This window comes from Phacochoerus africanus, chromosome 3, assembly GCF_016906955.1.
Source record: "Phacochoerus africanus isolate WHEZ1 chromosome 3, ROS_Pafr_v1, whole genome shotgun sequence".
Taxonomy (NCBI): domain Eukaryota; kingdom Metazoa; phylum Chordata; class Mammalia; order Artiodactyla; family Suidae; genus Phacochoerus; species Phacochoerus africanus.
Genome location: NC_062546.1, coordinates 185,752,673 through 185,823,068, shown reverse-complemented (window position 1 = coordinate 185,823,068; position 70,396 = coordinate 185,752,673). Strand labels below are relative to the sequence as shown.

The following is a 70,396-nucleotide window of genomic DNA, read 5'->3' as shown; positions in this document are numbered from 1 at the left end:
GACTCCAAGAGTGGCCCCCAGCCTTGGGGCCATTCTAATTGATTAATTCTCCTTTTAAAATTCCACCAATATCTTTACCCCAAAGAAGCCTAGGGTTTCAGCAAAAATTCTGTGCTCACTCTCCAAATGCAGCTCAAGGGCTATCTTCTGCCTCCTCCCCCACAAAGCTGCCCTCTAGTCCCTCCTAGTGGGGGCTTCCTACAAGGTGCCCCCCCCCCAGTGTGGACTCCTTCTGAAGTCTCTGCTGTACAAAGCCAAGTCCTTTCCCCTTTATTCATGGCAGGCAAGTTAGAAGGCTTCAAATGGAAACACATGCAAGAAAAGAAAGAGAAGAAAAATAGTCACCCACAGAGCAGAGAATTCAGATAATGGACTCTCAACTCCACCTTCATTTCTGGTTCCCCTGCTTGGATATATGGGCCCTGGGGGTGTCTGATGCCCTGTGATCTCTTGACTTAACCTGTTCTCCAAAGGTAGACATGGGCAGGGCTGGGGGAGGAGGTGTGCTATGACGTAGCTTCCCACTTGCACTTTATTCATCAAGTTCCCTCTCAGCTTTAAGTCACTCAGGTTTCTGAGCTCCAGGCTCTGGCTGGATGCACATGGCTGGTGATTCAGGTAGGAAGCCACCTCTTGTTTGTCAGGACTTTCTTTGGGGCAGGGCAACTTAGTTTAATTGTCTTTTAGAAAATTCATCCATTTGTCTGGGACCTGTGATTTCTGTTCATTTGTCTCCCTTCCTTCTCCCTCATGACAGTGTATTCAATCCTGACCTTCAACGGGGCTGTAGAGGGTGCTGAGGAAGGCACAGCCTCTCCCCTCCTCCTTTCCTACCTCTCCTTTTCACAGGCAAGAGTATGACTTTCCCAAATCTGATGTTTCTTGCTTTACCCTGTGGCTTTGTCTTCTGTAAAAATGCAGTACTGGCGGGGGTATTAAAAAGTGTGGATTTGAATGAACTTGTAGAACCTTAGGTTTGGAAAGAACTCAGGGGTTACTTACTCTGCCTACCTCAATTTGGATGAGAAAATGGAAATCTGTAGAGGTCCAAAGATCCACTCAAGGTCACACAGCTTATTAATGATAGAATCAGGATAGAATGAGCCCTGGATACCAAAGATGCTTTTTTTCCAGTCTTGGTAATTTTCTCAAGGTTTTCAGACTGTTCTCTAAAGAGCCCTGGGGGTTTTGTAGCAGCTCTGTGGGTGGAGTGAGCTTCATGCCCTCCCTCCCCAGCAGAGGGCCTTTTATCTGTTTTACACGTTGAAAAGATTTTACTTCAACAGAGGTTTCACAATTTAAAAAGATGTTTGAAAACTGCTGAATGACTCTGTGGATGTTTAGGGTATGATTTCATGGACCAAGTGGGGACTTTCTCAAATTCTTATACTGGCTTTAGATGGAAGATCGAAACATTTAATGCTTCTGTAGAGAGAAGGCTGAAAATACACTTTAGCAATCCATTGCTGTCATTTTCTTCCCACAGTAGATTTTAAGAAGGTTAAACAAGAATCAAGAAAAACCTAGGATGGAAAATAACACAGACAGGGACATCTGAGAGCAGACTTGCTTCCTTCCATTTTACCTAATGCTGGCCCCCCTCCGATGTATAGGACCAAACTGGTCCTCCCATCCGAATGCACACACATGGCTAAGGATGGAGAAAGCCAAGGAGCACAGAAGCAGCATTACAGGTAGAGTTGATGCCGTTGTCGGGCCGACCAATGGCAGAAGTTTTCCCTATAGTTCAGCTTATCCCACACTCAAGTCTTGGAGTTATGGAAAGTTGACAACACGGTGAAGCTAATCTCTAAAGCAGTCCAAGATAGAGGTGCTGGAAGGGATCTCCAGTTGCCAAACCAACAGAGAAGTAGAAGATATCCTAGCAACCATTCTCACATCCTTGCTGAGAGTGACTTGAATCTGAGTTACTAATTCACCTTTCTTTCTTTCTTGTCTTTCAACTAGATCGCATCATGACTGCTATCTTTGATGACAAGGATTTGTTGGAATGGTTCTGGGATGACTTTGAAAATTTCACTGGCACGCCACCCACAGACGAACATTACTATAGTCCCTGTAGGGCAGACACTGAGTCACTCAACAAGTATGCCGTAGTTGTCATCTATGCCCTGGTCTTCCTGCTAAGCCTACTGGGAAACTCCCTGGTGATGCTGGTCATCTTATACAGCCGGGTCGGCCGCTCTGTCACTGATGTCTACCTGCTGAACCTGGCCATGGCTGACCTGCTCTTTGCCCTGACCTTGCCTATCTGGGCCACCTCCAAGGCAAAGGGCTGGATCTTTGGCACCCCTCTGTGCAAGGTGGTCTCGCTCCTGAAGGAAGTCAACTTCTACAGTGGTATTCTACTGCTGGCCTGCATCAGCGTGGACCGCTACCTAGCCATCGTCCACGCCACACGCACGCTGACCCAGAAGCGCCACTGGGTCAAGTTCATATGCATAGGCATCTGGGCCCTGTCCTTGGTCCTGGCCCTGCCCATCTTCATCTTCCGTGAAGCCTACCATCCACCCTACTCCAGCCCCGTCTGCTACGAGGACATGGGCGCCAATACAACAAAGTGGCGGATGGTGATGCGGGTCCTGCCCCAGACCTTTGGCTTCCTCCTGCCCCTGCTGGTCATGCTGTTCTGCTACGGACTCACCCTGCGCACCCTGTTTGCCGCCCACATGGGGCAGAAGCACCGGGCCATGCGCGTCATCTTTGCCGTCGTGCTCGTCTTCCTGCTCTGCTGGCTGCCCTACAACCTGGTCCTGGTGGCAGACACCCTCATGAGGGCCCGGGTGATCGCTGAGACCTGTGAGCGCCGCAACGACCTCGGCCGGGCCCTGGATGCCACCGAGATCCTGGGCTTCCTGCACAGCTGCCTCAACCCTCTCATCTACGTCTTCATTGGCCAGAAGTTTCGCCACGGGCTCCTCAAGATCATGGCCATCCACGGCCTGATCAGCAAGGAGTACTTGGTGAAGGACGGCAGGCCTTCCTTCGTTGGCTCTTCTTCAGGGAACACTTCTACCACCCTCTAAGGCCCCCACGCGGGACTCCTCCCTTCCCCTCGGTGTCCATTCTGAGCCAGCCTCGTGTCCTCTGGCTGTTCACAGCCCTGGGCCAAGGCAGCCCCCCACTGTGGTTACAGGAAGTTGCTGAGGCCACTTCCTTGGCAGGCCCCCACCTTCTGGTGTAGAGAGCCTGCCCTGGCCCCCAGCCCTTACCGTAATTACCTTGTCAACTGCTAGAGCTCAGTCCACCCGACTCTACCATTGAGCCCACAGCCCTCTGTCTTCTGACAGACGTTCTTTGAAGGTGTTCTTGAAGCGATTACAGAGAGTTCCCACCATTGGGAGCCATTAGTCTCAAACACCGTGAGTTCCTTCCCCAACTCTCCCTTTCCTTGCCTCCTGGCAAAGTCTACCTCCCTTGAGAGAGGCTGAGAAGGACAGACACTCACTTTCTAAGGCTCTCTTAAGCTATGAGTGGCCCTATCACCTGGTTCTGATTAATAAGACTGAGGGGCACTAGTGTGCTGGTAGGCCATTCTCCTAGGGAAAAAGTCTTGATTTGTAGGATTTGCCATGCTCTGTGGTATAAATAAATGCTCCCTCTATGGCTGATTTCAAGGGTGGTGGTGTTTAGCAACCAGCTCAAAAAACCTAGAAAATGTGATAATCTCTTTCACAAGCACTAGAGGAAATATAATGGGGCCAGGGGACTCCTGGGAAATATTCTTGACTTGGAAGAGAGAGACACACACAAATATAGGTACATATCCTTGGTTCTTGCCTTTGAATATGGTTATAGGACATGATGTGTGGTGCTGAGGCAGCCACTTTCCGATAATGAGGCAAAAATTATGCTTAACACACTTAGGCTGATGGAGCCAAAGGATAAAAAGAACCTGAGAATAAATAGCTCAGAAATAAACTTAAGAGTAAATGATTAAATGATTTTCAGCAAGGATAACAAGTCTATGCAGTTGAAAAAGGATAGTCTTTCCCCAAATTGTGCTGGGAAAATTAGATAGCCATATGCACAAGAATGAAATTGGACCCTTATCTTATACAGTATACAAAAGTTAACTCAGAATGCATTGGAGACCTAAACAGAAGAGTTAAAATGGCAAAACTCTTTAAAAAAAAAAAAACCCCAACGAAATAACAACAAAAGGAAAAAGCTTCATTTGGTTTGAGGTTGGGAATGGAGTAAGGCTCAGAGATGGGATTTAGATCAACGGTGAGATTGGGATCAGGGGTTAGGTTGGAGTCAGAGAGGAAGTATAGGAGAGCTGAGGATGGGATGACAGCTTGTGATAAGGCAGATGGTCAGAGACAGACGAATTTCAGGAAAAGGGAGAGATCCAGAAATAGATCGAGGCTAGGGATGGGATGAGTGAGATTCAGGGAGGCTGGAAATGGGCTTAGGAGCAGGTATGGTTGGGAAGGGGATGAATGTGGGGGTGTGGGAGGGGTGTTAGAAATGGCATGAGTGTGAGGGATGGGTTGGCGGCTGCAATAATGACCACTATTGTTTAGTGTAGTTAGTGGCTGGAAGAAAAGGCATCACTAGTAGTGTCACCATCCTCTCTGGAGCATTGCCTAAGATGCTCTTCCAGGGGCCAGGATGGTGACATCATGGCCTGTCCAGCTTGAGACTCTATGAGTAGGTTGGTGAAGAAGGAGTTAGGGACTCAAGCCCTAAGAGGTCCATCTGATTCAGGAGGAGAAGACAGAAGAATGTAGGAAGAATCTGGGGAGAGATTCTGGGAACCTAGTCTGAGAACCTTCCTTTCCTCTCCCTCCCTCCCCTACTCCCTTCTCCACCTCTCCTACTGTATAACTCAGTGCACATCTTCCTTCATCCTCTGTTGCCCCTAAAAACAACTCCATCAAGTAAATAAGGATCCATACTGGGTCTGGCGAAATACAAATGATGAATACACATCTGAAAAGATGCTTGGTCTCACCAGTAACCTGCGAAGTGCGAATCACACAGCAATTAATAACTTGAAAGACTTTTAAACAGAGCAGAACTCTTTTCAAACAAGTGCAACACAGTTTAGTTAGATTTTTTTTTTAATGCAGTGTATAATTCTCTGGGTATAGCTCAATGATTTGGACTTCAGATCTGTGAAAATTTCAGGGTATGGTACTGAAATAACAGGTGTATGAAAATATCAAAAACTGGTGTTCCAATCACCAGATATAGTAAAGATTCGACATCTGGTCAAGGTCAGGGAGATTGTTCACCTCACGGAAGAGCTCCACGTGCAGGATGAGGCTGGGATCAGGTATGGGGTGCATCTTAGGAGAGGAATAGCGGAGGATCAGAGAGAGGAGAGAATTAGGGAAGGAATTGGGTTAGGGATGGGGTAAACTTCAAGAGTTGGATGGGGGACAGAAAGAGGGGTGCTACTCTAAGTTCTGCACAATGCCTGCTGATTTTAAATTTTGAAAATTTGTCGTCTGGGCTGTTAAAATTTTCCAGTCTCCAAGTTATTGTATTGAATTATACTATATCCCTCGATACTGTTCCCCTTCTGACCAACCCCAGACCCTTCGCCCCCTCTTACCTCCCTATCCAGTGGCCCATTCTTACTGGTTCCAGCAAAAAATATTAATGGTAATCTGTGTTTTATTCCATAGGGGTTTAAGATTGCCCCTTTTCCAACAACTTGTATTTTAATTAGGGTCTTTCAGAGACTAAAAATTCTCATAGATGCAGATGAAATAAAATGACCATCACCTCTTTGGTCTAAGGGTCTTCCCAGAGATGTCATTCTAGACATGACCTCTAACCAAGAGATGGTGAAGGAGTACAGGCATGACTTGGAGATGTTGTGTGTTTGCTTCCAGATGACTGCAATAAAGCAAATATGGAGATAAAGCCAGTTGCCTGAATTTTTCTGGCTTCCCAGTGTGCATAAAAAGTTATATTTACTCTTCACTGCTGTCTGCACTAGCGTTGTGTCTAAAAAATGTACATACCTTGGAGTTCCTGCTGTGACAGTGGGTTAAGAACCTGACTACAGCAGCTCAGGTTGGCAGCTCAGCCTGGCACAGTGAGTTAAAGGATGGGGCATATGTTGCAGCTGGGGTTTGTACTCAATCCCTGGCCCTGGAACTTCCAAATGCTTCAGGTGCAGCCGTAAAATTTTTAAAAAGCCCATTAATTTAAAAATACTTAAAAATACTTTAATTTTTAATTAAAAAATACTTTATTGCTAAAAAATACTAGCCATCCTCTGAGCTTTCAGTATTCATAATCTCTTTGTACCAGTAGCATTAAAGATCACCAGTGAGCAAACAGTGTTGGAAAAATTGCACCAGTAGACTTGCTTGAAGTTTGAAGCAAGGGTTGCCACAAACCTCCAGTTTGTAAAAAAGAAAAAAAAAGAAAAAAAAAGAAGTAAAGCAACATGCAAGGAGGTATATCTGTATAGCCTTTTGCTATCTCTAAGCAAAGATTAGAGGGCCCAAAGATTTCTCTGTGTGCCCCAGAAAGCCAGAAGTGGCCAACAGCTGAGCTCTCACCATGAATGCTTTTATCCATCCTTGTATTCTGTTTTTATTTTAATTTTTAACTTTTAAAATATTTTATTTATTTTAAAAGGACTATTTTGGAGTTCCCATTGTGGCTCAGCAGTTTACCAATCCGACTAGTATCCATGAGTGCATGGGTTCGGTCCCTGGCCTTGCTCAGTGGGTTAAGGATCTGGCGTTGCTGTGAGCTGTGGCGTAGGTTGCAGATGTGGCTCAGATGTGGCGTTGCCATGGCTGTGGCATAGGCCAGAAGCTGCAGCTCCAATTCAACCCCTTGCCTGGGAACCTCAACATGCTGTGGGTGTGGCCCTAAAAAGACAAAAAAATAAAATTAAAAAAAGATTATTTTATTTCACTGTTTTATTATTTTTATTTTTTGGGCCACACCTGTGGCATATGGAGTTCTGGGGCCAGGAATCTGACTTGCACCACAGCAGCAACCTGAACCACTGGAGTGGCAACACCAGATCCTTAACCCACTGCTCTACAAAGGAGCTCCTGGTATTCTGCTTTTAAACTCAAAATCCTTCGTTCAACTTTGAGGGTAGAAATGAACTAAAGGATTTTAAAAAATGAAAACAAGCAGAATATGTTAATGCAAACTTTCTAAAATTAGTTTTTCTTTTTTATTGAAGTATTTCACTTACATTGTTTAAGAAAGTGGAATAGGAGTTCCCCTCGTGGCTCAGTGGTTAACGAACCGGACTAGGATCCATGAGGATTCGGGTTTGATCCCTGACTTCGCTCAGTGGTTAAGGATCCGGTGTTGCCGTGAGCTGTGGTGTAGGTTGCAGAAGAGGCTCAGATCCAGGTTTGCTGTGGCTGTGGCATAGGCTGGCAGCTGCAGCTGGATTCGACCCCTAGCCTGGGAACTTCCATATGCTGTGGGTGTGGCCCTAAAAAGCTAAATAAATAAATAAATAAATGGAATAGCTTTATAAAGCTTATAATGAGAACCATCAGCAGCTCTCCAGCCTCACTTCCCCCAGGCAGAGGCAACAACTTTCAACTCTCATAGCTATTTCATTCAATAGTGGTGTATATTACTTCTAAATATCATGCTTATTCTGCCAGCTCTTGAGATTTTTTTCCCCTGAGTTTTAGATAGCATCTATTGACTTTCTATTTGGCTTATGAAGAATTAACACTCTCTTGTTTTACTCCTGTCCAAATACAAATATGGTCTCTCTTGTTCTCCCAAGGGCATGGATACCACAAATTTTGGTTAAATCAACATTCAATATTTTAGTTAAAATGACTACATAAAAAATAATTACAAGGAGTTCCCTGATGGTCTAATTGTTAGGACTTGGGGCTTTCACTGCTGCAGTCAGGTTCAGCCTTTGGTGTGAAACTGAGTTCCCACATCAAGGTGCTACATGCCATGGGAAAAAAAATTCACATTTGGGTACAATGTTTACATTCCTCTTTTGGCACAAATTTTGTTTTTCCTGGAATTAATGAAAGGATTTTTCCACGTACTTTTCATTATATCACTGCCAAATGCCTCCCTCAATACATTCATGTTTATCAGATAATCAAGGTAACAAATATTAGATAATTTATATATACATATATAAGTAATTTTTCTTTTCTTTTTAGGGCCACACCTGCAGCAAATGGAGATTCTCAGGCTAGGGACCTAATCAGAGCTGTAGCTGCATGCCTACACCACAGCCACAGCAACAGGGGATCTGAGCTGTGTCTGCAAATGACAACACAGCTCATGGCAATGCCACATCCTTAACTCACTAAACAAGGCCAGGGATTGAACCCTGAGTTCTCATGGATACTCGCCAGATTTGTTTCTGCTGCACCATGATGGGAACTCCAGATAATTTATAATTTGTTTTTCTTTCTTGGAGACCCCCTTCTAGAGCCCTTCAGACCCCAGTTCCAATATGGGCAGGTTATTCTCCAGGCCTGCTTCCTTTCCCCCCCCCTAAATTGCTTTAACTACATTTCAAGATAAATTCTAGAATCTGATTTTTAATTTCTACAAGATATCCTGCTGGGAGTTCCTGTCATGGCGTAGTGGAAATGAATCCAACTAGGAATCATCAGGTTTCGGGTTTGATCTCTGGCCTTGCTCAATGGGTTAAGGATTAGGTGTTGCTGTGATCTGTGGTGTCGAGTGCTGGGATTCTGATCTGGATTATACTGAATCTATAGATCGACTTGGAGAAAATCAATAGCTTAATAATACTGAGTCTTCCCCTCTGTGAACATATAATCTTTCTCCAATTATTTAGGTCTTTTCTAATTTGTCTCGGCAATGTTTAATAGTTTTCTGTACATAGATCTTACACATATTTTGTTAAACTTATCCCTAAATATATTATGGTTATTTGGATGCTATTATAAATGGTATTTAATTTTTTCAATTTCAAAAATTTTCTAATTTTTTTCTAACTAGTATATAGAAATATAATTGAGTTACATATATTGACCTTGTATTCTGGGACCTTGGTAAATTCACTTATTAGTTCTAATAGTTTTATTTTAAAATATTCTTTTGGATTGTATATGCACACAATTATGTCACCAGAGAATAAAGTCAGTTTTGTTTCTTCCTTTACTTTATGCCTTTTATTTATTTTTCTTGTCTTATTTCACTGGCTAGGACCTGCAGTAAATGTTGAATAGAAGTTGCAAGAGTAGACATCTTTGCCCTGGTCCCAGTTTTAGGGATAAAGCATTCAGCCTCTCTCTATTAAATATAATGTTAGCTAAAGATTTTTCATGGAGGCCTTTTATCAGGTTGAGGAAGTTCCTTTCATGAATGGTGCTAGATCTTCCTCTTTTTTAAAGGGCATGGCCTCTGGAGCCAGACTCCTTCTTGTGGGCTTCGTGACTAAAGGCAGATGACTTAACCTCCCTCTACCACCTCGTAAAATGTGGATGATAATCATCAACTAATTCCTATGAGGATTAAATTAAATGACTACACACACACACGAAAACATTTAGAAGAATGCTTTTCATATCATAAGTGCTATATAAGTGTTAGCTGTCATACTTTTGGTTTACTCCCTTGTTTTGCTGTATTACTGCATTTTGCTGAGAAAAGATGTACAGCAGGTAACTTTTTAGAGACCCTGAATTTCCAAAAATAACTTTTATTCCACTGTTACATGTAATTGGTATTTTGGCTGGGTATTGAATTCTACTTTAGAATTCATTTTCCTTCAGAATGTTGCAGGCTTTTCTTAATTTCTTCTAGCTCCTTGGTTTGCTGTTGTCACTTGGGATGCTGTTCTGATTCTTTTTTTTTTTTTAATGATTTTTATTTTTTTTCCATTGTAGCTGGTTTACAGCGTTCTGTCAATTTTCCACTGTACAGCAAGGCGACCCAGTCACACACACACACACACACACACACACATATATATATACACATTCTTTTTTCTCACATTATCATCCTCCATCATAAGTGGCTAAATATAGTTCCCAGTGCTATACAGCAGGATCTTATTTTCTTGATCTATTGCATGTGACTGTATTTTCTCTTAGAAACTTCTTGGATATTCTCTTTTCTTTTAGTATTAGAATGCATGATGATGTGCCTTGTTGGGCTTTCTTTTGCCATTCATTTCACTGAGCACCTAGTGAAGTGTTTTAATCTGGAAACTTATGTTCTGTGAAATTTTCTTATATTATTTCTTTGATACTTTTTATCCTTCATTTATCCTATTCTCTCTTTTTTCCCCCTAGGATTCCTTTTATTTGACTGTTGAACTCCCAATATTGATTCTCTAATATTTAAATATCAATTTTCCTATTTTTAAAATATCTTACTAATCTGTTCACTTGCCATAAAATTACCCTCAACTTGATCTCTCAGCCTCTTATTTTACTTATTTTATTTTATTTTTTTGGTCTTTTGTCTTTTTAGGGCCTCACCTGAAGCATATGGAGGTTCCCAGGCTAGGGGTCGAATCAGAGCTGCCAGCCTATGTCACAGTCACAGCAACATCAGATCCAAGCCGTGTCTGTGACCTACACCACAGCTCACGGCAAAGTCAGATTCCCCAACCCAGTGAGCGAATACAGGGATCGAACCCGCAGCTTCCTGGTTCCTAGTTGGATTCGTTTCCGCTGCACTGCAACGGAAACTCTGATCTCTCAGCCTTTTAATTGGAACTTAAAATTTTTGCTGTCACATTTTAAATTTCCAGTAGGCTTCTTTTGGTTCTCCAATATCTGCCTTTATGGCACTTCTTTCTTGTGCCCTGGAAGTAATATTTCCTCTTATCTTTCTGAGGATATTGTGGTTCTTGTGAAGATTTCTTTAGCTCCTTTTATGTCTCTGTGTCTTTTCTTTTGGTCTGATAACTCAATTACCACTTGACTTCTGCTTTCTGACTTCCATTAAGTCTCCTATCTTTTATTTTCTCTCCTGTTCTCTTTGTTGTACCATGTGGACTATGCCTTAAAAAATCCCTTCAGTGTTATGTGTAGTGGGTTTTTGAGAGGGAACATACCTAAAAACACTCCTCCAATCTTCCATTTTGATATAAAATTCCTCTGGATTTAAAAAACATACTTATTTTGGCATTCCCATTGTGGTTCAGTGGGTTAAGAACCTGACTAAAATCCGTGATGATGTGGGTTCGATCCCTGGCCTCACTCAATGGGTTAAGGATCCATCATTGCTGCAGATGTGGCTTGGATCTGGCGTGGCTGTGGCGTAGGCTGGCAGCTGTAGCTCCGATTAGACCCCTACCCAGGAACCTCCATATGCAGCGGATGCAGCCCTAAAAAAGCAAAATAAAATAAAAAAAATAAAATAAAAATAAAGTAACATTCATGTTGTTTCATAGCTTTGGTTCCTCAGGTATGAATTCTCTTATTTGTTATTTGGCTGACTGCTGATTGTAGTGTTGTTAGTTCTTTGTAATGTATTAGATTGAGAGCTCATTCTATTGAAGGGCATTTCTCCCTCCATGGGAATCTTGTCTGTGTCCTGGATTATGAAGCCTACACAGTGTCATGGTAGTCCTTGCTGAAGCCTTACTGGGTCATACGATTCTTAGTATTTGTATTACCATTGTTGTTATTGCTTGGTCTCAGGTTTCCACACCACTTCAAAGCACAGATTTGGGTCCTTACCATTTACTACTTAGGGCTTGTAAGTCTGGACTATCTGGCACCTGGTGAACCTCCCAGGTCTAGGGCAGGCAGCTCATTTAGGGTCATATCTCAGAGCTGGCAAGTGTTTTTCTATCGCTAGACCAGGGTGGGTCAGCTCTTCCATGGTTCTTGGCTTTTTGCAGAGAATCCAGTTTCCTGCTGGATAGACCCCTGGTGCTATCATTCCCATCCTTAAGATACATGACCAGTTCTGGTGTCTTTCTGCGTTCCTGTGGCTTCAATTCCTACTTCCTGATAAGTCTGTACATCTCTTAAGTTCCCTTTTCATGTTTAGCCCTTAGAAATACCCCCTCCCCTTTGCTTTTGATAGCAGATATTTATTTAAAAAATTGTAAAAAAAAAAAATGTTATCTAACATTTCAATATAGGGTGTGTGTGTGTGTGTGTTGTTGCTTCCCAAGCCTCCTCAGACCACCGTCATAACAGGATGTTAATAAAAATTCAAATAGCACATAGAAACAAAACACTTTCTCTTCCCATTCTTTATTTCCTTTTCTTAAAGATAGGCAATGTTCAAACCTTCTCCCAGTAAATTTTCACGTCAACCTCGAATGCACATTGACCACATTTCTAGTTAACTCACAGCGTGTTATGTGTATGCTGCATTAGCATAGGTGCACATCTGCAGGTGTATCTGTGTGTTGAAGGTGAATGACCCTGCGTTTTCCCAGGATTACCACCTTCTACATCAAGTTCACATCAGCAGGGTGGGAGAAGTAAGATACAGAAGGTAGGTGGGGAGGTGCCTCTGAAGAAATCCAGTCACTTCCGACGTGGGAAGAAATCGTATTGCCCAACAGAAACCTATGAGGCCACATCCGTACTTTTCTTGGTTCCCATGTTGTAAACAAGACCGTCTTCCTGAAAGAGCTGGCTTTGCTCCAACTTTAAGAATGTTGAAGGTGGAGGGAGGGTGAACAAGTAAGGCTTAAAGACTGCATATCCCAGGGCTCCCACTTTGCCAGCGTCCTTGTGCTCTTCTTAGCTGGCATTCTGATGATACTCCGCACGCACAGTCCCCTGTGCTTATTCACCAAGGTGTTACAGAAACAGTGAGATAGCTGATTCTGTATCGAATGCCTAGTATGCACCCAACTTTGTGTTAGACCCTTAAAACAAGGGCAGGTACTGCAGGAACGAAACTTAGGAGACAAGGAAACCTGTGAATGGAGGGCATATGAGGAGTTCATGAAATTTCCTGTAGTGTCAAGGTGACCAGGACAAAGAGGTTTATCTGGGGGTCCTAGTGCACCACAAGCTGAATCTGAAGATTTAGGAAAAAAGGTTTCTGTTTACATAAAAGAAAGAAAAGAAAGACTTAGTAGCTGTGTGACCTTGAATATTCATTTAAACATTCTGCTGGCACGTAGGAGCCCAATAAATGTTTGCTCTTTTAAGAGTAAAAACAAATAGGAGTTCCCATTGTGGCTCAGCAGAAATGAATCTGACTAGTATCCATGCAGGTTCAGGTTCGATCCGTGGCCTCTCTCAGTGGGTTAAGGATCTGGCGTTGTCATGAGCTGTGGTGTAGTTTGCAGACGTGGCTCCAATCTGATGTTGCTGTGGCTGTGGCACAGGCCAGTGGCTACAGCTCCAATTTGACCCCTAGCCTGGGAACCTCCATATGCTATGGGTGTGGCTCTAAAAAAAAAAAAAACAGAAAAACCAACCCCCAAAACCAAAACAAAATAAGACAAAACAAACAAGCAAAACCTTTCTGAAGGTTTCCTTTTCCATGAAACAAGGTTGGATTACATAAACTCCTTTCCAGTTCTAAGAGGAGATGCTCTAAATTGAAGAATGCAATCATTCATTCTGAACATACATCTCAGATGTGAACCTGATATGTAACTTCTAACTTTGCTCAGATCATGATCCTTAGTAATTAGGTGTTTCAAAGAAGAGTACTTTTTAGTATGCGCTTTCTGGGCAGCTACTGACCAGGTCTGACATGAAAAGTTCTAGAGGGACCTCTCTGCCCAATGCCCCCACCTTTCTCCTTCCTCCATTCCCCCCACCCCTCCTCCAACATTTTCCTTCCTCATTTGTCAGCATGTCGTTCCTTTGGGGTAGGCAGGTCCCTGGGAAAAAAGGCAAATACTCCTGGTGAGGGGAATACTTTTCTTTCACTCATGAAGCCTAGAAAAAGAATGGATTTTTGAAATCATTCTCACAGAAGAGCCATTCTTTCTGAGCCGTCAAGGTCATGGGCAAACTCGCCTGCCACAATCCAACACATTAGCTCAGCCTCTTACTAACAGATGCGGCTGCTGGTCACTGCAGACCTAAGATGTGCCAGGCTCAGTGACAAACCCTTTTTCCATGAATTATTCTATTGAATGCTCACCAAGACCTTATGGTAGGAATTATTATCCCCATTTTACAGATGAGGAAAATAAGGCCCAAAGAGATTAAGTCCCTTGCCCAAGGTAACACAGCAGCAGATAGGTGGCAAATTGGAGTTTACATCAAGGACTAACTGCTTTCAATTAACTGAGCTCTCAATTGCTTGTGATACACAGAGAAGCGCTGGGGTGGAGTGAGAACCCCAGAGGCCTTTGAGTTGGGCTGGGTCTTGATCTCTCCGGAGCTGTATGATCTGAGCAAGTCACTTAACTTCTCTGACCCCTGTCTCTTTGAAGGGATAGTGGCATTAGGAGCTTGCCAGGGTTCAAGGTAATGGATGCCAGGCTCTTGGAATAGACTAGGGACTTGATAAAGGACAGACATTCCTATTATAGCAAAGAGTCTTGGAAAGGGGCATCAGTTGAGGAACAGACAAGTAATCCCAAATCTAATTTTAAGGGCAGTGTTTCCTGCCTGATATCACAGGGTAAGAATGCTAATAGGAGAGATGGGATAGATGGACTTCGAGGGCATTGGGCTGCTCTGACATGAGAAGACAGAGCTTGGAAAGGGGACCAATGGTCTTCCTTCATGTTCCTGCAACGCCCATGTTTTCTCTTCTCCTAGATCATTGCTGTTAGCATAGACACTCTCATCTTTTTTTTTTTGGCTGCACCCATGGTATACAGAAGTTCCCAGGCCAGGGATCAAACCTGCCACAGCAGTGCCAATACTGGATCCTTTACCACTAAGCTACCAGGGAACTCCAGCTCTCATCTTACATAACTCTCCCTGACCCCACATCCCTATCAGTGACAGGCCTATTCTCTGCCCCACATTGCAGCTAAGCTCTGAGTCTCACTGCTCAAGAGAGGCTTTAAGCCTAGGAAGGGAGCCAAGGGACATTAAGCAGAATATTTTTTTTTTTTTGGTCTTTTTGCCTTTTCTAGGGCTGCACCACAGCCTATGGAAGTTCCCAGGCTAGGGGTCTAATTGGAGCTGTAGCCACTGGCCTATGCCACAGCCACAGCAACGCGGGATCTGAGCCATGTCTGTGACCTACACCACAGCTCACAGCAACGCCGGATCCTTAACCCACGGAGCAAGGCCAAGGATCGAACCCGCAACCTCATGGTTCCTAGTCGGATTGGTTAACTCCTAAGCAGAGTCTTAATTGGGTCCCGATCTGGGCTCATTCTGGGGTTTGTGTAAGTCTGGGTACAACTGACAGGAATAAGGGGTCAAGGGCCCTTTAAGGACTGAGCTCATCCCAGGGGACAAGAGTAAAGCTCACAGGCCTGCAGAAGGCCATCGCTCAGGGCTGGGGATGATGGGAGTGGGTGCTGGGGCTGAGACTAGCCCTGGACTGTGGACTCTCGCCTGAATGAAAGGGAGATGGGGCTGGGAGTGAGCATGAGAGAAGATGGAAGATTTTGGCAGTGCAAGCAACATCATCAGGGACCCTGGCCCCGTTCCCTTCCAGGTGGCCAGGATGGACTAGGCTGAAGGGTGAAGGCCAGCTTGGCAAGAAGGCCCAGGAGCCTCAGAGGGGGATGGTGGGAAGTGGATCCTGGAGAGGTTCCCTGAGGTGCTGAATCACTGCTGGCTCACTGGGTGAACACAGACAGGTGTAAATAAAGAAAGGGCTCAAAAAGGAAAAGGGACAGTTTCCATTGTGGCTCAGTGGTTAACGAACCCGATCAGGATCCATGAGGACGTGGGTTCGATCCCTGGCCTTGCTCAGTGGGTTAAGGATCCGGCATTGCTGTGAGCTGTGGTGTAGACCTGCAGCTGTAGCTCTGATTCAACTCCTAGCCTGGGAATGTCCATGTGCTGCAAGGGCAGCCCTAAAGAGACACACACAAAAAAGAAAAAGGAAAAGGGAGTCCAATTTCCAGTTCCACCAGGAGCGTAGAAGAGTGTTATGGCTTTTCTCCACTCACCACGCTCCCTCATTCTTAAAATTCTGTTTTCCCTGAGCTCCTGCTTTCCTCCTGCCTCTTTGCCTTCCTTTTAGTCTCTTTGCGAGGCCCCTTGCCTCTTTCAGTTCCTTGAATGCTGACATTTTTCCAGAGCCTCTTCTCTCCCCCTTTTCTGCCCTTCCCCTCCTGTCTGCCTTTCCTGGGTGATGTCATTACTCCTGTGGCTTGAATGGTCTGCCATCTCTGTGAGAGTGACAGCCAAAAATACATTTCTAGGCCAGCCATCTACCCTGGGCTTCCAGAGCTGGACTCCCACGCACCCTGTCGTGCCTACTTGTATCCTCCCCATCACTTCAAAGTAAAAGCCAGCATCTTCCCTCCATAACCTGCTTCCTTCTAGCTGTTGGTCCAAGCTATGTGTTGAAGACTCCTTTTCTGCTCCCTCCCTCTTTCTTGCGGCCCCATCCCCATCCAGTTGATAGCCAAGTTCTGCTGATTTGGCCATAAAGATCTCTTAAGCTCTTTATCTCCATCCCATGGTCATTACTTTGCCCAAACACTCACCATTTCTTCTATAGCCTCCTAACCGGACTCCTGTCCTGAGCCCTTTCGGGCCGTTCCTACTCTACTTAGAGAGCAATCTCATTGAGAAGTTCATCTGCTGCAAGCTCCTGTTGCCATGGGATGAAGTCTAATACTTTAGCCCAGCACTCAAGGCCCTCTGCTGTTTGGCCCCGAGTCCTGGCCCAAGCTTATCTACGGCATCCCCACAAGAGTCCTTGAATTTCCCTAAACACATCATACTGTCTGCCTCAGTCTAGATCTCTGTCTGTAAGCAATAGAAACCTGCTTTAGAGAAGCTGAAGCCTAAAGGGAATTTAGTGAAAGGATCCAAGGGTGACGAGATTTCAAGAGGGACCTGATGCTGGAACTGGAAGGTGGCTCCTTATTTGGGCTTATTTGCACCTGCGGCATATGGAGGTTCCCAGGTGAGAGGCTGTATTGGAACTGCAGCTGCTGGCCTACGCTACAGCAATGCCAGATCCTAGGGGTGTCTGCAACCTACGCCGGGGCTCACGGCAATGCTGGATCCTTTAACCCACTGAGTGAGGCCAGGGATCAAACTCACATCCTCATGGGTATTAGCTGGATGCTTAACCTGCTGAGCCACAACGGGAACACCTGAGCTCTCTCTTTTTGAGGGCCACTGCTTCTTCATCTCTACTTCATTGAGCAGGTCTATTTCACTCCTCTTTCTAGATACACCAGCTTTCTCTGTTTCTTTCTGCCCATGGCTATCCATGAGTTTGTATCATCCTGAATCAATTAAAGAGCCCAGGTGACAACTCATTCTCTCATTACAGGAAAGCAAATCTGGCTAGCTCTGCTTTGGCCAGGGAGATAGAATACACACATAGGTGTTTTTGTTTGTTTGTTTGTTTGTTTTGTTTTTTGTTTTTTGTTTTTTGTTTTTTTGCTTTTTAGGTCCTCACTTGCGGCGTATGGAAGTTCCTAGGCTAGGGGTCTAAATGGAGCTACAGCTGCCAGCCTACACCATAGCCACAGCAACTCAGTATCTGAGCGGCATCTACGACCTACACCACAGCTCACGGCAATGCCAGATCCTTAACCCACTGAGCGAGGCCAGGGATCGAACCCTCAACCTCATGGTTCCTAGATGGATTCGTTTCTGCTGTGCCGTGACGGGAACTCCAGAACACACATAGCTTGGAGAAGGAAGGCTTGAATGCTACCCTTACAGTTGTCTCTAAAATCTCATTGCTGAGACTTTGCATATACTCTTCCATTTTACTTCATGTCCTTCCCTGCATCTCTATCTGGCTAAATTCTATTCTTCTCTCAAAGGTTAGCTCACAAATTAGACCTTCCTGAAAGCATCCCCCAGGCTAACTTATGAGTCCCTCCATGTGTTCCCATAAAGCCATTGCATATCTTTTCTCTAACACAGATCATATTTGAGCTGCGTTAATTGATTTCTGGCCTATCTCTCTGCTAAACCATGAGGTCACTGAACCTGTTCAATTCTTTTTCTCTAAATTTGGAGGAAGAACCACATTTAAAATGGGGATGTATTTGGGAGTTCCTATTGTGGCACAGTGGAAACAAATCTGACTAGTATCCATGAGGATGGGGGTTTGATCCCTGGCCTTGTTCAGTGGGTGGGGGATCTGGTGTTGCTGTGTCTGTGGTGTAGGCCAGAAACTATAACTCCGATTCCACCCTTAGCTTTCCATATGCTGCAGAACTTCCACATGCTGTGGGTATATCTTTAAAAAGGAAAAAAATGGGGGGAATATGTTTAATTTTTAAATGAATGACCAGAATGGTCCATTAGTCTTCATCCACCACATGCAGGCATTTTGGGGGGCTGGATTCAAGCATAAGATGTGAAAAGAGAAAATACCGTAGTGGCTCATTCTGATGGCATCATATTCCTCACTGTTCATCAGCAGCCCATGGGTTTTAGCCCTCAGGAAGCTGCGTAATTTAGGATTAGTTTTCTGCAAGTTTACAGGGTTGTGACTTCCTAGATGAAAACTAACCAGTTTGACTTTTTAGCCGGCATAAGTAAATGCATGGCTAAAAGTAGAAAAGATCAGTTTAAAAAAATTTTTTTTTTTTTTGCTTTTAAGTGTCGAATTGGAGCTACAGCTGCCAGCCTATACCACAGCCACAGCAACTTGGGATCTGAGCCACATCTGCAACCTACCCCACAGCTCATGGCAACACCAGATCCTTAACCCACCGAACGAAGGGATCGAACCCGAAGTCTCATGGATCCTAATCGGGATCATTAATCACTGAACCACCAAGGGATCTCCTGAGGCTTGTTCTTCTTCATTAATTTTAGACCATTTTACAGAGGAGTAAACTGAGGCATAAGAATTTAAATAGTGTTGGGGTGTGCATGTAGGGATCTGACCCCAGGGCCTACACTGTCAACCCTTCGGCTAAATCACCTCAAGGTACTATTTGGTAACTTTCTTTCAATACACACCTGATAATGGTGTTACTTATTCATGCTTGCTTTCACCATAATTCAGTAGAGTTTCTCTTTTATTTATTTATTTTAATTTTTAAATTTTTGGCTGTGGCCACAGCGTGCAGAAGCTGCCAGGCCAGGAACTGAACCTGCAGTGCGGCAGTAATCTGAACCACAGTAGCGACAATGCCAGATCCTTAACTGCTAGGCCACCAGGGAACTCCCTAGAGTTTTTCTTTTAAAACATCATTTATGGGGTTTCTGTTGCGGCTCAGCAGTAACGAACCTGACTAGTATTCATGAGGCCATGGATTCGAGCCATGGCCTTGCTCAGTGGGTTAAGGGTCTGGCATTGCCGTGAGCTGTGGTGTAGGTCACAGACGCAGCTCAGATCCTGCATTGCCGTGGCTGTGATGTAGGCTGACCGCTACAGTTCCGATTTGACCCCTAGCCTGGGTACCTCCATATGCTGTGGATGCGGTCCTAAAAAGCAAACAAACAAACAAACATACTCTTGCAAGAGACTCTCATCGTGTTAGTATTTACCACTGAGCTCCAAATATTTACCTGCGTCATGTGATGGATGGGAATAAAAGAATACGTGTAACTTTGGGGCCACCCTGTGGGTGTCTCTTGAAAATAGGTTTTCTTTCCCCCTGAATCTTTATATACAGGTACTGGAAGAAAAAGTTAAGGGGCACAATCTTTTGAGTCCTGCCATCAAGTCCTGTGGGAATTAGATTCCCCAGGGACTAGCAAGGAGATTTCCTGGTTCAGAGGGGAATGAATGGGGAACCTGGGGACCAGGGTCCAGGGCCGCTTCTGTCCCTTGTAGTTCAAGATTTTTTTTAAAATTAATTAATTAATTTTATTTTATTTTGGTCTTCTGTCTTTTTTAGGGTTGCACCTGAGGCATATGGAAGTTCCCAGGCCACGGGTCGAATCGGAGCTACTGCTGCCGGCCTGTACCACAGCCATAGCACCTCAGGATCCAAGCCGTGTCTGAGACCTAGACCACAGCTCACGGCAGCACCGGATCCTTAACTCACTGAGTGAGGCCAGAGATTGAACCTGCGTCCTCAGGGACTAATCGGATTCGTTAACCACTGAGTCACGATGGGAACTCCTAGTTCAAGATCTTTGGCAAGTGCCTACCTGCTCTGGACCTCAAGTAGCTTAGCTGTCAAAAGGGGAGGGCTGTCTAGAAGTGAATTTTTTAAGCTCCTTTTCGCCCCAATGGTCTAGATTTAGGTAAAGCAGTACAAGGCCACCACTCACAGATGGATAGGTTTGACACTGCACAGGCCTCGAGGGGTGCCTTTTGCAGAGGGGACAAGGTGACTAACACACATATTACATGTGCACCTCTTGTATGTGTGTATCCTAAGCAGAATTAGTAGAATCTTCAATAAACAGGGTTGTTGGTGTAACAGTGACCTTGTCCCTGGGAGCTGCTATAACACTGAGACCCTGGAAGCTTTCAGAAGCTCCTTGGGAGTCATGCTTACTCATTTTTGGCAGTTGAGTTGGGCCCTTGGACAAGAGAGTTGGTTGGGGGCAGCAGAGGGCCAAGGGCCATAGCCAAGTGTACAGTCTGAAGAAGCAAATCCCTTAGCACATTGCTGGACCTCTGAGAAAGCCCTCTAGAAGTGCCAGCTGGTATTGTTGCCATAGTGGAACAGAGAAAAAAACATGGGACCGGATACCTCATGGGAATCAAGAGTTGACCCAACCGCTGTGTCGGCTTGGCACAGAGCCAGCTTTGCTAGGAAACCGGCCCTGCTGTTTATGGCCAAGGGAACAAGTCTGACATCAGACTTTGCAAGGCCTTGTTGGGAAATCAGTGATGCATTTGTCTTCTCCGGGAAGGTACCTTATGCGTGTCTCCGAAGCTGCTGGGGGAGGGGCCTTAGGTTGGGGCAGTGATGCTTGTTTCTTCTTGCATCCCTGCACCACAGCCCCCAGTCCCCCTTCTGCCCCACCCTGGGCAGATGCAATGATTGGGAGGAGGAGGTTCCAGGCAAGGCCACTTTGCTTCCCCCACCCTGTTTTTGTTTTTGTTTTTGCTTTTTAGGGCCACACCTGTGGCATATGGAAGTTCCCAAGCTAAGGGTCAAATTGGAGCTGCAGCTTCAGGTCTATACTACAGCTACAGCAACGCCAGATCTGAGCCACATTTGTGACCGATGCTACAGCTTGCAGCAATGCCAGATCCTTAGCCCACTGAGTGAGGCCAGGAATTGAACCCGCATCCTTATGGATACTAGTTGGGTTCTTAACATGCTGAGCTACAATGGGAACTCCAAGGTCACCTTGCTTTTGGCCAGGGGTCATCTGAGGTGAGTTGGAAGCTCTCAGAGACTGGAAGAGCACATGGAGAGAGAGAGGAAGGAGGGTACCTACATGTAAGAGAATTGAGACCTTTACAGACAATTCTAATTCCAACAGGGCATTTCTCAACTCTGGTTTGAGCAACTCTACCACCACTGCTTCTGGGTCAGTGGAGTTTAAAGTTGAGTCTTGATCAGACTCATCTTGGGGTCCAGATTCCTAGGCCCCGCCTCAGCCATTCAGATTCCTTAGGCCTAGGACTATCCCCTTACTTTAACCTTAAGTTGTCTGGGAGCTAGATACCTTCTGTTTGCTCTTTCAGATCTATTCTCTGTCTTTCTCTACCACGCTCTGTGCCTTGGGAGGCTGACCAGCCCCTACTGCCTTAGTGGATTTCTCATCCTTTGGTTTCTGAGCTCAGCCAATGGGAATCTTGGTTGGAGATCTGAGGGTGGAAGGAAGCTTCAAGTCAGGGCACTCTCCACCCCCCACCCCACCCCACTACCAGCACTGTCCCTGCTGGCTGTTGGGATGGGCTCCCCTAGGGCAGCCCTCATACAGCTTTCTCTCTGGGGTCCTGCAAGGGCTCCCCAGCCTCACCCCTGAGACCTAAGGATAGTAACAGCTCCCAGTTGTTACTGGCCTTGGAGTGCTATACCATTGTTCATTATTTCGCCCACATCCTTCCCACACTTGCATTCAAGTTCCCTTTATTCAAGTCTCATGGGTTTGATAACACTCTCTGTCTTTGCCCAGCTGCATTCACTCAAGGAGCCCATTTAATTTTTTAATTTTTTTGGCTTTTCTAGGGCCGCAGCCGTGGCACATGGAGGTTCCCAGGCTAGGGGTCTAATCAGAACTATAGCCTCCAGCCTATGCCACAGCCACAGCAACGTGGGATCCAAGCCGTGTCTGGGACCTACACCGCAGCTCACGGCCACACTGGATCCTTAACCTACTGAGTGAGGCCAGGGATCAGCCTGCAACCTCCTGGTTCCTAGTTGGATTCACTGAGTCATGATGGGAACTCCTATTTTTTAATTTTTTAAATGATTTTTATTTTTTTCATTATAGTTGATTTACTGTGTTCTGTCAATTTTTGACTGTACAGAAAAGTGACCCAGTGTCTGTCTCTCTCAAACACACACATACATTCTTTTTCTTACATTGCCACAGGTGACTAGATATAGTTCCCACTGCTGTACGGCAGGATCTCATTGCTTATCCACTCCAAATGCAATAGTTTGCATCTATTAACCCCAAGCTCCCGGTCCATCCTACTCCCTCCCCCTCCCCTTTGGCAACCACAAGTCTGTTCTCCAAGTCCGTGAGTTTCTTTTCTGTGGAAAGATTCATTTGTGCTGTATATTAGATTCCTGATATAAGTGATATCCTATGGTATTTGTGTTTCTCTTTCTGGCTTACTTCACTTAGTATGAGAGTCTTTAGTTCCATCCATGTTACTGAAAATGGCACTATTTTGTTCTTTTTTAATGGCTGAGTAGTATTCCACAGTGCATATATACCACATCTTTTAATCCATTCATCTTTTGATGGACATTTAGGTTGTTTCCATGTCTTGGCTATTGTGAATAGTGCTGCAATGAACATACAGGTGCATGTGTCTTTTTCAAGGAAAGTTTTGTCCAGATATATGCCCAAGAGTGGGATTGCTGGATCATATGGTAGTTCTATATTTAGTTTTCTGAGGAACCTCCACACTGTTTTCCATGTGGTTGTACCAATTTACATTCCCACCAATAGTGTAGGAGGGTTCCCCTTTCTCCACACCCTCTCCAGCATTTGCTGTTTGTGGACTTATTAGTGATGGCCATTCTGACTGGTGTGAGGTGGTACCTCATAGTATTTTTGATTTGCATTTCTCTAATAATCAGTGATGTTGAGCTATATTTAATTTTCTCCAGTACCTCCATACTGCTTTCCAAAGTGGTTGTACCAACTTACATTCCCACGAGCAAGGAGCCCATTTTAAACATGGAGATAGAAATTAGTAATACTGCTCCAATGGCCTCTTAATGGCATTTTTTTTTTTTTGGTCCCTTCATGCTTAACTTATTTGACACTAAGATGATGTTTTTCAAAAAGCAACTTTACAAGGAAACGGAATTAAAAAAAAAAAAAGGCTAATGGAGTTCCCCTTGTGGCTCAGCAGGTTAAGAACCTGACTAGTATCCATGAGGCCAGGAATCAAACCGACTAGTATCCATGAGGATACTAGTGGGTTTGATTCCTGTACTCGCTCAGTGGGTTAGGGACCTGACATTGCTTCAAGCTGTGGCGTAGGTCACAGATGTGACTCAGATGTTGTTTTGCTATGGCTGTGGTGAAGGCCCCAAGCTGCAGCTCTGATTTTGATCCTAGCCTGGGTGGGGCCCTAAAAGGACAAGACAAAAAAAAAAAAGAAAAAAAAAGACTAATACTTAGCAGTGAGAAAATATAAATGCATAGAAATGGGCCTATCCACAAAGCTAAGCCTCTTTGTCTGTAAGGAGGTCTATGCAGACCTGCAGGCCCCACCCACAGACACCAGCTCTAAGTTCCTCATTTTTGGAAAAACCCTACTCCAACCAAATAAATTGGAACAATGCAAAGCTATGAGTTAATCATGAGTATTACTTCGCCTTCTAATTCTCTTTAACAGTAAGTCCTTTAACAGCTTGGCATATAGCCTTCAAGATATTTTTTCTGAACACTTATAAAACTGTATGTACTATAATTTTTTGACCCAAATGGATAAGCCAGTTACTATGCATGCTGCTTTACTTCCCTTTTTCATCCAACATTATTTCTTGAAGATTTTTCCATGTCTACATATATATACTCATTCCTTAGGATCACAGGACCTTGGTTCTAGAAGCACCCCCCCCGCTACCCATAGGTACCAAAGTCCACAGATGCTCAAATTTCTTATGTACAATAGCATAGTATTTGCATATACTCTCTGCACATCCTCCTGTATATTTTAAATCATCTCCAGATTACTTATAATACTTAAACAAGGTAAATTCTGCGTAAATTGTTGTAAAGATAAGATAAATGCTATAAAAATTACCGATGCACAGAAAGTTCAAGTATGGATTTTGAAAATTTCTGAAATTATTTCTCAGAATATTTTCAATTTGTGGTTGGTTGAATCACAGATGTGGAACCTGCAGATATGGAGGGCCAACTTTAACCACCTCATTATTATTATTCTATTTCTTTTTACGGCCGCACATGTGGTATATGGAAATTCCCAGGCCACGGGTCGAGTCTGAGCTGCAGCTGCCAGTCTATGCCACAGCCACGCCAATACCAATCCCTAACACACTGAGTAAGGCCAGGGATCAAACCCATATCCTCACAGAAATGGCATTGGGTCTTTAACCTGCTGAGCCACAATGAGTACTCCACCTTATTATTTTTTTTTTTTAAAGATTTTTCTTAACAGTTTCATTGAAGTGTAATTTATTTAATATAAAAGTGACTGGTTTTAAACATACGATCCAATGATTTTTAGTAAATTTATAGAGTTGTATAACTATTACTCCAGGCCAGATTTAGAATATTTTCATGGTCCCCAATAGAAGCCTAGTACCTGTTTGCAATCACGTCCTGCTCTCATTCCCAGTTCCAGGCCACCCCATTCATCTGCTCTCTGCCTCTGGACATTTTATGTCAAGGGATTCATACAATATGTGGTCTTTGGCTCTAACTTATTCTGCTTAGTATCATGTGTTTTTAAAATATATTAGATTTGGAGTTCCTGTCGTGGCGCAGTGGTTAACGAACCTGACTAGGAACCATGAGGTTGCGGGTTCGATCCCTGGCCTTGCTCAGTGGGCTAAGGATCTGGCGTTACTGTGAGCTGTAGTGTGGGTTGCAGGCACGGCTCAGATCCCTAGTTGCTGTGGCTCTGGTGTAGGGCGGTGGCTGCAGCTCCGATTCGACCCCTAGACTGGGAACCTCCATATGCCGTGGGAGCGGCCCAAGAAATAGAAAAAGACCAAATATATATATATATATATATATATACACATATATTTTTTATTTTAGCCTTTTTTTTTTTTAGGGCTGCACCCGCGGTATATGGATATTCCCAGGCTACGGATCTAATTGGAGCTGCTGCTGCCAGCCTACACCAGAGCCACAGCAATGCCAGATCTGAGCCTCGTCTGCATCCTACACCACAGCTCATGGCAACGCTGGATCCTTAACCCCCTGAGTGAGGCCAGGGATCAAACCTGCAACCTCATGGTTCCTAGTCGGATTCATTTCACTGAGCCACGACGGGCCCTCCACCTTTTTTTTTTTTTGTCTTTTTAGGGCCGCACCCATGGCATATGGATGTTCCTATGTTAGGGGTCAAATGTGAGCCTGCGCCACAGCCATAGCAACACCAGATCCAAGCCAGATCTGCAACCTACACCACGGGCCATGGCAATGCCGGATCCTTAACCCACTGAGCAAGGCCAGGGGTTGAACCTGCATCCTCAGCATCCTCATGGATACTAGTCAGATTCATTTCCAGTGAGCCATGATGGGAACTCCCTAAACTATGTTTTAAATCACTGCCATCAACGTATTCCATGGTGTGGATGCACTTTCAAGTTGATCTAACCATTTCCCAACTGATGAGCATTTAGGTTGTTTCAAAGCTTTGTATTTTATAAATAAAACTGCAACAAATATCCTACATACCTTTGTCCACTTTTGTGGGTATTTGTATTAAGTGCATTTCCTGGATCAGAGGGTGTGTGCACTAAAATAAATATGATCCAATTGCCTTCTCTAAAGTTTGCACTTTTTTTTTTTTTTGGTCTTTTTGCCATTTCTTGGGCCGCTCCCGTGGCATATGGAGGTTCCCAGGCTAGGGGTCGAATCGGAGCTGTAGCCACCAGCCTACGCCAGAGCCATAACAACTTGGGTTCCGAGCCACATCTGCAACCTACACCACAGTTCACAGCAACGCCGGATCCTTAACCCACTGAGCAAGGCCAGGGATCCAACCCGCAACCTCATGGTTCCTAGTCGGTTTCATTAACCACTGTGCCATGATGGGAACTCCAGATTGAAACTTTAGAAAGGCGTGATTCAAACCTTTGCAGTAACCATTCCTTTTCCTTTTCATGGGTAACCTATGTTCATGAGAAATCTTTATACAGAGTCAATTCAATTAAGCAGGAACTGTGTTTCCCCAAATTCCCTTCCTTGCATAGGTCCAGGTTAGTGTCAGCCAGAAGAGACTTTAGTGTGAGAGTTGGAGGGCTGAGGTGGGGCAGAAGATGCATTTTTTTTTTTTTGGTCTTTTTTGGGCCTCACTTGTAGCATATGGAAGTTCCCAGGCTAGGGGTTGAATTGGAGCTACAGATGCAGGCCTAAGCCAGAAACACAGGATCCGAGCTGCTTCTTTGACCTACACTACAGCTCTCAGCAATGCCGGATCCTTAACCCACTGAGTGAGGTCAGGGATGGAATCTACATCTTCCCCAACACTATGTCAGGTTCTTAACCTACTGAGCCACAAGAGGAACTCCCCAATATGTTTTTTCCCGTATATTTGTAAGGCGCTAAACAACATACCCCTGGAAAAGCAAAATAGCTGGAAAAATTAACTGAACTAGGTAGTTTTATGCCAATTCCACCACTGTTTGGCCATGAGATTGTGGTCAAGTTGCTTTGCTTGGGCCTCGGTTTCCTCATTTGTGTATTGAAAGAGTTGGCCTGGGCTGCGGGTCATTCTCTGCAGGCTTTATTATTGCGTGATGGTGTGGTTTTCCACGTGACCCTACATGTGCTGCGTTTCCTTGTGATGGGCAAACAGCAGGTATTTCTTCATATCACCCCAGAGAGGCTGGCAGCTGTCCTGATGTCATGAACAAAGGGAGCCCATCTTGCAGAACCTGGAGAGGAGTTGTGGGGGAGGAAGATGTCATAAATTTTAGGGGAAGAGAAAAAAAACATGGTGTTCCAGTAAGTACAGGAACCTGTCTCTGGCAGCAAGAGGAGCCGACACAGACTCAACGGGAAGATCTAGGCAGAAAGGGCCCAGACACCGTGAAGATCTAGGCAGAAAGGGCCCAAACACCGTGGGACTCAGGCCTGGAAGCATCAGAAGGAAGAAGAAATCAACAACTCGGAAGTTCCCTTTGAGGCGCAGTGGTAATGAAACTGACTAGTATCCATGAGGATGTGGGTTTGATCCCTGGCCTTGCTCGGTGGGGCTGAGGATCTGGTAGACATGGCTTGGATCCTGCATTGTTGTGACTGTGGTGTAGGCCTGCAGCTGCAGCTCCAGTTCAACCCCCAGGCTGGGAATGTCCACATGTTGCAGGTGCGGCCCTAAAAAAAAAAAAAAAAAAAAAAAAAAAAAAGCAAAAAGCAGAAAGAAAAAGGAAATCAACAGCTCAAAGGCAAGCCCTGGATTTGCCCTGTCCTAGTGATAACTTGGTCAATTATTTGTGCCAAGACCATCTTTACGTGTGTGTGTCAGAGAGAGTGTGAGTAAGAGACAGGAATAAATACGAACGGTTGACAGCAGTATCTCAGCCTCCGCCTCATTGCCTCTGGCCTTATTTTATCCTCTTATTTTCCTTGGAAAACTGTGTTTCCTCTAGCCCCTGTTCAAGGAGGAGAGGGCAGGGTTCCTGGAACCAGATGGGGCCTCCTCCCACTGACAGTCATTTGAGGGAGCTGGCAGGTCCTCCCGCCTTGCCACGTCAGAACACCATGGGTCCCTCTGGCAACTCACGTGTTTGGTAAATACAAGCTCTCCTGCCTTCGAATCAGAAGCTGTTCTGAAGGTGCATCCGGAGCAGTTAAGTCCTGCTTGATCCTGAGTGAGCACCTGGCAGAGTGAGCTTGGATCAAGGGATTATTGTTGCTGAATAGATCCTGTTTGCTGAATGCAAAAGGAAAAGCACTTTCCTGTGTTAGGAGTGGTGGTTACCCACCCCTTCATCTCTCCAGCTCTGAGGTTTGCTCCTGCCTCTCTGGAGAGGCCCCTTTCCCAGCCACAGCTGTTAGCTCCTCGATATAATGGTCAGACTGCTGTTAGCATGAAAGGGATTGCAGCCTGGTAAAAGCTTGGTGGCAGTGAAGTTCAGCTCCCCTGGCTCCCTTACTTCCTTAGTAGGCTGCTCCAAGATCCTTCAGAGACAAGCTCTATGAATGGGGCTCTGCCAAGTACAGGCTCTGTTTTGATTGCTGCTCTACCCAAAGTCTGGAACGGTAGGCTCTTGATACTATTGAAGGAATGAGTCAAACCTTTTTTTTTAGTGACACCCATCATGCCTTGGTGACACCCATCATTTCCCTATTTTGCACTGGCGCCCTTTCCCAAACATGAATGGTGTGTGTGTGTGTGTGTGTGTGTGGTGGGACAGGGGTGAGAGTGAAGGGGTACTCAAAGTGGGAGCTGCAGGTTGGGCTCAGGAGAATTCTCTGACTTCTGCTAGCCCCTCCGGCTGATTTGGCGGATTTTCTCTACCTTCTAAGTCCCACCCTTGACACTCTTGACTACTGTTTCACCCAAGGGCACGAGAAGCACAGAGGATCCCAGGACAACTTTCCTTCCATAATACAAGTTTGGCAGCAGGAGGCTTGGGCTGGGGAAGAAGGAGAAAGAAACGCCAGCCTCCAACTCAATTTTAGACCTTCTCTCTCTGTACCCAATAAACAGCAAAGGGGTTTATTTATTGTAAAGACTTTCATTCAGGACCTCTGCTCACCCTTGCCTGACCAGTTTGGATGCTACAGTTTGTAGCAGTTTTTATTGCAAGTAATACAATATCCAACTGAGAGTAGTTTATACAAAGAAAAAAAAAGACATTTAATTATCTTATTTAAGAAGTTATAGGTAAGTGGTTCCAGTGGTTCAAGTTTGCCTCTTGGGAACTAGGTTTTTTTTTTTTTTTTAATTGTGGTAATATATATGTTAACACAAAATTTACCATTTTAACCATTTTAAAGTGTACAGTTCAGCGGCATTAAGTACATTCACATCGCTGGACAATTTTCACCACTGCCCATCTCTGGAATATTTCCATCATCCCAAACTGAATTCCGTACCCATTAAACAACTTCCCATTTTCTCCCTCCCCCCAGACCCTGGTAAACACTATTTTATTTTCTGTCTCTATGAATATGACTATTCTATGTACCTCACATAAGTGGAATCATGTAACATATGTATCTGGCTTATTTCACTTAGCATGATGTTTTCAGGGTTCATCCATGTTGTTGCATATATCAGCATTTTATTCCTTTTTTAGACTGAATAATATTCCATTGTAGACACATACCACACTTCATCTATCCTCTCATCTGCTGATGGACACTTGGGTTGTCTTTACCTATTGGCTATTGTAAATAATGCTGCTGTGAACATTAGTGTACAAAGATCTGTTTGAGTATCTGCTTTCAGTTCTCATGGGTATACACCTAGAAGTAGGATTGCTGGATCATATTATAGTTCTGAGTTTAATTTTGTTTATGAACTGCCATACTGATTTCCAAAGTGGCCAGACTGTCTTGCATAACCACCCAGGGTGCACAAAGGTTGAAATTTCTCCAATCTTGTCCAAGGCTTGTTCTTTTCTTCGGCAGTCATACTATTTGGAAGAACCAAAACAGGCTGGAGGGCGGAGGGAGGGAGGTTAGGGCTGGGTTTCTGGGTGGGATGGAGTGGGGAGGGAGGTATTTAGGGAGGTGGGGCGGGTATTAATGGATTCTCGTCATTCATTACTTAGTCTTACTTCATTCCTCTTCCTTCCTTCCTTCCTTCCTTCCTTCCTTCCCTTCCTTCTTTCTTCCTTCTTTCTTTCTTTCTTCTTTCTTTCTTTCTTTCTTTCTTTCTTTCTTTCTTTCTTTCTTTCTTTCTTTCTTTCTTTCTCTCTTTCTCTCTTTCTCTCTTTCTCTCTCTCTTTCTTTCTTCTATAACTGTCATCTTAGTATGTGTAAAGTTGCACCTCACTATAGTTTTGATCTACATTTTCCTAATTATTAGTGATGGGATTTTTTTTATGTTCTTTGGAGAAAGGTCTATTCCTTTGCCAATTTTAAAATTAGGTTGTTTTCTTGTTTGTTTGTTTTTTTTTTTTTTGCTGTTGAGTTATAAGAATTCTCTGTACATTCTGGATATTAACCCTTTTGAAGATTCATGATTTCAAATATTTTCTCCCATTCTGTGGTTTGTCTTTTCACTCTGTTGACAGTGTCCTTTGAGCACAAAAGTTTTAAATTTTGATGCAGTTCAACTAACCTACCTTTGTATTTTTTGCCTATGCTTTTGTTGTAATAGCTGAGAAATCATTGCCAAGTCCAATGACATGAATCTTTCCCTTTATGTTTTCCTCTAAGCGTTTTATAGTTTTAGCTCTAATTTTAGGTTTGATCCATTTTGAGTTAACTTTTCTATCTGGTGTAAGGTAAGAGTCAATTTCATTCTTGTGCCTGTGGATATCTAATTTTCCGAGCACAATTTGTTGCAAGACTATCCTTTCCCAGTTGAACAGTCTTGGCACCCTGTTGAGAATCATTTGACTGTTTTTGCTTAGGTTTTTCTGGGCTCTTTATTCTCAGGTTCTTTTTATCCTTTGGCTCTGTCAGCCTGAGTGTGTTGGGCATATATTTTGCCTCATTGTCATGGTGTGGCTGCCTCTGTGTATATGCCTATGTCATATTCTATAATGTATTCAAAGGCAAGGACCAAGGATATGTTTTTCTCTCTCTCATATTTATTTATTTATTTTTGGCTGCACCCATGGAATGTGGAAATTCCTGGGCCAGAGATTGAACCTGGGTACAGCAGCATCTTGAGCCATTGCCATGACAATGCTGGATCTTTAACCCACTGTGCCACTAGGAAACTCCTCTCTCTCTTTTAATCAGGAATATCCTGGCCCCAGCAGACTTCCTCTTAAGCAACGGTGTGCTGAAGCCAATTTGTATCTGCTTGTAAAACAGATTATTGCATTTTCTAGGTTTTGTGAGCTGGTTGCTAAACATCACCACCCTTGAAATCAGCCATAGAGGGAGCATTTATTTATACCACAGAGCATGGCAAATCCTACAAATCAAGACTTTTTCCCTAGGAGAATGGCCTACCAGCACACTAGTGCCCCTCAGTCTTATTAATCAGAACCAGGTGATAGGGCCACTCATAGCTTAAGAGAGCCTTAGAAAGTGAGTTTCTGTCCTTCTCAGCCTCTCTCAAGGGAGGCAGACTTTGCCAGGAGGCAAGGAAAGGGAGAGTTGGGGAAGGAACCCACGGTGTTTGAGACTAATGGCTCCCAATGGTGGGAACTCTCTGTAATCGCTTCAAGAACACCTTCAAAGAACGTCTGCCAGAAGACAGAGGGCTGTGGGCTCAATGGTAGAGTCGGGTGGACTGAGCTCTAGCAGTTGACAAGGTAATTACGGTAAGGGCTGGGGGCCAGGGCAGGCTCTCTACACCAGAAGGTGGGGGCCTGCCAAGGAAGTGGCCTCAGCAACTTCCTGTAACCACAGTGGGGGGCTGCCTTGACCCAGGGCTGTGAACAGCCAGAGGACACGAGGCTGGCTCAGAATGGACACCGAGGGGAAGGGAGGAGTCCCGCGTGGGGGCCTTAGAGGGTGGTAGAAGTGTTCCCTGAAGAAGAGCCAACGAAGGAAGGCCTGCCGTCCTTGACCAAGTACTCCTTGCTGATCAGGCCGTGGATGGCCATGATCTTGAGGAGCCCGTGGCGAAACTTCTGGCCAATGAAGACGTAGATGAGAGGGTTGAGGCAGCTGTGCAGGAAGCCCAGGATCTCGGTGGCATCCAGGGCCCGGCCGAGGTCGTTGCGGCGCTCACAGGTCTCAGCGATCACCCGGGCCCTCATGAGGGTGTCTGCCACCAGGACCAGGTTGTAGGGCAGCCAGCAGAGCAGGAAGACGAGCACGACGGCAAAGATGACGCGCATGGCCCGGTGCTTCTGCCCCATGTGGGCGGCAAACAGGGTGCGCAGGGTGAGTCCGTAGCAGAACAGCATGACCAGCAGGGGCAGGAGGAAGCCAAAGGTCTGGGGCAGGACCCGCATCACCATCCGCCACTTTGTTGTATTGGCGCCCATGTCCTCGTAGCAGACAGGGCTGGAGTAGGGTGGATGGATGGCCCTGCGGAAGATGAAGATGGGCAGGGCCAGGACCAAGGACAGGGCCCAGATGCCTATGCATATGAACTTGACCCAGTGGCGCTTCTGGGTCAGCGTGCGTGTGGCGTGGACGATGGCTAGGTAGCGGTCCATGCTGATGCAGGCCAGCAGTAGAATACCACTGTAGAAGTTGACTTCCTTCAGGAGCGAGACCACCTTGCACAGAGGGGTGCCAAAGATCCAGCCCTTTGCCTTGGAGGTGGCCCAGATAGGCAAGGTCAGGGCAAAGAGCAGGTCAGCCATGGCCAGGTTCAGCAGGTAGACATCAGTGACAGAGCGGCCGACCCGGCTGTATAAGATGACCAGCATCACCAGGGAGTTTCCCAGTAGGCTTAGCAGGAAGACCAGGGCATAGATGACAACTACGGCATACTTGTTGATATCCAGAGATTCTGGCCGGCATGGGGCAGAGTCTGGTAGAATCAAGGGCAGGTCAGTGCTGTAACTGTAATTATAATCGTCTCCTTCGTAGTTTTCAAAGTTAAATGCAGTCATATTTGAGGTAAACTTAATTTCAATCCTAGAGAAGAGAGATGAGGGTTACTGCACAATGAAATTTCTCCAGACTCTACCCATTAGCCTGCAAACTTCAGATATGATTCTTTGTGTTTGCTTGTATATTACACGGAATTAACTTTCTCTTCAAGGAATGGCCAGTGCTTTGAAGTTTTGGAGACACATTTAATAATAAATGATACATTTCACACAAAGAGTTCCCTTCAGTCTGTCAGAGGGAGGTTCTCATTACTTTCCATGACAGCGCCACTGTAGCCACTTTTCTTTGGATAATCCCTACAGAACACGTCTTGGATACCCAGGTGGTGGGCATCTTTGACTCTTGAGGCTGATTTTAACGTTGGAAACCCGAGATATCATTCAGTTCTCAATCTGGGGGCCATCCAATTGGGTTAGAGCCCGAGAAAAAGATCAAGGCTTGACTATAAAGCTGAGAAGTGAATCATTTCGTCCAGTTTTCTAAGAGTTATTTTAAAAGAGGTGTTCTGATTAAGCAGTCTGATGGTGGCATGGTGCTTTGGTCCACCTGAGCTAGAAGGGAGTTGACTCCATTAGTATGGCCCAGCATTTTTCTTATGAGAGGCAGGAGGCCTGCTCTGGGAATATTGGTGTAGTTTGGAAAAATATATTAAAAATCACAAGCAGGTAGCTGACTGATTCTCCATGTGGGTGAAAGCTTTGGGCAGGCATATTCTGCCACGTAGAGATGAGCCCAGAAAGGCACTATGTCCTTGGCAGAAGGAGGCGGGTCAGCAGGAAGCAGAGAAGTCAGGTGGGGACACATGATCCTTGTTTTGGTGTCTTTCCAGGCCTAATGGGAACCCTTCTTGTCCTGCAAATTAGTGCCTTTTTCCAACCCTGACTCTTCAGCACCCCTAGACTAACCCTAGCTAAACTGACCTTTGTGGGCTCTGTCCCTGTTGCAGGGGTAGCAGAGGGGCTGCTTCTGGGGGAAGCCGTTCTGAAATGTTTTCCTAGTTTTCAAAGAGGAAGTAAAGGAAAGTAACCAGCTACTGAATTAGCTTCCTATTTTTTGTTTTGTTCTGTTTGCTTTTTTATGGCCTTAGCAGCGGCACATGGAGGGAGGTTACCAGGCTAGGGGTCGAATAAGAACTACAGCTACTGGCCTATGCCACAGCCACAGCAACACAGGATCTGAGTCATATCTGCGAACTATATGACAGCTCATGGCAATGCGGGATCCATAACCCACTGAGCAAAGCCAGGGATCAAATCTGCATCCTCACAGAGACTACATCCAGTCCTAACTGGCTGATCCACCATGGGAACTCCAAGTTAGCTTCCTTTTGAAGCACAAACTGTATCAGCACCATGCCATTTCTTTATAACAAGGTATGGCTGTCCTGTGACCTCATGCAAGTCGGTAGCCCCCTTCAACATGGAACCCAGGGTTAACAAGAAGAACACAAAGTAAAAAGCCTCGGGAATTCCTTTACATCACTAGCAATCATAATTCTTAAGAAAGGACAATAATGATGGTGATGAGCATCTGGAGAAGTTGGACCCCTCACACCTTGCTGGTGGAATGTGTAAAATGATGCAGTGGCTTTGGAATACAGTTTGGCAGGAGTTAAGAGAATTAAACATAGAGTTACCATGCAACCCAGCAATTCCACTCCTAGTATACCCTTGAGAACTGAAAGCATATATGGAAACTTGTGTGTGAATGTTCTTAGTAGCATGATAGCCCCAAAGTGGAAATAATCTAAATGTCCATCGACTGGTAAGTGGATAAGCAGATTGGGGTATACACATACAAGGGAATATTATTTAACTACAAAAAAGGAATGGAGTACTGATACAGGTACAGCACAGATGAACCTTGGAAACATTATTTTAAGTGGAAAAAGTCAGACATGAAAGACTCTTTTTTTTTTTTCTTTTTAGGGCCACACCTACAGCATATGGAGGTTCCCAGGCTAGGGGTCGAATTGAAGCTGTAGCCATGGACTTACGCCACAGCCACACAATGTGGGAACCAAGCCACATCTGTGACCTACACCACAGCTCACGGCAATGCTGGATCCTTAACCCACTGATCGAGGCCAGGGATCGAACCCGCATCCTCATGGATCCTAGTCAGGTTCGTTAATCACTGAGCCATGAAGAGAGTTTCACAAAAGTCTTCATACTGTATGATTCCATGTATGGGAAATATCCAGAACAGGCAAATTGGTAGAGACAAAAAGTAAATTAGCGGTTGCCAGGGGCTGGGAACGGGGGAAATGTGAATGAGCACAGGGTTGCTTTTTGGGGTGATGAAATTGTTCTGGAATTAGATAGTGGCAGTGATCATGCGACTGAAAATGAACAACAGAATGGTGGCTTGTCTGGGTCCAAAATTGTTGTAAGTATATTGCCTACTGTCATGATTGCAAGACCGGTGCCCAGGATCAGACTATCAGACTACTTCCTTGCTAGCCCAGGAAAAGATCAAAATTCAAAATTCAAGTATGGTTTCTAGCTGATGCATATCACTTTTGCACCATGGTAGAGCTGAAAAATTGTAAGCCCCCATTCTAAGCTGAAACGGTCTGTATACAAAATTCCATTGAAATGTATATTGAACATTGTTGACTTTTATAGTATGTGAATTATATCTCAAATAAAAAAGGTTAATCAAAAGTGTATAGCCTTGCAAAGGAGATACAGATATTAAGACAACAGTATCATCACCACCACCATCATCAAAAACTACAGAAATCCTAGGAATTTTTTCCCTTTAGAAGGAAGTCTGTTTCTGTCATTGTCCCCTAGAGCGATAGAATTCTTAGCCTTCACCTTCCTGAGAGGTTATGTCTCCCCGAAGTGACCAGGGCCAGATAAATTGCCTTCTCAGCACACAGAGACCGCAGGTAGAGTAAATTAGGTCAGTTCATGAACCTTAATGATGTGATGGTGAGGCTGGGCCGGTCTGGCCAGGAGGCTGGGATGGCAGGGAGAGAGGTGGTCAGTGTGGCTGGCTCAGCCAGTGTTGCCAGCAAAACCTGCGAGAGATCACTTGCTCTGCAGCCTCAAAGTCAAAAGCAAGTTTGCTCAGAGGTCCAGGGTATTGTCGAATGTGGTTACAAGGTGGATCACTTCTGGGAGCAGGTGATCCGCCTTTGAATGGAGAGAGAGCATGATGAGAGCGCTTGTGCCCTGAGAAAACCCCACATTGAGAAGCTCTGTGAGAAGGCAGAGCTGGCGCAGTGGCAGAAACTGCCTATCAGAAGCAGCAGCAGCAACAGCCAGGTCTTTTTCACAGAGAAGCCCTCATTCTAGATAGTCCAGGGCTCTGCTGTGCCGGAGGAGGGCTGGGGGTGTATGGGTGAGCTCCCGCTCCCAGGCACGAAGGCTCAGTTTGAGGGTCAAGAGGGAGACCATGCTAGTTAGGACAGAAGGCAGGGAACTCAGAAAGGGGAACCAAGCCAGGGCAATGACCTCCAGCCACTGGGGTAGGAGTCAGGGAGGAGAATACTGGTTTGTTGTTTGCTTTTCAATTTATCAATCTCTGGAGAGGATGTTTTGACAGTTAAAGGGAGAAACTAAAGGAAGGGAGATAGACAATTGAGGTTTGCTTGGTGCCTGGCAGGTACATGATCTGGCTTGGCTATTACAGACAGATACGATTAGCCCCGTTTATTGGAAAGGAGACGGGCTCAGCAGGGCTCAGCAGGGCTCAGGAAACAGCCTGTGGTCACAAAGCCTCTGAGTGCTGAAACCAGGATTTCACCTAGGTGTGAATGGCTTCACATGCTAATTTCAGTCCACAGATCTCTTTCTCTTAAAAAAAAAAATCACAGCTCATGTATTAAGCATAGCTGTAAACAAGTTTTTGAGATACCATGACATTAACCTAGATATAGTTCACTCCCCCTGTTTGCTGTTTTGTGCATTGCTTCCTTTGCTCAGAAGGAGAGAAACAGCCCTTATGTGAATAATACACCGAATGCCCCTGAACTGACCGGCCCCTGCTGACCACTCTGTCCTATTCTTAGTAACCAAGAGAGAGGTTCCCTCATGGAGTGAAATTGCCAGCCCCTTAATGACTCAGAATAATTCAGAAATTCCATGTAAGGGATGATTCTAACTTATTTCATGAAAAGGCAATTTACTAGAGCCCCAACTTTTTTTTTTTTTTTTTTGTCTTTTTGCCATTTCTTGGGCCGCTCCTGCGGCATATGGAAGTTCCTAGGCTAGGGGTCTAATCGGAGGTGTAGCTGCCGGCCTATGCCAGAGCCACAGCAATGTGGGATCCGAGCCGTGTCTGTGACCTACACCACAGCTCACGGCAATGCCGGTTCCTCAACCCACTGAGCAAGGCGGGGGATTGAACCCGAAACCCCATGGTTCCTAGTCGGATTTGTTAACCACTGCGCCACGATGGGAACTCCTAGAGCCCCAACATTTAAGGCCATCTTTTTTTAACAACGACGACAACGACAACAACAAATTCAATCCAGCCCCAGTATTCCTTCTCTCTATTACATAACCCACACATATTTGGATTTAATATAGGGAGGAGGGACTCAGCAGTGTCTGGCTCTTCCTCAGACCCAATCCTAGCTGTGGCGGGGAAAGCTGGCTGAGTCAGGAAGAGAAGTGGGTGGGCAGAGAGTTGCCCCAGGCACTTGTTGAAGGCAGGTGTAGGGAAGAGGGGTGGGGAGGGCTAAAGAGAGAGACTGGAGAGACTGAGGGGTACAGGGATAGATGCTCAGGATAATGGAGGATGGGTGTCAAGGGGGACAGAGAACAGAGACATTCTGGAAGGAGGGAGGGTGGATGGTCCAAGACTTACCAGGATTCTGGGTCTGTCACCTGTGGGACACCTCCAGGAGGGCAGATGTGCCTGACTGAAAGGGCGGCGGTGGTGAGAACCCAGCGGAGGAAGTGAGTGGTGGATTAGATTGCTCAATCCTGGGGTGGAGCCCCCTGAGGGTGCGGGATGCTTTTGATAGCTTGAGTAATTAATTCCCAGGTCAGCTCTTTGATAACGAGCAGTCATTTTACGAACTGGCGTACTTCATATTGGGACCTGTGGGGTTTTCTCATCAATCTTTCCATTTCACAGATGAGGAAACGGAGGCCCATCCAAAGGAAGTGGTTTGCCTGGGACTGTGCAGATTGCTTTGCCCTAAGCTCAGCAGTCCCCAGCTCTTTCAGCTGCTCTGTCTGACTCTGCCCCACACTCCAACTGTTTTGGGTTTCCCGTGCTTACAACCCAACAGCACTATTGTTTTTTTTTTGTTGTTGTTGTTTCTGTTCGGTGGTGCTGCGGCACACAGAAGTTCCTGGGCCAAGGACTCATTCCTTGACACAGCAGTGACAATGCTGGATCCTTAGGCCACTGCACCACCAGGGAAGTCCCAGCAATACTGTTTTTAAACAACTTTCCCGTCTCAAAGGGGAACAGCTTTTTTAGGCTACAAAGATGGAACTTAAGCTTCTGACCAGTCAGGTGGCTTTCTTAACTGGACTTAATCCCTCTTATCTGCACCCCACCCACCCTGGGTGTCCTTAGAGCCTCACAGATTCCTTCTCCGTGTCACACCCCTTTGAGAACTCCCACCTGCCAGTGGGGCCCCGTCCCACCTCACTTTGTCTTTCACCTCACTCCTTGGCTGTCTGCTCTGACTCTGCACCTCTCTTAGGGCGTTGCTATTTTCCCTTAGCTTGTCACTTGGAATTAGGTCTGCAGTAGCTACTACCTTTGGAATCAAGACCATCTAATCTGGAAAGAAAGTCACTGGGTAAAAGTTAAAATCCCACCCAAGTTCAAATGCATTTTAGAAACCAATGTTCAGTGACACCAAGGTTATATTTTGTCACCTTTGCTATTGATTACAATGGAAAGCACAAATACAGGCAGAACAGTGAACACTAATTCTCGGCTCCTTTCCAAGCCCCCACCCCAGCAATGGATGCCTCAATTCCCTCCACTTCTCCTTAACCTGGGCTCTTGTTCCTTGCATTCCAGGGCCCATAGGGTGATTAAAGCCTGTGGTGAACTCATCTCAGCTGCCTACCCTTGGGAATGAACCTTGAGCCCAACTGTTCAGCAAACGTTCTTTGCCATCTCTCTCCTCCCCACGCTGGAGGAGAAGGCAGTGACTCCAGGCCAGTTGATGCTAAACCCAGACAGAGGCCCAGGACTTATGGAGAGAGGCTAAGAGAACAGCAGTTAAGAACACCGCAAGCCTAGCAACTCTGAGCAAGTGACCATTCCTGAGTCTCTGTTTACTCATCCGTAAATGTGGCCGGTGATAGACTCTAACTCATCAGGTTGTGCTGAGGAGGAAGTGAGGGATTACCTGTAAAACACTTAAGACCCATGAAAAGTATGATGTTAGCATTTATTGTTGTGATGATGATGATTGAATAGTTTGTCAAATACTAGCATGGTGTCCCTCCCACTACATCCCCCAGCAAGCGAAAGAACGGAGTCTGCTTTCTGGGCTAACTTCCAGGTACATCTTAATTTGCTTTAACCTGAGTAATAACAGTAACACTAGCTGTAATGTCCAGGGCCTGCTAGGGTCTAGCATCCGGGAAAAACGCTTTTCAGAATCTATCATTTAATCCTCACAGCAACCGCACGAAATGTGTACTTTCTGAATGAGGAAACTACAACTCTGGAGTTAGGCAACTTACCTAGAGTGACGCAGATGAACTGAATTTTAAGTAGTTTTTAAGACTTTTTTACCTGACCTCAAATCTGGCCTTCTGTCCACTGTAACAAGGGGCTGATTCCCAGCCTCAGGTGTCTGAGCTCCAGAAAGTACTTCTCTGTCTCAGACAATTAACTACAAAAGGTCTAGAAAGGACCAGTCCAGATTTGATGTTTCCCAACCAGCCCACTTCTTTGTTTTTCCTTTAGATTGATTTCATTTCCACTGAGCCCACCATGGCACGTGGATGGGGCTGAGGGTGAGGACAGACCCAACATCCAGTCCTGGTCTGCTCTTAAATGGCCAGGGTGAGCTTGGACAAGTCCTTTCTCTCTGGGCCTGATGTGGCCCAATGGGACATGAGGCGATAAGCCACATGTTGCTTTTTACATTTAACTTAATTAAAATTAAAAAAATTAATGCCTCATTTTAAGTACTCAAGAGCCACACGGGATTGCTGGCTATCACACTGGACAGCGCAGCTATGGAACATTCCTATTACTTTAGAAAGTTTATTCATACCGTGCCGTCTTGGTGAAGACAATTATTTTAGCTTTAAGTTCCTGCCATTCATCACCTCAGTTCTTATGGGACTCAGAGGAGGAGACTGACATGTCCAAGTTCCTTCCACCAGAAACATGATCCCAGCCACCCAAAGAACCGACAGCTCACCTACCTGCTCTTGCTGTTACAGCTGCTGTGCTACTGGAGAGGCCACTGTGACTCAGGGCTTGGTAGTTGTCAGGGCTGTTGAACAGGAAAAAAGCGAAGCAAGCTTTATGTGGAAACTTCTGACCCAGGGCAGCCAAAGGGGAAATCCAGGAGGTCCACCAGGGGAGGTACTTCCACAGAGGAGCAATGAGGGCTGTCCTGGGACTCTGACTGTGGGCCAAGGCTCTGCCTGGTGATTCTGTAATAAGCACTGGGAATTTTCACATCTTCTAGACGAGCCTGCTAGTCTCAAGGTGGAGGTTTACCTCATCCACCTCTGTCTGGTTTTGAACCTGTGCCTCCTTCTTTACAAGGGAGATGCAGGCAACCCCAGTCCCCAAAACTGACAGGTGTGCACGCTTTCTTCCTTTCTCCTAGGGGCAGCGTGAGAAGTAGCCCTCCTTCTCTTTCTGGTGAATTCCTGCACCTGGCACCTCCTACATCTTTGAGCATCTTGTGTCCTGAGCCCTCTACCCCTCAACCACCTCTTTTCCTGAGCTTGTGTGTGTCTTTCTCTCCCTCCCTCTGGGCCTTTTCGCTGCCACTCCCCCGGGGCCTCCGTTGCACAGGCAAACTTCTTGAGAAAGCCGTGAGCAGTTGCTGTTTCCACTTCATCAACTTCTTGTTCACTACAAAACCCACTGCAACCAGCTTCCCTCCCGCCGCTCTGTGGGAAGGGCTTTTGCCAAGGTTACCAATGATCTGGGGTTGCTAAATCCAATAAACCCTTTTTTTAAATAAAACTTTTTTTTGTCTTTTTTTTTTTTTTTTTTTTTTTTAGGGCCACACCCGCAGCATATGGAGGCTCCCAGGCTAGGGGTCTAATTGGAGCTGTAGCCGCTGGCCTACACCACAGTCACAGCAACGCCAAATCCGAGCCGCATCTGTGACCTATACCACAGCTCATGGCAACTCTGGATCCTTAACCCACTGAGTGAGGCCAGGGATCGAACCCGCCACCTCATGGTTCCTAGTCGGATCCGTTTCTGCTGTACCACGACGGGAACTCATAAAACGGTTTCAATATTCTAAAAATAAAGCGTACATATTGTAAAGAGTACAGGTGATACAAAAGCATAGAAAGTAAAATTTGCTTCCCTTCTCCCTCTCTGTTCACCCATATCTTGTGAACGTCTTTCCAGATTTCCCCTCGTGCATATGCAAACATGTTTTCCTTTCTTCTTTCCTTAAAAGATCCATCTCGCTCTTTTTAGTGACGACGTCATGGGCCTTGGCATGGCTGTAACATGGCTTATCTGATAATTACCATATAGATGAATCCTTAGGTTCTCCCTATGAGCATCTTTGGATGTAGGTCTTTGGGAAATTGTATGAAGGTTTCAGTAGCTTAAGTATAATTTGGCTGGGTCATAAGTGTACACGTTTAAATTGTGATAAATACTGCTCCATCGCCCTTCAAAAAGACTTCCAGTTAACTCTCCTGTTGTCAGTTTATAAAAGGGCCTGTTACCCGACCTACTCACACTGTCTCATATTTGTCAAATATGGTAAAATATTTTCTCCCAGCTGGCTGTGTGCTTTTCAAACCTATTTACAGTGGTGCAGTGGAAACGAATCTGACTGGGAACCATGAGGTTGCGGGTTTGATCCCTGGCCTCACTCAGTGGGTTAAGGATCCGGCATTGCCATGAGCTGTGGTGTAGGTCACAGATGTGGCTCAGATCTGGTGTTGCTGTGGCTCTGGTGTAGGCTGGTGGCTACTGCTCTGATTAGACCCCTAGCCTGGGAACCTCCACTTGCCACGGGTGTGGCCCTAAAAGACAAAAAGACAAAACAAAATTTATTTACAGTGACATGGATACCATTCAAGTCATCTTATTTGACCTCTGCACCATCTAACCCAACTGACCCCATTCTCTTATTTCTCCCCAACCTCTCTTGGTGTCGTGCATTGCTTTATTTCTCAATTCATTCCTCAAATGTGGATGTTCCTGGGAGTCTGCCTCGGTCCTCTTCTCTACCTGCTCTCTCTCTACACCAGCCCACCCACCTCCTTGGCTTCAGCTCCACCCACAGCAAAAGGGTCCCAGCTTCTCTTCTTCTTTTTGCTTTTTGGGGCCGCACCTGCGTCATGTATATGTTCCGAGCTGCAGCGGCTGCCCTATGCCCAATGCCAGATCCGAGCTGCATCTGCAACCTATACCACAGCTCACGGCAACACTGGATTCTTAACCCACTGATGGAGGTCAGGGATCCAACCCACATCCTCATGGATGCTAGTCAGCTTCATTTCTGCTGAGCCACAATGGGAACTCCCCAGCTTCTCTTCTAAGCTTCTCTCCTAAGTGCAAATTCTCCCATGCTGTCACCTCCTGAAATCTCCTCTGTGGTCCCACAGATGCTGCAAAGTCAACGTGTAGAAACTTGGTCTCATGGAAGTCCCTGACACATGCGCTCCTCCTTAACCCGGAAGTGGGCATGCCCACTCTCACACTTGCCTTGCTCTTTCTCTGCACAGAGGCCATCTCCCTAATATCTTTTTCAACTATCTCCTTCTCACGTCCTCACTGATGATGTTAGGCCCCCATTTTATTCTCTCTCACCTAAACTATTGCCTTCGTTATGGGATGGCTATGGATTCTGGAGCTGGATTGTCTGAGTTAGGATTCCACTAATGTCAGTGGTTGTAGACCTGGGGCAATTTATCTCACTGGTCTCAGTTTCATCATCTGTAAAATGGGATAACAAGAGCACCTACAGCCAAGGGTTGTCATGTGGATTAAATGAGTTGCTATGTACAAAGCAGTTAGAATGGTGCTTGGCATTCATGGTTGCTGCTGCCGCCCCACTGTTCTCCTCAATGCGCTCTCTGCCTTGAGTCTTTACTCCCTCAATCCATCCTCCTCTCTCTACCAGAACCATCTTCCTAAATTGTGAATCTGATCACCTTCTGTCCCATTTGCAACCCCTGAAGGATCTCCACTGCCCTCAAGCAGAGTCAAATTCCTGATCCAGGCACTTGGTGCCCACGTGCTTCTCCAGTCTCATTACTGGCCATGCCCCCTTGAATCCTTAACTCTGGCCCCAGGGGAAGACCTGCAGTTCCCCCACAGAGTTGTTCTGGTTGCCCTTGGGCCTTGGCACGCATTTCCCTTTTCCTCGTCCCCACCCGCTTGGGCTGGCCAACTCTCTCTCTTTTCCAGGCCAGCCCAGTCATATCTCTGTGTGATGCCACCCTGCTCTGTGCTCTTATGCATCCCTGGGGCCAACTCTATGAAGGCATCAATTTCAGAAATTTGTAATCTTCAGTTTGGCTACTTCCTCTTCCTCACTGTGTGGCTTTTGAGAGCAGGGGTATATACGTATGAAATCTCTGTCTCCCCAAACCAATCACAGTGTTTGGCACCTTCCAGGTGCTTAACAATATTTTGTGGAGCACCGAAGAGATGGACAAAGTGGGGAAACTGAAGCACCTTGGTGCATCCGAGTGACATCTTATTTAAAGAAATGATAGCCTTGCTCAAATTTCCCGGGGCACCCCCAGCAGGCGAGCACAAACAAAGTCACATCAACAGCATTTACCCAGATGGGACAGGCTCAGACCCTGTGTGTTCATACAGGGCTTACTTCCCTGCAGAGTGCGCCCCAGGAACTTGGGGGAGTCTGTTGGAGGTGTTCCCCAGGTGCTCCTTTGGTACTGCTGGGAGACCGATGCCCTCACTGTGCCATGCTCAGGGGTGTCTATGGGAACCCTTGTGGAACCTTCTGCCTACAAGGGTCCCCAGGATCTAAAGAGCTTCTTGATATCTTTGTGGAGCTTCCGTGCTCGCCATTGGACTTGGTGGGGACTCTTCGGGAGGCAGCGTTGATCTAGAGGCTGTCTTTGGCCTTGCCCTTCCATCCCTCCCAAAGAGGGTGAGATGGTCAAGCTCCCCCATTCCTGGTCCCTAATTTCCTCCTGAGCTCCTGCCCAGGGGTGTCTCGCTTCCTCTTCTTCCTAGGCTTCTGCTAGCTCCCCTGTCCCCCATCAGTTCATCAAGTAGGTCTGAATGACACACTGGAGTCCCTATTAGATCGTGATGTCTTCTGCTGTCATCAGAACTCAGCCTAATAAAAGTGTCTGGGCAAGTGTGGCCTCCAGGAAAGTACTGCTGTCTTTGAGGGTAGATGTTGATTCTACCGCCCCGATTCCTCACTCCCCCCACTCCCTGGCCCCCACCTCACTGCCGCCTCTGATAAAGAGAAGTCCCCACTAGCTCTCCAGGGTAGGAACTGCTGTTGCAAAACTCTTCCTCCATGCGCTGGTAATGGGAAGCAACTTGGGGAGGCCTTGACCCCAAGAGGCGGTCCATGGGCTCTGGTCAGAGCCACAGGGTTGCCCAACCACTCTGGGGGCCTTGGCAGTCCAAACGAGGCAGCAGGGACAGAAATAGCACGCAGGCCTCTTTGAGACCACAAAGTCTGCCCTGGAGCCCAGGTAGGGCAGATAAGCACCTTGTTATAGAGCAAGCCCCACACTCCTGAATCAGCCTTCTCAGAAGTACCACAACTGGGTGCCCAACGAATGACACACAGTTCGTGGAAGACTTCTTGGGCAACCCGGAGGTATGATTTTGTACTATGGAGTCACACGCGTCCTCTTCAAATACCTTTAAAAAAAGTTTTTGTTTTGGTTTTTGTTTGTTTGTTTTTTGGTCTTTTTAGGGCTATATCCGAGGCATATGGAGATTCCCAGGCTAGGGGTCTAATCAGAGCTGTAGCTGCTGGCCTACATCACAGCCAGAGCAATGCCAGATCTAAGCCAGGTCTGCGGCCTACACCATAGCTCATGGCAACACCGGATCCTTAACCCAATGAGCGAGGCCAAGGATTGAACCTGTGGCCTCATCGATGTTAGTCTGATTTGTTTCTGCTCAGCCACGATGGGAACTCCTCAAATGCCTTCAAAAAATTTTTTTTGGGAGTTCCCGTCGTGGCGCAGTGGTTAACGAATCCGACTAGAAACCATGAGGTGGCGGGTTCGGTCCCTGCCCTTGCTCAGTGGGTTAACGATCCGGCGTTGCCGTGAGCTGTGGTGTAGGTTGCAGACGTGGCTCGGATCCCGCGTTGCTGTGGCTCTGGCGTAGGCCGGCGGCTACAGCTCCGGTTAGACCCCTAGCCTGAGAACCTCCATATGCCGCGGGAGCGGCCCAAGAAATAGCAACAACAACAACAAAAAGACAAAAGACAAAAAAAAATTTTTTTTTGCCACACCTGTGAAATATGGAAGTTCCCGGGCCAGGAATTGGATTGGAGCCGCAGTTGTGACCCAAGCCGCTGCAGTCGGATTCTTTTCTTTTTTTTCTTTTTTTCTTTTTGGTTTCTAGGGCCACATCCATGGCATATGCAGGTTCCTGGGCTAGGGGTCGAATCGGAGCTACAGCTGCTGGCCTATGCCACAGCCACAGCAACGTCAGATCCGAGCTGTGTCTGTGACCTACAGCACAGCTCACAGCAATGCTGGATCCTTAACCCGCTGAACGAGGCCAGGGATCGAACCCGCAACCTCATGGTTCCTAGTTGGATTCGTTTCTGCTATGCCACGACGGGAACTCATTTTTCTTCTTTTTCCTTAGTGCCACACCTGCAGCATATGGAAGTTCCTGGGCTATGGGTGGAATTGGAGCTGCAGCTGCTGCCCTAAGCCAGAGCCACAGCAAGGTGGGATCTGAGCTATATCTGTGACCTACACTGCAGTGTGCAGCAACACTGGATCCTTAACTCACTGAGGGAGGCCAGGGACTGCACCCACATCCTCATGGATACTAGACTGGTTCTTAACCCTCTAAGCCACAATAGGAACTCCCAGCAGCTGGTTTCTTAACTCACTGTGCCATGGCGGGAACTTCCTTTGTCAACTGTCTTTAATATTAAAGTCTAGCTGAGTAAGCAGTGCACAGTCACTTAGACTCAGCCCCTTCTTCCAGGCGCTCACAACTTGGGACCCATCAAGTCACCACAGTGGTTGGCAGAGAAGGGCATGGAGGCTCCAGCCCCATGTCTGCGTCTCCTCTCCTGCCCCCAAACTAGATGCCCTGGGAAGTAACTGGGACTTCCCACTCTGTTGGTGGGAAGGTACAAACACAATCTTTTTGGAAAATATCTCAGCAGTTTCTTAAAAGTTAAACATACACCTGCCATACGACCTTGCCATTTTGTTCCTCAGTTTTTACCCAAGAGAGAAATAAAGGCACATGTCTACACAAAGATGTGTATACAGGTGAGGATGGGAAACTTATCTGTAATAGCCTCAAATGGGAAACGACCCAAATGTCAGCAACAGGTGAATGTGTAAACACACTGTACAAAGGGACCATGGCTATATGCCACAGCACGGGGGATAAAAGAATTCTGCTGAGTAAAAGAAGGCAGATAAAAAGGAGAGTATACCGTATGATTACACCAGTATAAAATTCTAGAAGATGCAGGAGTTCCCATCGTGGCTCAGTGGAAACGAACCCGACTAGGATCCATGACCACACAGGTTCGATCCCTGGCCTTGCTCAGCGGGTTAAGGATCTGGCGTTGCCGTGAGCTGTGGGATAGGTTGCAGACACAGCTTAGATCCCGGTTGCTGTGGCTGTGGCTCTTATTCGATCCCTAGTCTGGGAACTTCCGTATGCTGTGGGTGTGGCCCTAAAAAAGACAAAGAAAAAATTAAAAAAAAAGAAAACTTCTCTTAAAAAAATAAAAAGCCTGAAAATAATTCTAGAAAGTGCAAACTAGGTGGGGGGAGGGAGAGACTACAAAGGGCTGGTGGAAACTGGGGCTTGTGTTTGTTGTTTTGAATATGGTGATGGCTTCATGGGTATGTATTAAAGTCAAAACTCATCAGATGATACTCATCACATTTATATGAAGTGTATTACTTGTTAATAGCATCAGAAGAAAGTTGTTAAAAATGAAACAACACAGACCCCCAAAGTGGACTCCACACAGGAAGCCCTTGTGTGTTTCGAAGGGTGGGCTAGCCAAGGTGGGCAGGTGAACGAGAAACGTCGGCGCTGCCAGGTCTCATTCTTGGAAAAGGATTTTCTGAGTCTGAAAGGACTTTAGAGAGGATGGCGCCCACTCCCTCATGTGACAGAAAAGGCCTGAGAGCTTTGCCAAAGTTGCCCAGCTCATGGGTGGGAGATGCGGGACTAGAACCCGTCTTGTGCCTGCCAGCCTGGCTCCTTCCACCCTCCACACCACGGTCCATCCACTCAAGGGCTGTCCACCTTAGCTCCTCAACTTCTGGAAGGCAGCACTGGGAAGACCAGAGGGCAGGGAAGGGCCGAGGGAAGGGGCTGCTGGGGTCGGGTGCGGTGGCCAATCCTGGGCGGGTCCTGGTCAGAGGACTTGGGCTTCTCTTCTCTGGGAGCAGGGTGGGCAGTGGCGCTCTCTCTTCTTGTAATCCACAGAGCAGGCGTGGCAGACCAGGCCCCCGCAGAGTCTGGGGAGCAGAGGTGGAAGAGTGGGTGCTCATGCATGCTAAGGGGACAGGGTTATGGGGTTCCAGCATCTACTGGTCCACCTGTGTGTTTCTCATCTCTCAGCAAAACAGCCCTGGGTCTGTCTCAGGAGGCCTTCCCTTTCCTAAAGGGTATCCTGATGCCCCCACTTGCAGGGTCCTCTAACCCCAGATGGCAGTCAGTCCCCTCTTCTGCCACCCTATTCCCTGGGCAAGGGGAAGGGGGCAACTTTGTCTATACAGGAAATCTCTTCCCAGATGAGATTAGCCAGTCCATTAATCCATCGAGTCTCAGGAGGGTTATCCAGTCCTATCTTCCAGTTACCATCCTTGTCTGCCCCCTTTCAATGCTCTTGCTCATGTCTCTGCTAAATGTTGGGTGAAATGAGTTCCCGGCTTTAAGTGGCCTTTCATAAATGCCTTGTTCCTGGGTCCTCCCCTTCCCTGGAGTGGGCAGGGGGCTGTGGGCTGGTGGAAACTGGGTTGTCCCAGAGGCAGGATTCTGAGCCCCACCCATTACCTGCATGGGTACCGCCGAGACAGCCGGCCAAAGAGCTTGCTACAGACGACACAGCATCCAGGGGCCAAGGAAGAGAGATGCTGGATCTTCTGCCACAGGTTATCTTTCTCTCTGATGGCGGGGGTGGGGTGTGTGTGTGGAAGGACACACACACACGCAGACACACACACACATGAAGAAGACAGAGGAAGAGAAAGATGGATATATGCAGATGGAGAGACACAGAGGGACAGAAAGAGACACACAGAGAGAAAGGAGAGAGAGAGAGAGACAGAGGGAGTCACACACAAATATACTCATAGACACAAAAAGAGATGAAAGACAGTGGAGCAGAAAGACAAGAGACACAGAAATGAAGAGGGAGACAGAGAGACAGAGAGAGACAGGCCCTCAGAGAGAGAAAGGAGGTCAGGGAGTTGGAGGGGGAGACAGAGAGAGATATGCAGGGAAGCAGCCAGGGAGATCAATGCCAAGGGAGAGAGAAAGACACAGGGGAAGAGATGCAGAGACAGACAGGGACAGAGATACAGAGAGGGAGACAAATATAGGAAAAGATGGAGAGAAGGAGAAAGAGACATAGCGACAGAGAAAGACGAAGACAAATGAAGAGACAGTGACACACACACACACACACACACACACACACACACACACACACACCCACCCCAGAAATAGATGAGTCTCCAGTCTTTCTGGGAAGATGAATGGTTACCCCCAGGTTCCCTTAATCCAACATAACCATGACCCATTATTTAAGAACTTGCTCTCATCCCACCTCCTCCAGGAAGCACTCCCTGATGGTGAAAGCGCCCAGGGGGGTTCTTGCTGCAGACTCCTTTAGCATATAATGCCTATTATCTTTTATTTGGCCCTCGGTACAAACCGCCTCATAGTTATGTATGTTTATGCTCCTGCAAAACTATCTTCACTGTTTTTTTGGAGGGTGGGGTTTAACACAATAAATATTACTCTGTTTATAGTTGTACACCAATTTAACTCAATAAATATTATTCTGTTTATAGTTGTACACCAATCGACACAACTCAGTTTTCTAGCACTTCCATCCCAAACCCCCAGCCCATGCCTCCCCCCACAACCTATCTCCTTAGGAAAACATAAGTTTTTCAAAGTCTGTCTTCACTGTTTTTTTAAGGGTGTGTAAGAATGCATGTTGTTTTAACTTTTTTTAAATCAAAATGACATACGATTTAAAAACTAAAGAGTACAGAAGGACTTTTATCAAAAAGCAATAGATAAGGCGTTCCCTTTGTGTCTCAGCGGCTAACGAACCTGACTAATATCCACGAGGAAGTGGGTTCGATCCCTGGCCTTGCTCAGTGGGTCAAGGATCCGGCATTGCTGTGAGCTTGGTGTAGGCTGGCAGCGACAGCTCTGATTCGACCTCTAGCCTGGAAACCTCCATATGCTGCGGGTGTGGTTCCAAAAAGACAAAAAAAAAAAAAGGCAATAGGTAAACCTCTGTCACATTTTCAGTGGTAAACCACCAACATCCTTCAGCTTTTTCCCCTTGATATTACTTATGTCACTCATATTCCTCCCCATTACTTATGTGCTCATATCCTTCCTTCTTGATTTATCCAGAAAGAATATTTTCCGCAGAGCTCCTTGGTATCAGAGGATAAGGCTTATTTATTACCATTCTCACTAACTCCTCTTCCTCCCAATGCAATTACGTCCCTAGTTTTGGTTCCTCTATCTGGTTACTATTGGAATTTTACAGAATATACTCATACATTTATTTCTCACTCATTCTATTAACTATAAATAGCATCACGTGTGGAGTTCCCGTCATGGCGCAGTGGTTAACGAATCTGACTAGGAACCATGAGGTTGCAGGTTTGATCCCTGCCCTTGCTCAGTGGGTTCACGATCTGGCGTTGCCGTGAGCTGTGGTGTAGGTCGAAGACTTGGCTCAGATCCTGCGTTGCTGTGGCTCAGGTGTAGGCCGGCAGCTGTAGCTCCGATTAGACCCCTAGCCTGGGAACCTCCACATGCCGCGGGAGCAGCTCAAGAAAAAGAAAAAAAAAAAAAAAAGCATCATGTGACAGCCATCCTGTAATAAGATGATGCCAGCATCCCTTTTTTTCAGCTCTCCTCCTTCTTTGCCTCCTAACTTGTCATCTATTCTTCTTCTTCTTCTTCTTTTTTTTTTTTAGGGCTGCAACCTTGGCCTATGAAAGTTCCTGCGCTAGGGGTCAAATTGGAGCTGCAGCTGCTGGCCTACACCACAGTCACAGCAATGCAGGAACTGAGGGGCATCTGCAACCTACACTGCAGCTCACGGCATCGTCCTTCATCCACTGAGTGGTGACAGAGGGCAAACCTGAGTCCTCTTGGATACTAGTTGGGTTTGTTACTGCTGAGCCACAGTGGGAACTCCTTGTCGTCTGTTCTTGCAACATCCATTATAGTAGCCACCAGCCACATGTGGCTATTTCGGTATATATTTAACTTTTTATTTATTGTTTTTTTAATGAATGAAAGATTCTTTAAATTCTACAATGCTTTACAATGTTCAAAAGCTTCACCCACTTGATTTTATATAATCCCATAGAAACCCTCCTTAAAAAAAAATCCGCTACCCCTATATTGCCCCTCCTTCCTTCCCTCCCCCCACTAGTTACCGCTAGTTTGTTCTCTATATCTGTTAGTCTGCTTCTTTTTGGTTTTGTACACTAGTTTGTTGAATTTTTTAGATTCCACATCTAAGTGATTTCAGGAGTATATTTAACTTAATTAAAGTTAAATAAAGTTAAAACTTTCGTTCCTCAGTTGCACCAGCTGCTTTTGAAATAGTCAGTCGCTACATATGACCAGTAGCTACCATATTGGACAGGACAAATGTAGAACATTTCCACCTTCAGAGAAAGTCCTATTGGATTTTATTCTGTACTTAATATTGTTTAGGTGGTAACATTTAGATTTTCTCTATAGTAATAATTGTTTTCTATGTTTTGCCTTAAGTTGATTCTAACATTGAAGAAAATCAATGAGTAGTATTTACTTTATTAGACTATATATAAGCATATTGCCTCTGCTGGAGTTAAGATGTGTTACATAACATTTCCGTTCTTAGAATTTTTGGCTTTTCTAGGACTTTCTAATTGCCTTTCTTTGCTCCTTGCATGACTTGCCTTTAATATAGCCTAATCCCCCTCACCCCCAATTCTTCATCATATCAAATATTTTACGGATGCTTTTTCTCCCCAGAGACCTCCTATTTCCTGGGCTTGCTCTCCACTTGTCATCTTGGGAATTCCCTCTTCTTCTCTCCTGGACTAGAGCTACCATTTCTTAAATTCCCCATCTTCTCCTTTCTTGGTTTACTTCCTTGTTTTTCTGAAGCACATCCTTAATTAACTTCCAAAGAAAGGCTGTGTGGGAGGTCAATTTTCTGTGACCTGCCAATCTGAAAAATGTCTTCCCTCCATCACCTCCCTACTTGCTTCACAGTTTGTCTGGACATAGACTTCTAGGGCAAAAGCCAGTTTTTCTCAGAACTTGAAAGCATTATACCATTGATTCTTAACACTTATTGAGTCCTACTTCTTTTATAAGTGGGCCTTTTAGGATATTCTCCTTATCTTTGTTTCAACAAAATTTCACAATGATATATCTAGGTGTGGTTTCCTTTCCCCCTTTTTATTGTACTGATTACTCAGTGAAATCTTTAAATCTGAAGATCCATGTCCATTAGAGCTGGGAAACTGTCTCATATTTTTATCTGATAATTACTTTGTTTTTATTCTCTCTTTTTTTGGAACTTCTGTCAGATATTGGGAATCTTGGATGGATTCTCTATGTCTCTATTTCTCTCATACTCCTTTATCTCTGCTTTCTACTTTCCGAGAGACTGCCTCATCTTTCTCTTAAGACCCTAGTAAATTAAAAAAAAAAATTTTTTTTTTGTCTTTTGTATTTTTAGGGCCACGCCCATGGCATATGGAGTTTCCCAGGCTAGAGGTTGAATTGGGGCTGTTGCTACAGGCCTACCCCAGAGCCACAGCAGGGTGGGATCCAAGCTGCATCTGCATGGAGACTACACTGGGTTCTTAACCTACGGAGCCAAAACTGCAATTCCTATGTCTTTTATTATTATATGAATGTGTGTGTGTGTGTATATATATAAACTTATAGTGTGTATATATGTGTGTGTATATATACACACATATATTTCATTGTTGGCTGCCTTGAATTCTTTTGTGAGATGTATAGCTAGTTTTTTTTTTTTTTGACTCTTTGACTTTTTGTCTTTTTAGGGCTGCACCTGCGGCATATGGAGCTACCCAGGCTAGGGGTCTAATCGGAGCTACCGCTGCCAGCCTACGCCAGAGCAACACCACATCTGATCTGAGCTGCGTCTGTGACCTACACTACAGCTCAAGGCAACGCCGGATCCTTAACCCACTGAGCAAGGCCAGGGATCAAACCTGAAACCTCATGGTTCCTAGTCGGATTCATTTCCGCTGTGCCACAATGGTAATTCCTAGCTAGTTTTTATTAGCTTTCTCCCAGATGACAACTCCTTGGAGAAGATGATTCTTTAAGTCCTTTGTTCTTTCCAGGTTGATTTCTCCCTTTTCTCATCTTTAATCTCTTGGATTTTGTGCAAGAGGATTTAGGTCTAGATGACCCCTCAGCTACCTTCCAATTCTAATGGAACCTGAGTCCAGTGGTGTCCTATTTCCTGAATTGGGTGAAAGGATAACGCATATCTGTGAATTATCTCCTCACTAGGCTGAAGGGTAGCGAGCAGGTTTTACACATTTCCTCCATCGCTCTGTGAGCTTTGTGGGTGGTTTGGGTTTGGAATTAACCCTGATGAGCTTAGCCTCTGGAACCCAAGACAGCTGACCCGGGACAGGGTACAGACCCACGGTCTGAGGAAGCCAAGTAGGCAGGCGTAAGACATGAGTGTGCCTCTCAGTTAATCTCCCCCTTCTTCTCCCAATTCCTTCTCAACCTATGGGCTCCTTTCCTTTCTTCTAACGTTGGTTGTGTGTCTGTATGTGGAGGCTGGTGGTGGGGGTGAGGGGGGCTGGCCTTAGAGGCAGATGACTCTATGCAGTTTATATGCTGTGTGTCCTCTCTGACCCTCAGTTTCCTGATCTGTAAAATGGGGATAGCAGCAGGGCATGGCTTCAAGAAGGAAATGGGTTAGTACAGACAAGAGGTCCAGAGCCCTGCGTGATACCTCCGCCCTTTCTGCAGCCCCACCCAGAGTCCCGCCCTTACTGAATCAGTTCCAGCACCCGCCTCTTCATGGCACAGACCAGGTCCCGCTGCCCGCCCAGCTCCTCCTCGTACATGGCATCCCTCCTTTCGGCCTCCTGTTGCTTCTGCTCCAGCTCTGCCTGCAGCCGGGCCCGCTCTTCCTGACACCTGGGCACAGAAGGAAGACTAAATTCTGAGGGGCACAGCACCTCGGTGGTCCTGGGCCTCTGCAGGACAGCGAGCCCCCTGGGGAAGTTGGGGATGCCCCCTGCAGTGCACACACACATATGCACACTGCACACCACACCACATACCATATATCCACAACACAGCACACGCCACACTATGCACTCATGACACAGCACATACACCACAAACACTATACACCTCCCATACAGTTATACCACACTACACACATGTATTCTACACACACTCATAATACAACACATATCACACATGAATCCCCGACACACAACACACCATACCACACACCAGGCACACATACTATAACTACACACATAACTATGTCTGTTATGCTTCATAACACACATCACTCACGCGCACATAACACATACACCTCATATATCGCACAACACACATATGCACCCCACACTACACACCATACACCACAAACACAAAACACCATATACACTCACAACCCAGCACCACACACACACACACACACACACACACCATATCACACCAAGCACTGTGTGGCTTGATACATGTAGGTTAATTCCTCATCAGTTCAGAGAAATGAAGACAGAGCCTAGGGAGTTCCCGTTGAGGCGTAGCAGTAACAAACCTGACTTGTATCCATGAGGATGGGGGTTCGAGCCCTGGCCTCACTCAGTGGCTTAAGGATCCAGTGTTGCCATGAGCTTCGGTGTAGGTTGCAGATGTGGCTCGTATCTGGTGTTGTAGCTGTGGCGCAGGCTGGCAGCTGCAGATCCAGTTCAGCCCCTAACCTGGGAACTTCCATGAGCCGTGGGTGTGGCCTTAAAAAGACACAAAGTAAATAAATAAAAAATAAAAATCCTTCAATGACTTAAAAAAAAAAAAAAAAGAAAGAAAGAAAACAGGGCCTAGCCTTGCATGTTTATTTAGAGGGACTAAGCCAACATTTTCATTTGTTTTCTTTCTTTTCTTTTTAAAAAACATTTTCATTTTAAAATGTAATTTTCTGGAAAGGCGCGCTCACAATCCTGGCAGCTCTCTGGGGGACGTGGGTGTCTGGGAACCCGGGCAGGATGGGCTGTGCCAGCTGAAAACAATTGCAGTGTTTGGGGAGCGGGGTAAATGGGGTAGGATTTGGAGTGACTTTCTGGCTTTAAAATATGTTGAAAAATTGCATTGCCTGGTCTTTTCAATTACAACAAGTAATCTTAAACATATGGCTTTCTTAAATTTTGTTTCCGTTTGGGCTTGGAAACTCCTCAGCTCTATTCTTTTCCCTACTTTTTGTTTTTAGAATGGCTTCTGAGAAGCTTCCAAGAAATCAAATGGACTGGAAACTAAAAGGTCCCTGCCTCAGGCTCCAGCTTCTTACTCCATCACTTGGATGAGAGGCTGTTGGAAAGGTAGGGCCCATCCTGTGACCTCTGGATATGTGTGCATGTGCACGCTTGTGCGTGTGTTCAAGCCCCTGGGCTGAGTGTGTCTGAGGTAAAGAGGCTTGTCAGAGGCTTGACAATGAATAGAATTATTAATTTTTAAAATGCCACCAAGAAGCATGCTGCAGGAAGGAAAACTGGGTGGGCCATGAAATCAATCCCACAACAGATAGCCACCAACTTTCCAAAAAGGCCGGTCCTTGCAGCCTCAAGAAAGAGTGACTTTTTTTTTCTTTTTCTTTCTTTTTTCTCACTTTTTAGGGCTGCACCTGGAGCATATGGAGGTTCCCAGGCTAGGGGTCCAATCGGAGTTGAAGCCGCCGGCCTACACCGCAGCCACAGCAACACAGGATCCGAGCTGAGTCTGTGACCTATACCAAAGCTCATGGCAATACCAGATCCTTAACCCACTGAACAGGGCCAGGGATCAAGCCTGCATATTCATGGATACTAGTCGAGTTCATAACCCACTGAGCCACAATGGGAACTCCAAAAAAGAATAACTTTCAACAAACATTCTAGTCTTCAGCCTTCTCTTTGAGCGTTGGGATTTCATTTTCCTGAGCTCATTTACTTGTTCAGTGACCCCAGGGCCTCTGGTGTGGCCTGTGCAGGCCCTCATGTGACCAGTGTGGTTTAGTGTCTGTCTTTGGGGTAGGAGGGAACATTTATTAAGCACCTATTGTGTGCCAGTGGCTGTTCTAGGTGCCAGGAAGAGCCTGGCCTATGGCTTCTGGTGGAGCTTAGAGTGTGTTTGGGGCAGTGCCAAAGAGAGGGATAGACCAACGAAATAATTAAGTGTGTGACAGCGACAAAAGTGGGGCTGAGACCAGAGCAGAAGAGATGCTCAGAAAGTCTTAAATGGCTGCAACATTTAAGCAGATCTAAATGACAAGAAGCCAGCTAAGGGTACGTGCGAAGTTCTGCAAGTTGAAAAGAACTTGTCCTATTCAAAGAAATGAAGGAAGAGGTAGAGAAACTGTAATTCCCTGAAGGGCAGGGCTGGGGAGGCAGGAGGCAAGTGGGAGGTAGGCAGTGGCCCCAGGAGGAGTGGATTTTAATCTCAGGGCAGTGGAAGACGTGGAAACATTTTAAGTATTGTAAGTATTTGAGGGGGTAACAGACCCTCTTAGTGTAGGAGATGACAGGGAAGGAATTAAAGTCTATTGAGTACCTACTTTGTGCCCGGCACTGAGCTTTGTGCTTTACAGATTTGTTTCACTGAATTTTCGCAAATGTGTGCGATAAGTGATATGATCATCATTTTACAGGAAAGAAAAATCAAGTTTCAGAGAGGCAGTAACACTTGCCCAGGGTCACACAGCTCGACATGTAGGGGGGAGCAGAAATGCAGGCCTGTTCACTTTAATCTCTTCTTGCCTCCCCACACTTGCAACCCAGCAGGGCCCTGATCACCAGCAGTATGTGGTGCCAGGGCTGAGTGGGCGGCAGGTGGGGGAGTAGGATGGGTCCTTGCAGCCGTGCAGCGTGCCCCCAAGAGCTCAATGCTGCCACCCGAGGTAGGGGGAGGTGTGATGTTCACCTAATTCCCCATCTGAGGACCTTCTGCTCATACCTGTCCTAATCCAGCGGGCAGAGGAAACCCACCTGCTTGGAAGAATAGTCTCTAGAGCATCTGAGCTGCAAGAGATCCAGCCATCTCCTTTCGCAAACCAGGGACCTGAGGCCAGAGAGAGAGGGCCAGGGTCCCAGGGCCCCACAGCCAGAAAGCCAAGGAGTGGGTATTGGAAACCCAGGAGTATTTTTATAGCCCCAAGCTGCTCTGCTCTGGGGCCTGCTGCCACTCCCCTAAGCATCTAGCCTGGCGCTCTGCCCCACTGTCCACCTTGAGTCTATTCTCCATGTCACAGCCCAAAGGATACTTCAAAAACCCCAGTCAGACCATGTGACCTCTCTGCTCCTGATTCTGTCCTACAGCACATGGGAGTCTCCACTCCAGCCACGTGCCTGCTTGTCCCTAGGCCCACGTCTGTCTCCTGGGCCTTTGCATGTGCCAGTCCCCTCCACTGAAGTACTTCTTTCCAAATGTCTGCATGGTCCAGCTTTTCCTGTGGTTGGGATTTCCGCTCAAATGTCGACCTCAGAGTGGGCTTCCGTGATTCTAATTCTAGAGGATTCTCCTGTTCTCTCTCTGCCACTACAGCACCCACGACTACTTGCCATTGTATTTCTGTGTGTTGATCTAGTGTGTCTGTCTCCCCAGGTCTTTGAGAGCAGACACTGCCTGTTCTGTCCCCTCCCACTGCTTCTCACGGCCGTAGTGGAGGCAGAGTAAATATTGCTGACTGACTGCCTGGGTCCCCAAGGCACATCTGTTCACTGGTGGTGAGAGGCTGTCACCAGCTCGAAGCCCCTGTGGTGCCTTTCCCAGTATTGAGGGGTGTGTCTAAGTTCCCTGGATCCCAGGAGGCAGGGGACACATTCTTGTCCTGGGCTCAGGAGCTTCTGTTGCTCATCACCTGCATCCCCATGACTCCTCAAGAGGCCCCCAGCCCTCTCCTCTCCCTAACTCCACAGTCAGCTGCCTGCCCAAGGCTCCACTTGGTGTCTAACAGGGGTCTTGAACTTTGCAGGCTCCAAGCCCAGTGCACACCCACAGCTGTGCTGTACCATGACTCTAGCTTTCCAGCTGGTCAGGCTGAAGACTCGGAGTCATTCTTGACTTCTGACTCTCACACCCCAGACCCAGTCCCTTGGGAAGCCTGACCTTACAATGGATCTCGGATCCAGCCACTCCTCCATGGAGCAGCAGGCCTGAGTGCTTGAAAAACACAGGTCATCCCGGAACAGGCACCTCTACAGAGACAGGCAGATTAGTGGCTCCCTAGGGCTGGGCAGGTTGGGGGGACATGGGCAGAGATTGCTAATGAGTACAGGGTTTCTCTTTGGGGTGGTAAAAAGATTCTAATATTGAATGTGGTGATGGATGCACAGCTTTGTGAATATACTGTCACTGAATTTTTTTGTTTTTTGTTTGTTTTTAGGGCTGCACCTGCAGCATATGGAAGTTCCCAGGCTAGGGGTGAAGTTGGAGCTGCAGCTGCCAGCCTATGCCACAGCTATAGCAATGCAGGATCCTTAACCCACTGAGTGGGGCCAGGGATCAAACTCACATCCTCATGGATATTAGTCGGGTTCTTAACCCACTGAGCCACTGAGTTGTTTTTTAAAAGAGGAGAAACTTTTTTTTTTTGGTCTTTTTAGGACCATGCCTGTGGCATATGGAGATTCCCAAGGGACTAATCAGAGCTGTAGCCACTGGCCTATGTTAGAGCCACAGCAACATGGGATCCAAGCCGCATCTGCGACCTACACAACAGCTCAGGGCAACACTGGATCCTTAACCCACTGGGCGAGGCCAGGGATTGAACCCACAACCTCGTGGTTCCTAGTCGGATTCGTTAACCCCTGAGCCACGGACGGGAACCCCAAGAGAAACATATTTTTAACATACAAACTGTCATCTCATGTCTGTTAACTGCTCAGTCCTCTCAATGGTTCCTATTTTCCTCCGAGTCAAAGTCAAGGTCCTTTATACGCGCCTGACTTTTTCCCACATCCTCTCCCTCCTTCGTACCACTGGGGCTATAACTGTGTCCCGGATGCCATGCCCAAGCCCACGGCAGGGCCTTTGCCCTTGCGGTTCCCTCTGCCTGGAACATTCTTCCACCACATTTCCAAATGGCTTATGCCTTACTTCCTTCAGGGTTTGGCTCAAATGTCATCTTTTCAGGGTGGCCTCCCCTGGCCATGCCACCTCACGGAAAATATCACCCCTGACTCTTCCTATTCCCCTCTCCTGCTTTATTTTTCTTCTTCTTAGAACTTATCACACTCTGATATCTTATGTATTTGACTTGCTTATATTTATCTATTTTCTCCCCTACTGGCATGTAAGCTCCATGAGAGCAGGAATACTGTCTGTTGTCCGATTTTCAACACAGAACAGGCCTGGCACAGAGAGGGCACTCTGAGTGTTTGTGGAATGACTGAATGATGGCTGGGATGATGGGGGCAGGGCAGGGGTCTGGGAGACAGGGGCTCCCCCAGCCTCAGGGAGCAGCCTGGGGCTGGGTAGTCTCCCTGGATCCTCCCAGCTTCTTCCTCCAGCCTGTCTTGGTCCCTAGAGAGGGCCTTGGATGGGCAAAGTCTCTGCGTTCACTTAGGGCCTGAATCATGGGAATCATGACTGACCAAACCACAGCGCCCTGCAGAGTGTCTGGTGGGAGGAGTCCTCGGAGGCCTTTTGGGGGGGTGGTTCCCAGGGCCCCTGGGCTTCTCGCAGCCTCTTAAGCAGTCAGCAGACGGCTCTGTGATTCAGTGTGAATCACAGCCATGCAGGGGGTGACTGGGGGGTCGGGGCAGGTGTCAGCCACGTGGGACAGACCTAGGCACACGGAGAGACTGAGTCAGGCTGAGGGAGATCTTTGCACAGTGGAGATATTTTTTAAAATAAATGATGACAAAGAAACTGAGACAGCGAGAGACTGAGCAGGGGAAGGTAGAGACCAAACGGTGCACTCTGGACCCTTGGGGTTAATGTGATGATGGCAGGATGAAGATGCTGGAGGGTGAGGGGGCAGAGGGGTAGTGCCTGGGGTCCCCTGGGTCTGGAGTCAATTTCAGGGTCTGGCTCTCAGCAACATTACTAACTAGCTGGTATGGGGTGAGGTGTGTAGCATCTCTGAGCCTTAGCTTTCTTGTCTATAAGATGGGGGTTCTTGGAGGACCGATTTCCTGAGGGCATTAGGAGGAAGCACCTGGAACAGGGCCAGGGATGGAGCAGATACTCAGGAATGATTATGAGGATCAAGACGGTGCAAGAAAGATTGTACAATGGGAACAGGAAAATGAAAGGCAAACAGAGGAAAAGAGGGGGAGGGAAAGATAGAGAGACAGAGACAGAGATGAGAGAGAGGGAGAGCCATGCAGGAGCCTGGTGGGGGCAGGGAGCTGCATGGAAAGGGGAGCCCAGAAGAGGCAGCAGAAAGGGGCAAAGATGAATGTGGGCGCAAAGGGATGGACACCTCCCGGGGCTACTCAAGGAAGCCAGTGGTGGAGGGGCTGGCAAGGAGAAGGGTGGGGAGAAGGTGGGAGCCCCCTAAGAGGGGGAACAATGTCCTGCATGCCTCGGCACCCCAAAGTTGTGCTCTGCACAGGGCCTGGTGCACGGGGAGCTCAGAAGATGCTTGCTGGAATGACCTTGAATACGAGCAGGAGTGAGGGAGCCTCCTGCCCCTGGCCTCCCGGTTCCCATGCCCGGTTGCCTAGGTTACCTGCTCAGCTGCTCCTGCAGGGCCTTCAGCTCCTCTTCCTGCTCCTTCAGCAGCTGCTCCTGGTGCCGGACCTGCTCCTTGGTTTTCTGGAGCCCATATCTGAGGCTCTGGGTGTGGGAGAGGGTGAAAGGAGGGAAAAGGAAGCTTAAGGAGGAGGGCGGAGACCCCAGCCCCAGGCCTAACCTGACGAACACCCCCATGAGGCTCCAGGCCATGTGATACAGCCTGTGGGTGGAAGGCAGGACTGGGGACAGTGCTGGGAGCTGGGGTGCCTGGCTCTGGCCCGGGTAAGCCTGGAGCCACCATTTCTTCCTTCACTAAAGGATCAGAGTAGCAGAACTCAAGGATCTGGAGGACTCTGGCCTAGGGTGGAAGCTGATGGAAACCTTAAAAAAATTTGGGTGACCTCCAGGAGAAGCCTCTATAAGAGCAACTTGTGGGATCTGCAAGAGCAGAACTTAGATATTGGGAAGAACCTGCCAATAACAAGGACCATGGGACTCAAGAACAAGCAACTGTCATGAAGAACTGTTGGGAAGGGATCGCAAACTCAGACGCCTACAGGGGCTGGGCAGGTAGCACTGATGAATAAAGTAGGCCTGGTGTGAGGCAATAGGGAGAGGTGGAGACTGTGGTAAATTGGCAAATGTATGTTGTTTAGGTGATGAACTGAAGAACTTCCAAAAGGCATCCTCAGAGCATCATGATCCTGTGTGGACCAACACAAATTGGGCTGGAATGGCCCTGGGCCACCCTGGAAAACTCCCACCTGTGGGCCAGGTTAGAGAGGGGAGAATAGACAGGTACAGAACTCAGTTGCTCCCACCTTGACCACATCCTGCAAGGCCATCTCTGCTTGTTCCTCCATCCTGGGCACATCAGTCACTCCTGTTTGCTCTTGAGGCTTCTCCGTGGTGGAGCCTTCCTTTGTTCCCAGGCCCTGAAGGAGCCAGGGCTCCCCCGGGATGCTGAGCACCTCCCCCTCCTGCCTACTCCCTGACTCTGTATCCCCTACTGTCCCTTTGGGGCTGGAGGCCAGCAGCCTATGGATATGACTCCACTCTGTTTCCTGGTCATGAGTCCCCTCTGCTGTTCTCTGACCCTCTGCCCCTAGCAGAAACCCCCTTCCCTTGGCCTCTGCCCCTATCACCTCCTTCAGAGCCCCTTTGGTCCCTTCCTCCTGCCCCTTGCTGCTGGGTGTTGAGTTCTCAAGGCAGATCCCTGTCCCCGGAGCTCCTTTCTCCTGGTCTTGCTGAAGCTCCTCCCCTCCTGGTTCCCATATGCTCTGGGGTGGCCCAAGGCCCCTGGGAGCATCTTTCTTCTTTTCCCCAAAGGGGGGAAGATGATTGTGTTGTTGGGACCTGGAGAATCCATCCAGCTGCTCTTCCCTGGGTGTATCTTGCAGATGGCTGGCTTGGCTGGCATGTGGCTTCTCCGGGTGGGCTCCAGTGGGGCCTCCATGTGTGGCTGAGATCTGCAGAGATCATCATCCCTTTCAGCACCAAGCCCCCGTCCTGGCATATGGGAGGTGCCACCGCCCTAATGCAGCAAGCATGCTAAATATATGGATTCCTGGGTCCTCCCATTGGAAATACTGATTCAGTAGAATGGGGGTAGGGCCTGGGAATCTGAGTGTGAACAACACCCCAGGTAGCCTGGGCTTTGGTCACAGAGCAGCAGGGCTTCTCAACGCCCTTTCCTTCTTCACCTCTAGCCTGTACCCCTCGCCTCCTCTTTACCTCCATCTTTGGCATCCATCCGATTTCCCGCAAGTTCTTTCTGCCCCTCGCCTCTGATCTTTCCCCCTAAACTTGACTTTGCTGTGTTTCTGTTTTCTCGACTGTAAAGTGGGAATAATAATACTGCCTTGTTGGGCTGTGGTGGCAGCTTAAATAGCCTGACAGCCCCTAAGAGTCACTGCTGCCAAGAAGCCTTGTCTGTGCTCCCATGTTCCTGGGTGCTTCTGATCACTACACTTAATTTGTGTTGCAAAATGCTCCTTTCAGGTCTGTCTGCCCTGAGCAGACCTGGAACTCCTTTAGGTGAAGATTGAGTCATAGCATCTGTATCTGGTGCCTGGCAGCTGTTGGGGGTGCAAAGCAAGCATTTGGAAGGAGGATAAGGACAAGGAGCCTCTAATTGAGCACATAGCAGAAGCTTTTCTCTGAGCTGCACCCCACGCATCCTCTCAATCCCCCTGTGCAGCGGACAAGCTAGGTGCCCAAGGACCATGCTTAGGGATGGAGCTGGGAGGTGAACCTGGCTCCCCGAACTGAACCAAGATGTTTGCAAATGGTCCAGCAGAGTTTGTTTCCCTGGGCTGTTTCCCATAAGCTTCGGGTCACTCTCCCCAGCACTTCCTCCTCCCCAGGGCCCCACTGGCACCTGCAGGTGGTGCCAGTGGTTCCTCTCTCTCCCCTGATGTCCTCACCAGCTGAGGAATATGAGCCTTCGCTTATGTGGCTCCCCAGCCCCCAGGTCCATATGCTGGCCTTTCCCTGTCTGTCTGTCCAGCTGGGGGAGGGCTCAGTTACTTCTCAACCTGGGGGTCCCAACAGAGATGGAGAAGAGGTGACTCAGAGTGAAGGACGCGATGAAGCACCTCCTTTGGGGAGTCTTTGATCTTTCTGGGTCTCCTTCCCTGGGTCTGTCTGGAATTGGAGCACCAGGACCTGAAAGTGAAAGGAGCAGGGGGACCTGGGCTTCTCTCCAGCAGTAGTCTTGGTCCATCTTTCCAATCGCCCATTCATCCTCCCACCCTTCCACCCTCATGCATGCATCCTCCTCTCCACCCACCCCTGCATCCCACCCTCCATCCATCTTCCGTGCCATCCCAACACCCCAATATCCATTCATCCTTCTAACCATCCACCCCAACCATCCCACAACCCTTTAGGGACTGTCTTCTTTGCAGCATCATGGACATAAGGTTTCACTGGGAAAACAGACGGCTAGGGAGGTGGAGAACCAGGAGTCAGGGAGCAAGAGGGGAGGGAGGAAAATATGGGGTTGGGGGCTGAGGGCTTGGGGTTGATTTGGGTGGGTGGTGGTAATGGGAGCAGGCATTGAAAAGAGGCTTCCGTCCATGCTGCACCCACTCACTCTGAGAACATGGGCCAGGCCCCATCCAAGTCTGGCCGCTGCAGATCCAAGTCGAAGGCCACCCCGTTGAGAGCATAGAGGGCATCGAGGATGTCTTCCCGGAGTTCAGGGCACACCAGAGGGCTCCGGGGGCCATACCACTCCCTGTGTTAAGAGCGATCAGCACCCTTGGCCTTTGGCTCTGGTGCTATTGCCACCCCCGACCTCAGAGAATCCATCTCTACCGCACACCATATTGGGACGTTCTCCAGGTAGGGGTGTAGCCCCTGGGGAGCAGGAGGCGGAGGCATCCTGATGGCACCAGGATGGGGGTTTTAACCACGCCCTCTGCCCTTTCTTTCTTGACTTTCCCTTTATGACCCTGTTTAATTTAATTTATTTCTTTCGCTTTTTTAGGGCTGCACCTGTGGCAGATGGACGTTCCCAGGCTGGGGATTGAATTGGAGCTACAGCTGCCAGCCTACACCACAGCCACAGCAATGCCAGATCTGAGCCACGTCTGTGACCTACACCACAGCTCACGGCATTGCTGGATCCTTAACCCATCGAGCAAGGCCAGGGATCAAACCCGCGTCCTCACGGATACTAGCCAGATTCTTAACCCACTGAGCCGCAACGGGAACTCCCTATGACCCTAATTTAATCATCCTTGATATCAAACCATCCTTCTGGGGGTAAAGAGCGCTCTTCATGCAGGAGGGATGTGAGCTCAGATGATCAGGAGCCCCACCTGGTGAGCTCTGGGTTGAGGAGGCAGAGCTGCAGGGATTCAGCCAGCTGTCCATGGACCAGACAGAAGCGGATAAAGGCCCGGCCTTTCCCCAGAGGAGTCTTCAACTGCAGAGCACAGAGGGAACAATTGAGCTAGTGGTGTTGGGACAGAGGGAACTCAGTGCCATAGAGGGAGAGAAGATGGGGTGAGTGGTTGATGAGAAAGGGTGTCCTGGGACTTGAGGCTCTGGGAGGTAAGGGGGTGGCTGGAGGGGTGCTAAGGGCAGGGCTAAAGATAGATGACCACCAGGTGAGGGGGCCCATGGGCAGTGGAGTTGGGATGGGTGGGAAAGGGGCCTCAGGCAGGCCTATGTCCGCCCCCACCCTGGCTCCCAGCCATCCTGGCCAAGGGCCTGGTGCAGGACCCCATCACGCTGAGGTCAGCCTCCCTGCCATTTGGCTCTGGATACCTTGTCCTGTGAGTGGACGAAGCGGACTGGCTCCGTGTCCCCCCGCTGCCGCCACAAAGCCGTGCAGAGGAAGTCCCAGTAATCCTTTCGTGCCCTCAGGAAGCTCTTCTGCTCTTTCTGGTCAAACTGGGAGCAAGATGAGGGAAAGGTAAGTGTAGAAATGTTTCTACCCACTTTGCATTCCAGAATGCCAACTAGGCACGGGCTCGAGGGGGAGGGCTTGTGCAGACAGACCCAGCTTCAGGTCCAGGCTCTGCCCTTACTGGCTGTGTGATCAGGAGGAGGTTGCTTGATTTCTCTGAGCCTTCAGTGCACTCATTCATTCTTTTTTTTTTCCTTCCTTTTTAGGGCCCCACCTGCAGCATATGGAGGTTCCCAAGCTCGGGGTCGAATCGGAGCTGCAGCTGCCGGCTGCCGTCACAGCCACAACAACTCGGGATCTAAGCCGAATGTGCAACCTATACCACAGCTCATGGCAACACCAGACCCTTAACCCACTGAGCAAAGCCAGGGAAGGAACCTACATCTTCTTGGATACTAGTTGGGTTCTTAACCCGCTGAGGCACAATGGGAACTCCCTCATTCATTCTTTCATTCAACCATTTCGGAAATACCTATAAAGCACTTATTATGTGCTGAGCCCTGTTTTATGCCCCAGGGACCCAGCAATGAACAAACTGACCTCCTGGGCTCACATTTTGGTAGGAGAGAAGACATAAACAAATGGAATAAGTAAAACATTTAGTATGTTAGCGTGTGCTGACTGCTAAAGAGAAAAACAGCAGTGAAAAGGAATGGAGAGTGTGCTGTATGTGCACACGTGTGAGATGATGTGGGGTGTGTGTGAGTGTGTGCTCTCTGCGTGTGGCGTGTGTGTTAAAAACTTAGATTCAAGTGGCTAAAGAAAGCCTCCCTGAAGAGGTATTCTTCAAGCGCAGATCTGAAGGACATGGCAAAGTGTGCCATCCAGATTCCTGCGGGACAAGCGTTCCAGGCAGAGGGAATAGCAGGTGCAAAGGCCCTGAGGTAAGCCCCTTCTTGCTGTGCTTTAGGAAGATCAAGGAGGCCAGTGGGCCTGGAGGGCATCCCAAGAGGGGCAGACTGGCAGGAGACTCACACAGGCACCCAACCTACACCACACACCCACACACCTCACACACACACACACACACACACACAACCTCCCCACCTGTACACGCACATGGACACACACATAGAGAAGTGGAAGGATATGTGTGTGTGGCGGGGGGGGGATGGGCTGGTCATCAAGCATCTTTGGAGGTCAGAAGGGAAATTAAGCAAGGTGGACATGTAAAGGGCTCAGTGGGGCACATAGTAAATGCTCAGCAAAAGTTACAGCTGGGGATGATTAGGGCTCTAACCAGCAGCGAGGAGGGCCAGCTCTCAGACATCTGTGCCTCTGAAATTTTGTTTACTATTTATTTATTTATTTATGCTTTTTAGAGCTGCACCTGCGGTGTATGAAATTTCCCAGGCTAGCAGTTGAATTGGAGCTCTAGCTGCCAGCCCACACCACAGCCACAGCAACCCAGGATCCGAGCCACGTCTGCGATGTGCACTACTGCTCATGGCAAGGCCGGATCCTGAACCCACTCAGTGAGGCCAGGGATTGACCCTGTGTCCTCATGGATACGAGCTGGGCTCGTTACCACTGAGCTACCACAGGAATTCCTGTAACTGTTGTCTTTAGGGCAGGAGGGCTGCCCCCAGCCCCACCCAACTCTGCCTCAGCCTTGTCCCACGTCCCTTCCCAGGCTGCAAGGATGGCCTCCACGAGTGAGGGCAAGATGGCTCTCAGCATCTGGGAAAGCCCATGCGATTATCACTTACTGGGACCTGGAGAGATGAGAGAGAGGGCCAAGGGGAGGGCCCTACCTGCAGCAGAAGCTCCAGGCAGCCACAGAGTCTGTGCAGCTCGGCACTGGCATCCGTCACCGGCTGCTTCCCACCCCCATAGCCCTGGAGGATGGTGGAGACAGCAGCTGTAGGGACATCAGACATCACATTGTGAGGCTCCTCAGACTCCTCACCATGGCCCCAGTTTGATCCCAGAGACTCAGGACACACTCACCTTTCAGGTCCCTGGTGATCTTGACGACAGCCACCTCTTCTGCCATGAGTATTTGAAAATGATGTGCTTCCTTGTGGCTCTGGAGTACCAGCCCAGGAAGGAGCTTCTGAATTCCGCTGCTCAGCTCTCTCCTTCCAGGCAGGAGAATCTAAGGATCTAGGGAGAATCGGAATCTAGGGAAACAATGTGACATCTCTAGGCGAGCTAACTGCTGGAGAAAAGCCCAGCTCTTTCTTGGAAGGCAGGGTGGAAGGGTGATGGTGTGGCCCCCACCCATGGAGCAGTTCCTGGTGGCAGGGGCTGTGGCCCCTGCCTCACCCCCTGGTTCCCGTTCAGGAACCCTAGGAGAGTCTTAATTCCATTTTTATTTTGCTTTTTTAAAAATTTATTTATTATTATAATTTAGGGGGCCACACCCCACCCACAGCATATGGAAGTTCCCAGGCTAGGGGTCCAATTGGAGCTGTAGCTGCTGGCCTACGCCACAGCCACAGCAATGTGAGATCCAAGCCACCACAGCTCACAGCGAGGCCGGATCCCTAACCCAATGAGCGAGGCCAGGGATCAAACCTGCAACCTCATGGTTACTAATTGGATTCCTTCCTACTGCGCCACAATAGGAACTCCTATTAACTCCATTTTAGACAAGGGAAGGGGCGGGGCTCAGAGAGGGTAAGGGTTTTATCCAACGTCACAAAGCTCTAAGCAGTGAAGCTAGAATTTGAACTCGGGTCTGGTTACCCGCGGGACCAGGGCTCTCAGCCCTGACTGGATGTGAGCAGCCCTAATAACGCTCAGGTGCTCAAGTCATGTGGCTGCTGAGGGGAGGCGCCCCCTTCCCCCGCGGGGGGCCTTGCCAGAGTGGTCGTCATTCTCACGACACATATTCATACTTCCCTGGGCCCCAGCTGAGTGGAAAATGTATGTTCTTTGAGGCAAAGGAGGCAGAAGTGAGGCGAGGTCCCAGTGAGGTGTTAATCCCACCTCTCTCTCCCCAGGGAATAGCAGCCTGTTCCACCACACAGTGGAGCCTGGGGCTCCCAGAGGAATATTGTGACCCCCGAGGGCTTATTCTCAGAGCCTGAAGTAGGGACAGGTATGAGGGGGTGACCCCAGGTGTGCTGCCCCCCAGGCTGTGGTGGCTGAGTTTGGGAGTGAGTGGGAGTGGAGGAGCTCAGACACAGAGGAGGGGAAGGGAGAAGGAAATGAAGGTTGTGTGTGTGTGTGTGTGTGTGTGTGTGTGTGTGTGTGTCTTTTAGGTGGCACTGCTGTGCTGGGGTCAGGAGACCTGGGTCTCCATCCTGGTCCTGCTGTTTGCTCACTTTGTAGTGGGGGCACATCCCTTGCTTTCTTGGGCCTCAGTTTCCCCATCTGTAGACCAAGGCCCAGACCCTCCAGCCCAGACCATCTCTGAAATCCACAAGCACCTTAGCTGCACCTCCTCCCCACTCCTCACTTTTACCCAGGATTCCTCTGTCCTTGCTCCTGGCATCACTCCCTTTCTCCAGCCACCCCCAGACCCAGGGGCCTCCCTGCTACTCACCTGGGAAGGCCTGGCTGGTTGGAGCATGAACACGGACACTGTCGCAGGTGCCCTGGGCCGAGCGGTGGCCAGGGCAGGGGGCGGCCGGGCGCCTGGCTGGATGGGCTGCGCCGTGAGCCTGGTGTGCTGCGAGGCGTTGGAGCCCGGGCCCCACCTGCAGCACAACCTTTCCCAGCCTTTGCTGGTCTGCTGTCTGGAAAGTGACTCAGACCCAGCCCAGCACACTGGAGAAAGAGGATGTCTTGCTCAGAGGTGGAGGCTCGGAAGACTTGTGGGGGTGGGGGGGAGGTGTATTGGGGAAGCAGGGAGTTGTGGCTGAGGGGGTGGGTGGGGGTGGCTGAGGGAGAAGTGGGAGACGCAGGGGTCAAGGGCACCAGGCAGAATGGGTGAGGTGGGAGATGGTTCTCCTGAGGCAGACCTGGGGTAGACTCGCCCAAACTCAGACAGGGACTCAGACTAACCCATGGGGAGTGGCAGTTGCTGCCCTGCAAATTTCTTTCCCTTTTCCGAGTCACCTCATGCTCTTGTCTTACTGCGTTTCACCACCGGGTGGCACGAAGAGGCTATGATGCTGCCCCACCTGGTCACTGCCAGTCTCCACCGTCACTAGGTTGGAGAGTGGTGCCGGTGGGGAGGGGAGGACAAGGGTCCTGGCATGTGTCTCCCTCCCCTCCCCACCTGAGTCTTCGGAGGGGTCCCCGTGAGCGCTGATCCTCAGTGCCATCCCCCCGGTTCTGGGACTCACCCCAGAAAGGATGAAAATGAAAGCGCAGTATTTATGAATGGGCCAGGTGCGTTGCCCAGGTGGACTGTGGCCCTCCCACCTGGCTGTGCTCTGCCTCCTTGAGTCTGAGGTCTTTCCACAGTCCAGTCCCCAAGGGCTGGTACTGGGGGCAGAGAACAGAGGGGCAGGATCGGCTAGGGCTCTTTGATCATCCCCAGGAACTGCACGTAAACACTGGGGCACGCGGGACCCAAGCCGGGCTCTGTCCTCCTGCGGGGGCTTCCTGCTCATCTCTCCTTCCTTGGGACCTGGTCTCCCGCTACAGAGGCTTCATCCCCCTCGTCTGTCCTCCGTGTCCCCGTCTCTCTCTCATTACTTCTCCTTATCTGCTCCCTGCCGCTCTGGTCGCGCCCGCCGCGGGCGGTCTGTTTCTCAGCGGGTCCACCGCCCGCGTCCCGAGACCCCGCGCCGCCCCTCCCCGCGCCACCGCGCCCTCGGGTCTCCCTCGTCACTGGCTGCGTCCGGGCGCCCGTGTCACCGCCCCTCGCCGGGCCTGGCGCTCCCCGGCTTCCTGGTGGTGCGGACTGAGGAGGCTCCGGGCGGAGACGGGCTGGGGGCGTCGCCGTCCCCCTCCCAACGTCGCAGGCGCCCTGGGCCGAGCGGTGGCCAGGGCGGGGGGCGGCCGGGCGCCCGGCCGGATGGGCTGCACGGTGAGCCTGGTGTGCTGCGAGGCAATGGAGCCTGGGCCCCCCTGCAGCCCCCAGCCTCCCGGGAGCCCCTCGGCCCCCGCGCCGCCCAGGTGCCCGGAGCCCTGGACCTCTGCCCGCGCCGAGAGCCGGCGGCTACTGCTTCAGGTAGGGCGCCGCGCTCGCTGTTGGAGGGAGGGCAGAGCGCAGCTCACCTGAGACAGGTACAGAGTCCCTCCAGGCAAGCCCCGGTTGGCGGTTGGGGCGCGCTGGAGCCAGGACCAGGTGAAGAGGCAGCCAGTGAGGCTGAGGTCTCTCACCTGGGTCTCTTGTACCCTTGGGAGGAGGGCGATGTAGGACCTGACCCTTAGGAGGGCAAAAAGTCCAGGTGAGGTTTTAGGAGCCGTCTGAGAGGGGCAGGGCTGGGCGTGCAGGGAAAGGTACTGGAAGAGTGAATTTCACCCCAAGCTGGTCTAGGAGGAGGCTGTGTGTACCACGGGGACTTGGGACAGGGCTGGTGGGGGTGGGGCGTCTGAGTCTGACCTGAGGATGGTGAGGGAGCTG

General features: G+C 47.9%; 3 protein-coding genes across 4 annotated transcripts; 1 reads left to right on the top strand and 2 right to left on the bottom strand.

Annotated features, from left to right (window-relative positions):
- Positions 1-561: 561 nt before the first annotated feature.
- LOC125123538 (C-X-C chemokine receptor type 2) lies at positions 562-3,632 on the top strand. The gene is made up of 2 exons (XM_047773472.1): positions 562-618; positions 1,969-3,632. Exons 1-2 carry the CDS (start codon positions 597-599, stop codon positions 3,045-3,047), a joined length of 1,101 nt encoding a protein of 366 aa, XP_047629428.1. The 5' UTR covers positions 562-596; the 3' UTR covers positions 3,048-3,632.
- Positions 3,633-31,336: 27,704 nt separating this feature from the next.
- Positions 31,337-40,988, bottom strand: CXCR2 (C-X-C motif chemokine receptor 2). 2 transcript variants are annotated; one of them, XM_047773469.1, is made up of 2 exons: positions 40,352-40,988; positions 31,337-33,008 (listed from the first exon to the last, which is right to left on the bottom strand). In XM_047773469.1, the coding sequence occupies exon 2, from the start codon at positions 32,981-32,983 to the stop codon at positions 31,922-31,924; it is 1,062 nt and encodes a 353-aa protein (XP_047629425.1). In that variant the 5' UTR covers positions 32,984-33,008; positions 40,352-40,988; the 3' UTR covers positions 31,337-31,921. The 2 variants fall into 2 exon arrangements, with proteins under 2 accessions (XP_047629425.1, XP_047629426.1); XM_047773470.1 differs by lacking the exon at positions 40,352-40,988 and adding an exon at positions 37,806-38,200.
- A 6,266-nt stretch (positions 40,989-47,254) lies between these two features.
- On the bottom strand, positions 47,255-68,627 carry RUFY4 (RUN and FYVE domain containing 4). Its single transcript, XM_047773468.1, has 12 exons — positions 68,423-68,627; positions 66,880-67,035; positions 66,684-66,790; positions 64,788-64,913; positions 64,337-64,443; positions 63,607-63,750; positions 63,107-63,176; positions 61,331-61,978; positions 60,505-60,611; positions 53,616-53,762; positions 48,360-48,470; positions 47,255-47,821 (listed from the first exon to the last, which is right to left on the bottom strand). The coding sequence occupies exons 2-12, from the start codon at positions 66,923-66,925 to the stop codon at positions 47,719-47,721; spliced, it is 1,716 nt and encodes a 571-aa protein (XP_047629424.1). The 5' UTR covers positions 66,926-67,035; positions 68,423-68,627; the 3' UTR covers positions 47,255-47,718.
- Between the last annotated feature and the right edge of the window lie 1,769 nt (positions 68,628-70,396).

Bases quoted from the DNA above. Each gene is read 5' to 3' on its own strand.
- CXCR2 (XM_047773469.1), bottom strand. From the start codon at position 32,983: ATGACTGCATTTAACTTTGAAAACTACGAAGGAGACGATTATAATTAC.
- LOC125123538 (XM_047773472.1), top strand. From the start codon at position 597: ATGCACATGGCTGGTGATTCAG. The intron at 619-1,968 runs GTAGGAAGCCAC...TCTTTCAACTAG, and splicing joins GCACATGGCTGGTGATTCAG to ATCGCATCATGACTGCTATC.
- RUFY4 (XM_047773468.1), bottom strand. From the start codon at position 66,925: ATGGCAGAAGAGGTGGCTGTCGTCAAGATCACCAGGGACCTGAAAG. The intron at 66,791-66,879 runs GTGAGTGTGTCC...ATGTCCCTACAG, and splicing joins GATCACCAGGGACCTGAAAG to CTGCTGTCTCCACCATCCTC. The intron at 63,751-64,336 runs GTGGGGCTCCTG...CTCTTAACACAG, and splicing joins CTCAACCCAGAGCTCACCAG to GGAGTGGTATGGCCCCCGGA.